Below are 70918 nucleotides of genomic sequence, written 5' to 3'. Positions count from 1 at the left end.
AGAATCCAAACCAACAGAGGGATTGTTATGGTCTGTTTAAATATAAATGAACGTGTGTGTCATTTATACATTTCTCTTAAAAAGTCCAAATGAGTTTGAACCCCAGGGGCTGCACCAGGCCTAACATAATATCTTATATTTACAACACTGTAAACATTGTACTTGTCAGAGTTCTCCAGAGAAATAGAGTTGATAGGATGGGTGTACGGTGGGAGAGATGATGATGATGGACAGAAATACAAACAGATAGAGTTTAAGGAATTGGCTCACATATTTGCAGAAGCTAGCATGTCGAAAATCTGCAGGTAGACCAGTAAGCTGGAGATCAGGGAAACTGTGCTGTAGCTAAAGTGTAAAGGCCATTTGCTAAGAGAATTCCTTCTTCTGAAAACAGTCTTTTTCTCTTAAGGATTTCAATGGATTAGATCAGTCCCACCCACATTAAGGTCTCCAACTGCTGTACTCATAGTCTCCTGAATTAAATATCAGTCTCCTCTAAAAACACTTTCACAGAAGCACCTAAAATAGTGTTGGACCAAATATCCGGGCACCGTGACCCAGCGTGAGTGACACATAAAATTAACCATCACAGCCATGAGACTTTATGAAAGCAGAAAAAAATGAATGCGAAACAGGTCTGCCTCCGTCCTCACCCACCAGGTCAGTGAGTTCTCTTCAGCAGAGCAGGTCTCGCGTAAGTGCCATGAAGGGAGAAGACTAACACATTCATACCAAAACCATAGAGGATGTCTCAGAATCTGACCGGAGTTCATTCCTTGCTCACTCAAAACATGAACATCAAGGCTGTTATTACCACTCCTGGATTTCTAGGAGGAAGTGGGGTCTCCAGAAAGTATTTAAAACTCCATAGGTAGGAATTCCAAACTGAAATATTCAACCTGGCACACCTCTGTGGGAGTGTTGAGTGTTTGGGCATCTGAAAAATTGCACCAACTATCAGATTTTAAGGAACCCACAAGAGGTGGTGTTTCATGTCAACTTGTCCATTAGCAAGAATGGCCAGACCATGAGGGAGTGCAGGATTTGGTCAGGTTCAAATGTTGACTAATTCTGTTTATATCATACAACTTTTATTCCCATCACTTAACCCCATTCTTACCATGAGAAATAACACTGCCATATGGCAGGAAAAGTGACTGGAAATGGGAGCCTTCAAGGAGACGGCCCATCCTACTGTCCTCTACTGCCTACCTCCCACCAGTGTGCACTGAAACATTCCCCCAGCACTGGGGCTGGGTCACAGCACTCCCTCCCCACACGGGACAGGACCCCTCCCTGCATGGGACAATGTCCCCTCCCCACTAACACAACATCACTGATGCTTTGTAAACTTTCCACAGTAGCTACCCTGGTAGTTAAGAGTTAGGCATTGGCTCATTTCAATACCTTTTGCATATCTTAGATAAAGATCTAATAATTTGTTAACCATGTAAAATTGCTTTTAAAAAACCATCATAAAAATAGCGTTATGGGTCTATTCATGGTATCTGCTCTGCTGAATTATGTTTGTGAATTCACAGTGACTACATCGTCGCCCAGGATCTGTGATTTCCTAGCCTAACTCTTTACATGTTAGTCTCCAGTCTCTTGATCTGAATAGAATATATTTCAGAAGCATTATTGTTGCAAAAATTATCCAGCTTTGGCTCTGATTAAAAGCATAAATAACATTCTTTGCATAATCACAACAGTGAATTGAACAAAGAAATGCCTGGCCCCTAAATTCTCAAAGGATTTTCATGCTTAACTTATAAACCACTCTGATCAATAATCTGTTCTAAGGTACATATTTTATTTTGGCTTCTGTAATCATTGCTGGCTTTTAATAGTCCATATTTTTTGAATAACATATGAATTCCCATTCCTTGAGAGGGTGAATTAACACTTCTCAAAGCTTAGCACTATTTATAGATTCTAAATTGGGGACAGGGACTTTTTTTTTTTAAGTTAACAGTATTAAGGAACCCACTGTATGGCAAGCATTTTTACATATGCTACTGTAATTAATTTTAGAAATCTCTTTTTCCTTTTATTATCATTTGGTGCAGTGTCTTGGCCTAATTCTAATATTCTCTTTTCTCTGTAACTTCTTCTTTCTTTATAGGATCCCTCTGTGTGGAGACAGTGGTCTCCCCACACAGATTTTCCAGTACCCCCTTTGAAAACCCTGGAGTTTTAAGACTCACAGCTGATCAATTACCATGTGCAGGTGCCCGGTGAGCCCTGTGTTGGCTTACATGGATGTGAGTGAAACACAATTCTGAAAAGTCCCCTCAGGTCATGCCCTGGGGGACCCAGGGGATGCTTCTGTGTGTGTATGTGCGTGCCTGTGTAGATATGGTGTGTGAGGGTGTGTGAACGTGTTTGTGTGAATGTGTGAATATGCATGTGTGTGTCTGTGAATCTGTGTAAGAGAGTGTAAGGGAGTGTGTATGTGTGTAGATGAGAGTGTGCGTGTGTGTGGATAGGAATGTTGAGAATGGAGAAAGCCGCAAAACACTTGCATGAGAAATAATCTTCAACTTTAGGGTTAGTTTTCCCCTTGCTCAGAAGCAAGGGTGATGAGCCCAGTCGAACACTAAAACATCAGAGCCTACGAGGCCCATGTCCCCAGGAGGGTCTGTGGGGTGATATGAAGGTCTGAGTCCTGGACCTGGGGGATTAACTGTCTCTTGCAAAACTGAAGCGGCCCTCATCCCCGGGTTGTGGCCTGGGAAAGCTGGGAATCTCCTGGGGAGAGGAGGAGGGGGGCAGGAGACAGAAAGGGTGTGAAATTCGGACCAAAACTCAGATTACAATGGAATCTCTAGTATAGAGCAGAGGGTCTCATATCCGCTCCCTCCCCTGCTCAGGGCAACCTGGTAAAGGTCTCCTTGTTGTTGTTGTTGTTGTTGTTTAATTTATTGAATACACTTTACAGTTGCTATCCAATAATGTACTACCCAGATAAAACACTTGAATAGTGCAGGGAGGCTTAGAGAGAACAGCAGCCCCCTGCCCCATGGTTCCCAGACCCCTTCCCTGCCATTCCCTTGTCAGGTGGTTACCACCCTATCTCTAGGAAATCTGCTCTTGTCCACATGACTTCAGTTGTCAGTCTCCATATTACACATTGGTTTCATGACTTGCAGTCACAGGGTTTGGCTTAAGTCCTCCACCAGTGGTCCCAGACGAGTACATCACTGTTTATTTTTCCTATTGTTTCCTTTGTAACTCTTCCGACTCCATCTGGCATAAACCACACACCCTCCCTCTCTGATGTGGAAGCCACCTGCCGGCTAGCGCAGCCACTCTCAGGGGCTTCCTCTGTGGAGTTGATTCCAAACATTGCAAAGCAGCAGCGGCGATTATCTGCCCCAGACTACGAAATCATGTCTACGTGCACTTGGGTAGTTTGCCTAGATTTACTTCCTTTCACTCTAGTGTTCATTGCTCTCTCTGGAGTTTCAAGTGCCTTTCAAGGATCTGCCTTCTTCGTATCTTTTTTCTTCTTCCTTCCCTCAAACTCTCCAATAGTTGGGCTCTGAGATCAAGTCCTTGTTACTCCTCACACACCCTCCATACTCTCCAGCCTCCCACTCCTTGGCTCTGCTCTTGGGCTGCAACGCCAGGGCATCTGTCTCATGGGGCAGGGCCTCCCATCTCCTGGGCCTCCCTTCTCTGCTTGAGTATAAACATAAGGATCTCTCAATGAACAAGCACTGCTAGATAAGATTTTGGAATCCTTACACTTCTGAAACATTTCCATCCTGCCTTTGTACTTTATACTTGGATAGTTTGGCTGGGTAGAGAAATTTTGTTACAAGGTCATATTCTGTCATAGCCCTGAGTGTTTTGGCATCCACCATGGGTAAGAAGAGCTCTTATTCCAACCCCATTCTCATTCCTAGAAAGAGGCTTTCTGCAGCCTTGGTTCTCTGAAATTCCTCAAGAATGTATCTGGACATAGGCTTTCCCACTTGTGGCACTGAGAAATCACTGGGCTGCTTCAATCTGAACACAATTGTCCTTTAATTCTGGAAAATTCTCAGTCTTTCTTTTTTTACATAATAACTTCACTCTGTTTTGTTATTGACTCCTACCAATCATGTATTGAACGTCACACATTCTTCCTTCAAGTCCTTTGTTTTTTTCTCTTATTTATTGCATCTCTTTTTTCTTATTCTCTTGAGGAGTTGGTCTCTACTTTATCCCCCTACCCTTTCCTAATTTTTTAATAATTTCAACAATTATTTTGTATTTTAAAAGCTTTTTCTTATTCTCTGATTGCTCCCTCTTCTTGTAAAACCTTTTGCTTGCTTAGTGAAAGCAATGTATGTAGCATCTCTGAGAATACAATATTGTGGGAGTTTTCTTTTCACCAAAAAATAGTGCACTCTTTTCCCCTGTATTAGCTTCATTTGCTTTAGAATATTTCTCTGGTTTTTTCTTCCTTTTCTTGTTCCTGTGGCTTGGTCTTTCTAGCCACTTGGTCTTCCACCTGGATATGGAAAACTTTCTCACCCTTTCCCAATGAAGTACAAAGCTGCCTCTAAGTTGAGTACATGTGCGGGAACTCGCTCACTCTGCTTAGCTGGGGGTTGTCCCATGAGGTGAGAAGGCAGAATACATTGCTTAGGAAACCAGTTCCCACAACTAACTAGCTGGGTTCTCTTCAGAAGTTTCACTGTCTTCTGAAAATAACTTTACATTAAAGGAGAGAAGTTGATGAGGTTATGGGGGCTGTTTGTGTGCTGTTCTTATTGTTGCTAACTAGGAAATCAGTTCTTTCTGTGATGGGATAGTTTTCCTGGGAGACAGAGGAGCATGTGGTGCTCACAGAAGTATAGTGTCTCCTGTGACCATGTCAAAATCCCTTACAGTAAGGAGCAAGGAAGTTGAATCAGATATTTCTGTGACATCAACAACACCAGAAGAGCACAGGCCTAGACTTCAAGCTGGTGTGGCTTCCCTGCTCACGATGAAGCTGAGACTCACTGCCATCCCTGATGGGGACAAAAACCACAGTGCTCCTAACATGTAAAGATTTGAACTCCAGTGAAACAGAACTCTTCAGTCAGGTCAAAATGGGGATGTAGTCTGTCCTCAAATGTGTTCTCTGCTACTCACAGCTTTTCCTTTGTTTCTTTATATCAACATTCCTCAAGCTATGTATAAAAGCAGACAGCATTCCTTGCTAGTGTGCAGTCTTAGACATAGAAGTGACTTAGTAGCCACTGATTTAAGCTCTAATCTTAGGGACAAGAAACTGAAGCCCAAGGAAGTTTTCAAAGTGTGGTATCAGAGGTCACACCACCAGCTGGTGGGAGATGATCATAATTAGTGATATCTGGTATTATTCTGATAATGATAAGCTCCTTTGAGTGCTTCTTAAGATCTTAAAGATGGGAATTTCCTCGAATCTGCTGCTTTGAGAAATTATTGGTTTCATATCATTTTCTCAGAAATGTACCTGGATTCCAGAGCTTTATGTATGCTTAAAAAAAAATTACTGGGATGCCTTGGTGGCTTAGTTGGTTGAGCATCTGCCTTCAGCTCAGGTCATGATCCCAGGGTCCTAGGATGAGTTCTGCATTGAGCTCCCTGCTCAATGGGTAGCCTGCTTCTCCTTCTACCCACTGCTCCCCCTGCTTGTGCTCTCTCTTATTGTCTGTCTGTCTGTCTGTCTCTCTCTCTCTCTTTCTGACAAATAAATAAATAAAATCTTAAACAAAAATACTTCTATTACTAACTTTCCTCTATTTGGCTTTCAGTGAAATACAGGAGGGAAAAAAGATGATACTTTAATTTAATTTAATTTGGGGAAATCACCTTTCCTTTGGAGTATTTTCACAGTTCTATATGGTGCACATTTATAGGGATCATTTGTTCCACAAATGACTTTAACATTCTGTTGATTTTTAAAAAACTGTTCATCAGCATGCAGAATCTCAGTAACAAATATTTGTTCACACGACCACCCAGTACACACACAGGGAAGGTCCCACTTCCGTCAAGTGGGCACTTGCCATGGTCCCACTGTGATACAGGTGATCTCAGAGCATGACCGCATCAGCTAAAAGTAATGATCAAAGCTGCTTGTGATAACAGATCTTTTTATGGATTTATTTCTGCCCACCACTCGTAGGAAGTAGCTGGATATTGACAAACTGTAAGAGAGCAATTTCCAGGCATGAGAAAAGGATCTTTGAGAATAACAGGGTTCAGGAGTGGGGGGGGCGGTGCCAAATCATCCAGATGTTATTCCTGAGGCCAGCAGAGGCATGCATCTCCCTGTACCAATGCTGACCCATTGCCATGCCTTCTTCACCCTCATTAGTGGTGGCCTCTGTGAGTCGCCTCCCCTCCTTTGGGCTTCAGGTCATGCACTCATGCAATGAGGCATTGAGGGGAACCCTCCCAGGGATTGTTGCAGCCCCAACATTCCATGTTTCTATGTCACGAATAAAAACAAGTTTCTGGAATGTAGCTCAAGAACAAGCCATTTAAACTCTCTCTGGCTCTGGCTGCAGAGCACTGAAGCAGAAGCCTACAGAATTCGTTACCAACATCACACGGAAGTTGAAAACCCAACACGTCTCGGTGAAAAGTGCCTTAGAGATTGTTTAAAAACATTCACGTCCACTGCAGTGTTTCTTCAGCCCAGGGTCATTTTTTATCTTGAGTTATGGTGTTGACATTGGATTATAAACACTGCAAGAGCAAATACGCATGTTCAGTTGCATAATACAGTTAGACAATATTGTTCAAATAAGTAAGTTCAATTAAAAAAAAAAAAAACCCTCATGCATGACCCTTAGACCTTGTTCTCAGCATTTGAAGCTGACCCGTGACTTTTGTTTGTGGCACAGGTCCCGAGAACGGTGAAATAAACCCAATTCCTTGGCCATCTGCACAGTTGACTGTGACTGCTGACTTGCCCAGAGACTCAGACGCACCTCCTGCCCTGCCCTCTGGGGGCTGGGGCCCGGCCCTGGAGGTCACATAGCTGTGGTCGCCCCGCTCCACCGCAGCAAGGACACTCCCGAGGAGGCAATCTGGTCCCAGCCTCCTGCCCCCTCATGATTCCAGCAGCTGCAGGAATGTCTGTTCTAAGCCAGAGCTTCCTTGGAAAAACACAGGTTCAGCCAAAGCCAGCTGCTGTTTGGGCAGTGACCTGGTTCCACGGGATGACAGGCAGCAAAGGCAGGCAGGAGCCATGTCGCCAGAAGACAGCCTCTCTGCTTACTGCCTCCCAGAACCCTCCCTGACCTTCATTTCAACCTGTGTCCACAGGATTCTGTTTTAAATAAGAACGTGGGTCGAGATAGAAAAGAGTATTTACTTCGACGTCAGCCCAGACAACTCTCAGAAATGAGCTGGTGGTCACACAGAAGGAGGGCGTGAGTTTTCAAGTGGTGGAATGAATAAAATCCAGGGCACAGATCTCAGATGCCGCACGCCCAGCCCTGCACCTTCCCACCCAACTGGCTGTGGCCTTTCTGCCCCCTCTCCCCAGACAAAGCGGGTAGGGCAGTGGGAAGGAGGCAAGGGAAGACACTGGCTCCCAATAAAATGGAAAAGACAGTAATGACATCCCCAAGATGAAACAGGTCAACCCTTCCAAGTCTGGACTCTCTAACTTGAGACATCTGGCAGGTCTCACCGAGAGATGGGTCTCCTCTCTCCATCAGGGCAGCCCCTTGGAGGACCACATAGCACCCTGCCTCAGAGGGATTCCTCCCAATATTCCAACTCCAGAGCCTGCTGATCTGGAGGACTAACAAGCCCAGAATGGCAGGACTGATTAAACAGGGGTGAACAGAGGCACCTCGTAGGTTTCTTTACAGTTATGATACAACGACAGACTGTCCAAATGTTGGGATGCTTGTGGGGCACGGTGAGTTGAATGTCTGAGTCCTGGTTTCAGCTCAGGTCATTGATCTCGGGCTCCTGGGATGGAACCCCCCTATCAGGCTCCATGTTCAGCATGGATTCTGCTTGAGATTCTCTCTCTCCCTCTCCCTCTCTTCCACTCATTCTCTCTCTCTCTCTCTCCCTCTTTCAAATAAATAAATAAAATCTTAAAAAAAAGATAATGTCCAAATTTTGCCAGCCCCGGAGTACCATCAAGGCACAAACCCTTCCTCCTGCCCTGGAGGAATCATCATCTTGCAACAAAGAAGAACAAAGCAGATTGCAGATCAGTGCTGGGCCAACCCTCCCAACTAAGTACTGACCTGGCTTTCCTTTCCCCTTCAAGAGAGCATGGGGACACACGTGTCTATGTAGACTCCATGAATGTAAAAAGTCCTGCATCAAGAGATCTTAAATCAGAGTAACAAAATCCAGAGTAACAACGGCTCTCTGGAAAGAGCTCAATTAATAAATTCCAGACCCCTGCCCAGGTTTTGATAGCACTGTGGACATTCCCATTTCAAATCCTAATAGGAAAAAAAAAAACCGCACTTGACAGTGTTCCGTTTCCTTGAGATTATTCCCAACACGCATAACTAAAACAATTGATAAAGACGTCAAAGTGAATTTGAACAGTCAACCCCACACACCCAGGACCTGGTCAGCCCTTTAAAGACGTAAGACTCTGTTGGGAAGAGCACTCAAGAGTTAAGACATAATAAACGATCTGTGCAAGCAGGCATTTGAAAGTGACAACCAAGACCTAAGAGTTTAACAATGTGTTTGTGACAGATTAGTTTGAATATGTGGATTGGAAAGATAATGTTTCTCAGCTGCTTCTTTAATTATAGCTTTGAAAGAGAAGGTTGTCAGTTCCACCTTCAAGGAGGAAGCTGTCTGGCGATGTCTCCATTAATTACGGCTGTCTGTATATCGTTGAAAAGGTTCTCAATTCCCCAGCCCTGTGAAAGGTCCCGGGCTGGAGCACCTTATCCATGGTGGTCAGTGGAGTTCTCCAGAAAGGGGGGAGGTCAACAGGTCATCCACTTGGCTCACACAGTCCCCTCTAGCCTGAATGAGAAGCCATATCAACCAGAGTGACACGTCACCTCCACAGCACTGGCTCCCTGGGCGCCAACACCAACACCCGTCATCGTCATTAACATTATTGATGGAGAGTTGCATGAGTCACCGATGTTTTTGTCATCTGTTCTTTGCAAAGGGGTAAGTTCAGGGAACAGTTGGACCCACCTGTTGGAAAAGCTCTGGCTAGGAAGAATTCCAAATGATATGCAAAAATACTTCCCCCTCCAGCTGGTGAGCTGAACACCATCTCTGTTTCCCTTGGATGTGGGTTTGACCTTGCGACTCACTTCCAAAGGACGGACTATAGAAAGGAGAGAGTAACTTCATGTTGGAAGGCAGCTATGCTCACCACTATACCACCAACGCAACTTCATGTTGGAGAAACCTGGCAGAATCCACGTGAACCAGATGATCAAGATGATCACACGTGATGTCACATCCATAGCATGTGCCCCAATATGATGCCATCTAAAGGAGTCCCACCTTCCTGGTCCCTGAGCCCCAGGGTTAACATGAGAAAAACATGAGAGAAGCCAAACTGAGGAGCATTCTATAAAACAGACCAACACTCCTCAAAACTGTCAAAAACAGCAAAGAAAGAATGAGAAGCGATCACAGACCAGAGGAGCCTGAGGAAACAGGATAAATAAATACCATGTGTTTCCCTGATTGGGATCCTGGACCAAGAAAGGTCATGAGTGGGGAGACTAGAGAAACCCAAACAAAGTCTGATGTCTGGTCAGTAGTAATGCGGCTGCACGAATCTCTTGGTCCTGACAGATGCACATGGTGATGCAGGACGGTTAGATCAGGGCAGACTGGGTGAGGGGACATGGAATTGACTCAGACCAGGGGCAGGTGAGAGAGGCCTCTGGATGCAAATTCAGGGAGACACTCATCCTCAGGGTCTGGCTCGTGCTGGCCCAGCATGACCCTGGGTAGGAACTCTCTCTGCTACATTTGCAATTCTTCTGTAAATCTAGAGTTATTCTAAAATAAAACCTTTATGAAAGAAAAAGGTTCTGGTTGGAATCTTGCGATATCCTCATTAGCATAGGGAACTGTGTTTTTCCTGGCAAAGGAAGGGGAGAATCTGTCACAACAACCAGGCAGCACAACAACCAGGCAGGGTCAAAGGAGGGTAAGGGTCAGCCTGTTACACCTGCTGTCCAGGTGTGCATGGACCCATAGCACAGACGGTGGCAGTAGGCAGTCTCAGCAAGCCAACCTGGGTGGGATAGTCAAGCAGGAGCAATCCAGGTAAGATACCTTTGCTGAACAAAACCCAAAGGGACTCCTTAACTTGGGGCCTTAGAAACCCAATCAAAGTATCTGTTGAGGATGTTGGCCCAGGTGTCATTGCAAGTGTATTGATGGAACACCCGCATTGCTTACAGCCGAATGGGGATGATACGGTATGGATTCTGTTAAGAATCCCTGAAGAAGTGTGAAAAGCCCCAAATCAAGGCGGACAGCATCTAGTGGGCTCTTGACCTGGGTGAGACCCACGTTACTCTGGCCACACCCACCTGGACCACTGAGAGGGGGCTCCTGCCGAGCAGCCCCATGCCTATTGGCCACTGAGGCTCTCAGCCTTCACCAAGGGCCCCAGTGAGGAGCCACATAGCACCATAAGCCTCTCTCCCTCCCCAGGCATCTGTGTCTGCAGTCTTCTTAGAAGACGAACGTTCTCACTGGCTGTGTCCTTGACAGATTGCAGCCAGGCACAGGGCAGGATGGAGGGCGGGAGGAGATTTCAATTCTTTGAAGGAGAAGAGTCACCTCCTACTTGAATTGAGAGCTAAAATAAGCTCTCCCGTTCGTGCAGTGCTACGTCATTTCCGGTGTCATGGCACCGCCCACGCGCAGGGCGCTCACGCCGCACGCCAGCTCTTCCTCCGCCTCTGCGCGGCTCCCGGAGCCCGCCGCGCAGGGCCGCAGCCGGTGCTCATGGCGGGCGGACACAGCAACGAGCAAACAAGAACTTTGTTTTTCAACTGGCAGGTGAAAATTTTCTAAGGTTGGGGAGTCTTGCCTGAGGAGAGCTGAATGTCAATGATGGAAAAGAACACTGAGCAAACCCAAAATATGCTTTAAGGAAACCCCAAAATGCCTTCTGCATAAAATTATCTCCCTCTGCTAGAACTGCCAATTTTTAGTTTCTCACTATTTTTATTTGCTTGAGAAATAATCATTTTTATAAATAGCTTTTTAAATGTCAAACTAACCAGCTGAGTAATTTCTCTCTACTTATCCTGAGTAACTAATTAACCCTTGCTCAACTCTGGGGGACATGTCTAAAGGGGAGAGGGAAGGCATCATCAACGACACCCATGTGGAGGCAATCATTCTAGCTTCAAAAGGCTTGACTTTGGGGGCACCTGGGTGGCTCAGTCGGAGGAGCCACTGACTCTTGATTTTAGCTCAGATCGTGCTCTCAGGGTGATGGGATGAGCCCTAAGTTGAAAATCCCAGCTCCATGGGGAGTTTGCTTGGGATTCTCTCCCTCTCCCTCTGCCCCTCCCCCTGCATGCAAGCTCTCTCACTAAAATAAAATAAAATAAATCTTTTAAAAAAAAGAAAGGAAGGAGGGGAGGAAAGAAGGGAGGGAGGGAAGGAGGAAGAGAGAAAGGAATAAAGGAAGGCTTGACCTTCTCCCACCCTGGCAGTGCCAATTCCAATGTCTGGAAGGTCGTTGTCTCTTCCATATCCTGTTGGCTCTGGCCACTCATCCGTCACAGCCCACAGCCAAGATCAGATAAGGCAGACTGAAACCACTGAAGAGCCACTAACCAGGGGCCCTGGGATAGTTTTCTCTGCAGCCACAGAAAGACCTTGACTCATTCCTCAAGCGGCAAGAGGCCACCACCTGTACATCCCCTGAGTCTGGGCTATGTGGACCACTGCCCACTTGGATGATTCTGGGCTTCTTTGTGGGGCTGGTCAGAACAAGCTTGCAGCTGGGCACCAGGCACCAGGTGGTCAAGCATGATCCAGGACATAGTTCTCTAAGGGCAGACTGCAGCATCAGGATTCCCTGAGACGCACTAGAAATGCACATTCACCCTTCCCCCAGACCCACACAACAGGAACTCATAGCAGGAGCAGGGACAGTGATCTGGGAGGGAACACACCTTCTGGGTCGCTCTGATGCACGATCATGTGTCAGAAACCCTGGTCTACAACCGTGGTCCTCAAATGGACTGTACACTAAAACAAAACAAAAAAACACATTTTAATCACCAGAGTTTATAATCTGTTAATAAGGGCTATGGTGTGGACACTGAGGTTTTCAAAACTCCTCCAGGTGATTCTGATGGACAGCAACAGCCCAGGAGCCCTGAGCCTCAGTCCTTCTTTGACTCCCTGCCCTGGGAGAATGCTGTGTTGTCATCTAGCCCCCAAATATCCATTTGTCTCTGAAGGTCAGTCTAGAGCAGGGTTCCTTATTCTGACTGGACGTTAAGTCATTCAGTGAGGTCTCCAAGACTCTTGTTAAATCGCTTTATTATTTTCATTTTTATTTTTATTTTTATTATTATTATTATTACTCAGGTAATTCGTATGTGCAGCCCATGTTAAGAATCAAGGGATAAGAAGTCACAATCCGTTCTCTAATGGGTAGAGCTGCTCTCCCAGCCAGGCCTTGAATGATCTCACAGATGGGATTGGGGTGGTGTGATACTATAATTTATAACAGGAAATAAATATTTGGTCTTTCTCTCTTCCTGGCATAGAGCTCAGAAAACCCTTGGAATTCCCTGAAATGCTGACATCCGTTAAGGTATCTTTTTTTATGTCAATGACATGACTTTTGGAAAGCACCTAAGGCTGGGGCTGGTTGTCCACAAAGTCAATCCTGGGAATCTAGGGTTGGTTCAGTCCCATCCCCTGACCTCTGGGAAGCGGAGAGGGGCTGGAGACTGAGTTCAATCACCAATGGCCAATGATTTAACCAATTGGGCCTACGTAGTGAATTCTTCATAAAACCCCATAAGGACAGGTTTCAGAGGGTTTCTGGGCGGGTCAGCACGTAGAGGTCTGGGGGGGAGGGACGCACCTGGAGAGGACAGGGAAGCTCCACACCTTTTCCTCACACCTGGTCTCCTGCATCTCTTCAGCATACCTGACTGAAGTTCTAGAGTTAGGTCTTTTTATAAAAAGCCAGGAATCAAGTAAATAAAATGTTCCTTTGAGTTCTGGGAGCTGCGCTAACAGGCGAACGGGGGAAGCAGTCGGGGACCCCCGAACCGCAGTGGGTTGGTCGGAACCGCAGGTGACAACCTGCACTGGGCCTGGAGTCTGCAGGCCGACAGGGTCCGAATGGACAGCGGGTGTCCCAGAGGGCTTGGTGGTGGGGAGCCCTCGCATGTTGGAACTGGTGACCACAACTGTTCGGTGGGCCCTCATGCAGGGGTAGAGGTGAGTTCACTCTTCCAGGAGTTTGGGATGGCTGGGCCTTTGCTGTTCACAAACCACCCTCTTGAGTGACACTCGAGATGAGCCTTGGGTTCTCCCACCTATCCTGGGACTTTGGGTCATAGCAAACCAAAGACCCCTGGGGAGAAATGCCTTCCCAACGTCAGCCCCCTGCCCCGGCCTCTCTTCGGAGCTCACTCATTGGTGACACCCGCACTTCTACAGAAAGGAAGAGGAGAGCCATCTTTTCCCGCTTCAGGTTCCCTCTTTGTATTCAAGGGCGTTCATAATTAGAGCAATTTTATTAAATCTTTAAAATAAATAATCCCAAATTACATTTTAACGTAGCCTGTTTCATTGTAATTAAAGTGCCCTGCTAAATGTGTATCACCCAGAGGAAATCAAGGCCTCCATTTACATTTCTAAAACAAGTGTGCAAATTCTTACTTAAAAGCACCTCGGCTCAGCCACCCCTTCCTCCAGGAAGCCCTCTGTGACCTCCCTCAAAGTAGATGAAACCCCTGGTTAAGGACCTTCTGGCTCTGTAGAACTTTTTTCCCTGTCACTCAAGAGTCTGCAGCTCTTGATTCCTGGTTGATCTGATTCCTCTCTGTCCAGGGAGAACACAGGCAGCGAGGTGGCTCCCTCTTGTATCCCCAGGGCATGGCACAGCGGCTGAGACACTCAGAGGATGAGCAGCGCTGTTCCTCCTACTCCAGAGAACAGAGCATGTGTCCCTGCTCCCACCTTAGCAGCCTTCTCTGAAAAGGTGGGACTCGCTTTCCTAGCACCCATGGGGCTATTTGATTTTGTCTTGCTCCTTTTGGGATGATTTTTCCTCAAGATGATCAAACCCAGAGCAGGGGGCATGCCATCGTTGAAGGGGTCAGAAAGCACCCCGCAAAACATTAATCAATGCTGCCATGGTGGGCAGGGGCTAGAAAGAGCAGGCCTTATTTAAAGAGTGTGGGGCTCTTTTTCCTGATTCCCTATGATTGATTGTATCTTGCAAATTTCCAGAGAGAATTACAATCTTAGCACTTGTTTTGGACTGAATTATTTCTCCTGAAATTCGTATACTGATGCCCTAATCCTCAACGTGACTATATTTGGAGACGGGGCTTTTAAGGAACTCATTAAGGTTAAATGGGTATAGGAGTGGATCCTCATCCAATAGGATTGGTGCCCTTAGAGGAAGAGAAAGAGGCATCAGAGCTCTCCACACACAGGGGAAAGGCCACCGCAGGACAGTGGCCACCAGCAAGCTGAAGAAGAAGGTCTCTGCAGAAACCTACCTGACCTCAGACGTCCAGCTTCCAGCACCATGAGCACATAAACCTCTATTGTTTACTCTGCGCTGTCTGTGAAACTCGGTTCCTGCAGCCCGAGCAGACTAATTCAGCGCCTGTCTCTGCTTTTTCAATAACTATGTGTTTGATTTTATCAAGTAAACCTGGGAAAGTAAGCAAGATGATTGACGTCTGAAAGTGGGGCTGTTCGGACACAAAGTGTGGAGTTGATGTCCCTTACACCGCGGCCTTGGGTAGCAGGCGGCAGCGGCTAAGACTTCACTCACATTGGCCTTCAGCTCTCCTGACCTCGTGTGACCCTTTACACCCTCCCTATAACTCAGGTGTTCTCGACGGGGAGCACTGTTGTCCCCTACCATGGGGGCAATAATGACCCAAAGCTAGGGTCATTTGGCAATATCTGGAGACACTTCTGGTCGTCACAGCTGAGGGCACATTGCTGCTGGCTTCTGGCCGATGGGGACAGGGATGCCACTAAATGCACAGGACCACCCCTCCCACCCCACTTCCACACAGACTGACCTTGCTCCAAAGCGTGGGCTGAGAAGCCTGTTTTATTTCCAAAGATTCAAGTTCTAAGTCGTTGCCCTGTTTTCAAGCCGCAGCTTCCTTCAACGAAACCAATCATTTGCGGAGGTGTGTGGAAATTCTATTGTAGAGACACAAGAAAGTCACGGAAGAAGAGAAGGAAGGAAGGAAGGAATCATCAGCGTTCAGTGGGTTTATTAAAATCAAACAGTTAGTCTTATCACATCATAGTGCGAATACAACATCAGCTACCAATAAGACGAATGTCCTTTTTGATGCGGACTTTGTTACCTTGGCGTGTTTTCGGACGGGTCTCACATGATAACAACGGCAAGGGAGAGCCGCACGACATTCTCTCTGTAAATACAATGTCACCCAGCAGAGGGGCTGGTGATTACAGCCGCAGGAGACCAAGCTTCCCAACACATGCTTTTCCTGCTCCACATTTTACAATTTAATAATATCTCATATAATTATACACTGTTACAGGCTGTGATGTCAGAGGCGCGCTCCGAACTCTTCTTTGGTGGGGGGGGGGTGCGGGGGGTTCGGTGGCTGTGCTGCACCCAAATGCTTTACCGATCTTCAAGATGCGCTGGTCTTTTTATAGATCTAACTAATAGAAACAGAGAAAGCAACAGCAAGACAGCTGCCACCAAGGACCTCTTTGTGTTGAATGTCCGTGCCCTCCGTGGTGCCCGGGTACTGCGGCATTCAGGGAGGTGAGGTGAGGCTTCATAGCATAGGGCTCCAACCATGGAAACAGTCTGAACCTGCGAGACATGCGCCCAGTCAGTGCACTGCTCCTGACCTTGTCTTGCTCCAGACCCTGCGTCAGAGTTTCCCTGGGCTGTCGTAGCTGAGTCCCGACAACTGGGAGGCTGAGACGGCAGCAGTAGGCTGCTCTCAGGCTGCAGACCGGAAGTCTATGGTCAAGGTATGAGCAGGGCCATGCTCCCTTTGGAGGTGCTGGGAGGAGTCTGGTGTGGGCTCCTCCCCAGCGCCCGTAAATGGCCATCTTGTCCCTCCCTCCGTGCCCGCCCCTGCATCCAGATTTCCCCCTTTTATGAAGACAGCAGTCATATTGCGTTAGAGCCCCCTTACTGACCTCGTGCTGCGGACTGAATATTCTTGCCCACCCCCCAAATAAGGAGATTGAAGCCTAAACTTCCAGTGTGATGACATGGTGGGGGGTGGGCGTTTGGGGGTGCTAAAGTCATGAGCGAGGAGCAAATGCTTGGTGCCGGCCTCAGATGTAACCACTCCACAAGCAGGCACAGGTTGAATTTACTCCTGCTTGTAGGACGTACCAGGAAGGACGTCTGAACAATTTGTTTCACGGTGGGGTGCTGGAGGTCTGACCAGTTCCAAAAGCCACTTGCCTAGCCCAACCTGCTGCCGCCAGTCACCTCTCTTTATTCTTGTAATTCTAGAAGATTGGCATTACCGTAGCTCTTCTAAGGACCTAAGAGGTCTACCACTACCCTGGAGAAAACCAGAAAGCCCTGGTGTGTCACGAACGTGTCATTGGGAAACTTGTTTCCATGCAGGACTTTGTATTTTCAACTTAGGAGACAAGCCCAGCCCTTTGGCTTTGGCGTGACTTTGTCTGAGTGCTGTGGTTATGGTATTAGAGATCCTCTCTCTGATTATTCGTGTTCTGTTTTCTCTCAATACAGAATTTCTTGTCTGTGAAGCAGGCGGTGACCCTGCACAGCGCTCACGGGGCTATTCACTCTGTCATCTCGGTGAAGACAGCTTTGAGGGCAATGAGCCTCGTCCCACAAACCTCAGATGAATGAGGACCCACAGGACCCGTGCTCTGCCGGACCCTGACTCCCTGACTCGGAAGCATGTGCCTGAGTCAAAACCCCCGATGAAGTCATCACTCTCCCTCCTCGCTTCTCGGCTCGCTCCCCTTGACCCATGTCCACCTCCCAGTCTGGCCAGAACTCCTCAAGCAAGACAGACGGCGTGCTCTGCCTTACAAATCAAAACATAACATATTCCGTCGATTTAAATGATGTCCATGACTTTATGACATATTAACAAATGGAAAAGCACTCTCACGGCAACGGGGTGTATTTCATGGAACAGCCGTGGCAGACGCAGGCTTGTGATCAGTGAATTAATACAACACAGGGTCTGCTCGTGGCCCCCGGGATGGCCTTTACCATCGGCCCCATCTGCTTCCTACCAAGGCCTTCCATAGGAGCATTCCAGCTCATTTCCTCTCACCTTCGGTTACAGGGTGCATTGAGCCCCCACCAAAAACTTAGACTGCCGCCCTTCCCCCTGGTACTTGTGAACGTGACCTTATTTGTGGATAGGCTCTTTAGAGATGTGCTCGAGCTCTGGGAAGCCCTGGGTGGGTGAGTGCTAATCTGAAGAGTAGTTTCTCTAGAAGAAAAGGGAATGCCGTGGGAACACAGACACTGGGGAGGCCGCCGTGGGGTGTGGGAGGAGCTCGGAGCAGAGCAGCTGCAAACTTAGCCGTGCCTGGACTGCGGGGTACCCGCAGCCGGGGTAAGCAAGGAGCACGGAGCTTCGGAGCCCCGCCAACACCTCGGAGCCACGTGCCTGCCCTCCAGAACCAGGAGAGAACAGGCGCTGGTGCTTCCAGCCACCCAGATCACAGCACTTGGTTCCAGCAATGCCTGAGGCACGGCGCCCAAGCCACCGCCTCAGCCAAGCATCTTCCGAGCTGAGATTGGGCTGGGGTACGGCAGCGAGGCACAGCCCATCTACCTAAAACTCATCCCGGCAAAATTTTGCTGAATTCATTTTTGGCCAAAAAACAAAACAAACAAACAAACCTCCTCTGAAATGGATGAACTCCTCCGTGTTCCAGGCGGGACAGATGACACGCCTACCGCTCTTGCCCGCGGGTGGGGACTTGGCCTGAGCAGCTGGAGTGCGAAGTGGAGGGGTCCCTGTGGGGGGCCAGACCATGGCGCAGGGTGGCAGCAAGCCTGTGACTCCTGGCTGGCTCTGGGACCAGTGAGGGGCGCCAGGCTGGCAGGTCCAGCCGGGGTGTTGGTGTCACCTCCTGCCGTCTGCTCCTCTCTCCTTCAGGAGCCCCCTGCACTATGGCTGATCAGCCTGGTTCAACTTCTTCCATTACAAAAAGCCCTCACGGGGAAGAGGTTACCTGCATGGGCCGTGAGACAATTAAGCACTCACACTTGGAAGGCCAAAGAGGGACTAAGGGAAGACCACAGAGGAAAGAGACAAACCCCTGACACACAGCCATCCCCACCCCCTTAGGACTATATTGGATCCTCCTGGCAGCTAGAAAGGATGGATTTTATGAAGCAGGTGCGTCCTTATCAATCTGCCACAATGATGTCCATTAATGGCCACAGCCTCTCAATCTAGAGGATTGAGACAAAACAGAGGTGGAAGAAGTTGTGATTAGCTTTGCGTCTAAGCAGGCTTTTCAAGGGTGACAGGGACTCACCCACCCCATAGCCCTGGCTCTCAGTGGAGTTGCTGTCTGGAGTCTATGATCGGGACAGTGGTGGTCAGCTTGCTGCCTGTCCCGGCCAAGTGCATGGGTCCTGGAGAAGAGCCTCTGACACCCTCCAGGATAACTGTGACTGTCTTACCACCAAGCCCAGAGTCTGGTACAGGAGTAACTCACTCTACTCACTCTAGGTGACTCCATCAGTACCGGCATTTCCCAGGATTATTCTGCCAAGTGACCCAGGTCAGCTCTCTCTCAGAACCTGCCTTGTGCCCAGCAAGGTACCCTTGGGGGTTCAAGAGCCGGCATATGGCCCTGTAGGAAAGCACTGTCCACACTGGGCCACACTCTGCTACAGCCACTCAGTCAGCCACATAGGCCACCTTGGGCACTGTCCACAGCACTACCGTGGATGGGCCACGGAACAGAAGGACAAGCAGGCATGCTGTGTGGAAAAGCTTCCCCTTCTTAGGAGGCTGATGAGTTCATGCTTGCTGCTGGGAAGAGTGACTCTCTGAGCTCCCAGGCAGGGTCCAGGCCCCCTCGACCAGGCCAGCGTGCTCCACCTGGGTCAGGACACTCGGCACAGCGGTGGCTGTCTACCACCTGTCCGCCCAGGCCAGCAAGCCCAGCCTGGCTGCACAGTGACCTGCAGAGATTTACAACCACCCACGGCTGAGCGTTACCCAAGAGGTTCTTTTTAATTTTCCCTCGGGAAGTGGACATCCGATTTTCCCAAGACAGACCCCCACCCTCACCCAGATGAGTCTGTGTGTCGCCAGGTTGAAAAGAGATAAATGAGAATATAAACCTGTCGTCCTAGTATTACATCTTACTCTTCTCTTACTTTCTTTCAATTACAAGTCCTAGCGCAGTCTACCCTTTGAACAAATGTCCCATGAATGAATGAATGAATGAGTGAATGGAGGAGGGAGGGAACGGAACCTTTCTGTGGCTTCCTCAGGTTGAGAGGAAGAGTTCTAAACCTGTCTGCTAATTCCTGGGATGTAAGGTGGTTACTTCCCGTTACATTTTCATTCCCTGGAACTTGTCATTTGATAAGAAAGGGGAAACGCTGCATGAAAAGTGAACAAGGGGTTTTTCACACTTGCAAAACTGACAAACTGCAAACCTGTCTGACTCAAATAAACCAAGAGTAATTTGACTTCGGAATTAGATTCACCATGAGGGTGGCTTGTGTGAATGGGAAGCAAGCAGAACCGGTGAGTGGAACGGGGTCCAGCGAAACCGTCTGCCGGGGTAGCTGTGCCACTGGGTGTGTCTTCGTTAAGTAAAAACCCCAGCATCTGATCCAGCTCAGTCCACTGGCCTCGAACCTTTACGCAGTAGGGAAAACCCTTCAGACAAGTGGGAGGTTAAGAAATAATTTTGAAAATACGGAAGTCATGAAGGAAAGTAGGCACAAGTTATGTGAAACTGACCAGTGTAGGATTCTTCAAGGAACTGGATGTAGACAAACCTCCAGTCACAGAGATGAAAGCATTTCTAAGTGGGTAAACAGAACAGTGAAATCACTGACTGAAAGAACAGAAGGAAATAGGTTTTCATAAAGAAAATACCAGCCTTTTTATTGTTAATCCATCTTTTTACTCCTCAAGAAAATATATTTAATAATGTTCTTACATTAGGCTTCTTTTTTAATTAAAAATGTGCTATGTTAATTCCTATGCTGGGCTCCAACGAATTAAAATGTCCTTGAGAACAAGATGATGCACCTCTTCCTCCTACCATGTACCAGCGCAATGCCTAACGCCATTCTGCTGGGGAACACATGCCTCGAGCATCTTCATCTAATTATGTCATCTATGACAACATATGCATGTAAGTCTATGATATATAAATAATATTGTATGGTATGTATTATATACTGTATGTTATAATTGCACTAAATGTAATTATTCTATTTATTATAGAATATCATAATTTATTGTAATATTTCCATACAGTATAATTATATTTATAATTACCTAAATATAAGGTAGTTAGAAGTATATCATATTGGAGACGCGTAAGTCTCTCTGAACTTGATTAAGACACAATTTGTATAGCTTGCCCCTAAAGATCTTTGGATGGACGGATGGATGGATGGATGGATGGATATTGATAGATAGACCTATATCTTGAATCAAATGACATTTTTTTATAGAAGAACTAGAAAAGAGTTAACACGCTTGATATAACTACAGTTCGTAAGATTCTCCCAACATTTCTCTGAAAAGACTTCTTTTAAGGCTTCTTTAAAGACTTAAAGAACAGCCTCGCCTGTTTACAAGTAAATATATAGAATTCAATACACACAAAATTTATGCTCGAATGGTCAAAGGAATTAAGGATTTGGTAAATTCCTAGCACCAATTAGCTTCCTTTGGGATAGTCACAACCTCAAAAGCACGTGCTTTCACTTAAGTCTCTAAGAAAGTAGTTCTGGGCAGGGTTTCTCCTGTGCTAAGTGCCCATCCTTCTTAGGGCTGAGACAGGTGAACACAGAGACAAGGTGGGGAGTTGCAGTCCTGGCGTCTGGAGAGTTCTCTTGGACTCGCTACATGCTCGAAGGCCCCTAACTAGAAACTCAATCCTTCTGGGTTAAAATAGGAGTCCAAGCCGGAGTGATTTGGCCCCCAGGGAACATCTGGCAACATCCAGAGACATCTGCTGTCCTCACAACTGGGGCAAGGGCTGCTCCTGGCGGCTGGTGGGCGGAGACCAAGGCTGTTCCTCCGAGTCCCAGAATGCACACGGCACCCACACAGCAAAGAGGTATTTGGCCCAGAAAGTTAATACTATCAAAGTCAGAAAACCCTGGGTTGAACTGATGAAGCTTTAGACACCTGAAATAAAAATAGGGGTGAAGACGAGGCCGTCCATGTCTTTGAGGTCGCTAAAGGACTGGCCACAAATGTTGCCTGAGCGCCTAATATGTGCCAGGAACTTGGGAGAATTTAGTATGTCGAATGCTTGACGGAACCATGGGGAGGCGAGCTGTTACCTTGTTTTTATTAATAAGGGAAGTTAAGTTTCCAGAAGTTAAATAATGTGCCCCAAATTATGATGGTGCCCATAGAATCAACCCAATATATTACTCGCCAGAAGCCTCTACTTATCAAATCAAAAAGTCTTGCCAAAGCACGGAAGATGTTAGTTTAAGGCTAAGAAAAGTATGGACTGCCTCACAGGGTCATGAGCAGATATACAGAATTCAATACTCACAAAAGCTGGTCGAAACTAAGAATAAATATAGCTTCCCAAATACGAATGTACTACTAATATTATTAATGGCATTTGTACAGGAAAGTAGACTGGTGGCTGCATGTTTCTGAAATCGACATTAGAAAGGACTGTCATATCTTTCTAGAAACTTCCGTAAGACTAGGCCAATTCTGGGTCTCTCACTCAACAGCCAATCGACAATTGTTTGTCCATTAATCTGAAATTCTTGGCGCTCTGGTCAAAGACAAAATTCAACAGAATGGGCCACGGAGATTTCCAGGCTTGATGATTTGTAAGTCAGATATTCTTGGGTTTTTTAAGAGAAAGGGAAGATGAAGGAAGGAAGAAGCAAGGGAGGGACGGGGAGGGCAAGGAGAGACGGAACAGAGTGGATGAGGCCGGCTCAGAAGTGACAGGATGGGGGCAGTGACATGTAAGAATACATAAGCACGTTCCAACCACCAGTTCAGGGAAATCTCCTCGAAGACAGGGTCATCTATTCAGGCATAGTTTCCAGATTTCTCCACGCATGTATTTCTATTTTAACACAATTTTCAAATCTGGATATAGGAATACAAGTCCCAAATCTGAATATTTTTAAATTGTACTGTTTTATAAAACTCAGCAGTCTGCAACCTTTAAATCAGGAGATTTCACCTGTCCTCACGACCGCAGACCTGGTGACGTTCGCGTACCGACAGGCGGCGGCGCACAGTCTCCGCTCTGCACGCGGACTCCGCCTATGTCCCACGCATGGCTTTCGTGTATTACTTTTAAAAATAGCCCACTTGGGTTCCGTGCCAGAGCTGGCTCCTCTGTGGCTTCTGCATTTGCTTGGAGAGGTTCCCAGGCTGGAGGGTCGGCGGGGACGTGCGGGGGAAGGCAGGTCCCAGCCAAAGCCGATGCTGCCCTAGGCTCAGGAACAGCTAACCAGAGGCCCACGGGATGGCTTTTGTTCCCGGCCCTGAAGCTTTCCAAGAGGCCCTGCCGCTCGGGGGCCTGCCTCCGAAATCCACGGTTGGACCAGATGTGTCTTCGGGGTTCATCCAGCTGGGCGCAGGGGGAGCAAAGAGCCCCACAGATGCCAGCCTCTCCCCCACCCAACAGGGGCCGAACTCAGCTAAGCTGGGCCACCTCTGGCCATGCTCCTCTGCCCCCTTCTTTCTCTTACAGAGCCCTGGGGGCCTAACTCTTCCACCCTTCAATAACAGTGTGAGGGGACAGGGAAGGAAAAAACCTTTTTATCTCACTGGGTGCCTTGTCTATGTTGGGGAAGGGAAGGGAAGGTAGGAGAGGGGAGGGGTGGAAGGGGGGGAGATTCCCCTCTGCCCCTCACACCCTCCACTAAGGACACAGCCCGCATCAGCACAATCCCTGGAGCCTTGGTGAGCATCTAGGGTACCAGGGGCTCTGCTGGGTGTTGAGAGGTCCAGAAGAGAACGGGAGGTCCTTGGTCACGGGCAGTTCATAACTCACTTGGGGAAAAGAAAAAGCCAAGCCATCCATTAAGGGGAGGTGCTTTCCGACAGAGGCATGAAGGCAGAGCGATAGGGCTCAGCTTCCTCTCCCGCCACTTCTGTCCCAGGTCCCACCTGGCTCCGTGGAGAGTCCCAGCACCGCAGCCTGGGGTAAGCAAGGGAAGCCCCAGGGGTAGCAGCCGAACAAAAAGCCAGTGAGCTCCCTGGGAACAGAGGTTCAGTGTGTGTACTTGTCTGTCTGAAGGGTGGTGAGGACCGAGGGTAGAATGACGGTCCAGGAAATCGTTCCGTACCCTTAAGTTTCCAAGGCCACTGGGCGCCTTTTCCCTGCACACGACAGTGTCCCAAGGACAACCACATTCCATGCTCCAAGCAGACTTCAAAGTAAGCCTTGACAACGCGGTGCTTCCCAAACTAGCCGGAGAAGACGGTGGAGAACGGAAGCCACAGCCGTCCAGAGCAGACACGAATCCCTGCGCAACCACATCTCCCCGCGTGCTGCACAGACGCAGAAGGGCGACTCCTTCAGCAGGGTGTGCCGGTTTCCTGGGACTCCCACAGCAAAGCGCCATCTCCTCACACTTCTGGAGGACAGAAATCCAAGATCAACCCTGGCACAGACAGGGCTGGTTTCTTCTGAGGCTTCTCGCTTGGGCCCCGAGATGGCCAGCTTCTCTCTGTGGCTTCCCGCGCTCCCCGCTCCGCGGGTGTGGTCTGTGACCTAATCGCCTCTTCTCGCCAGGACACCAGTTGTCCTGGCTCAGGGGCTCACAAATGACCTCAGTTTGCCTTAATTCCTACCACAAAGGCCCCCGCTCCCCATACGGTTGCAGTCGGAAGTCCTGGGGGGCTGGGACTTCACGGTGTAGGTTTGGAAGGTGGGGAGGACACAGTTCAGCCCACAACAGGGGAGATCTGCGAATGTGTGTCTTGGGCTGGGCAGGGACACAGCACTCCCCTCGCCCCGACCCACACTCGTGGAAGCATGGCTGAATAACCCGAGTAACCGGTACAGCAGGGGTCACAGGTAAACTGAGGAAGGTGAGCTAAGGGTGTCTCATGGGGAGCAAGCCCCTCGCGGCGAAGGAGAGATCGTTATCCAGCAGAGAGAGTGGAAATGGGGGGCAGCGGGGGGCAGCGGGGGGCGGTGGGGACACAGGGCAAGGTGAGTAGGGGGAGCCCTGGGGGCAGCGGGGTGAACAGGAGGGCCGGAGGGGCTGGAGCCCACACGCGCCCCCGGTGCCCAGACCAGGCGGGCAGTTCAACGCACACATGTCATGAGAGGAAACGGCTGAGACCCCGGGAGAGCGATCCACGCCTCAGGGCCAGCGTTTCCTCTGACTCTCAAAAAATACAAATACATTGGCACAACAATGCTCTGCCCTTCCGGACAACATTCTAAATTCTTGCATCTGAAAACCAAAATGGTGTTTATATAATGAGTTTGAAAACAAAAAGAAAATATTAGAAGGCGTTGTTCATGAATTCTGATAAGGATATTACTCTGTTTGGAGGCGTCCTGATTGTAAAGCTACACCATAAACCCAATTCCCACAGAGCTCTTCTTCTCTATCAGGCAGATGGTAACTGCTTTTTAAAATGTGTGTGTGTGCACGCGTGTGTGTGTGTGCGCGCGCGCGTGTGTGTGTGTGCGCGCGCATGTGTGTGTGTGTGCGTGCACGCGTGTGTGTGTGCGCGCGCGCGTGTGTGTGTGTACAACTCGTGGCTTGTCTGTTTAAGGTATCTGTTTGGAGGAAGCAATATCTATCTTTTCAAATTGCCTAATTTTTTATTCCGCAGAGGCTAACTCTGAATAAAATCTCTTTTCAAGAAACATATTGCTGCCTAGATGAAAAAGCAGTGCTAGGAAAATAGAATATATTCTCAGAAAAGATGAGGTTGCAGAGGGACGGTTTCCGAGGGAGCTGGTAGAAGCCCCTCCCATCCCCCACTCCCATCGCCCACTCGGGAGTGCGAAGGGCAGCAGGAACGCTTTGGACCGTTGTGCAGGCGGCAGGCCAGGCAGGCTGGGATGAAAGCGGCCTCCAGGTTTGGCCACATCCCCGTGGGAGGCGGAGGAGGAGTTCCAGCCGTTTGGGGAACAGCCGAGTATTGGTTACTTCCAAAGACTTAGAGGGTCATTCCCTTTCTTTAAGAGAGGGCTTCACCTCGAGCGCTCCAGCCGTAGCCCAGAATACTGCTTTCCTGCCTGTAACATGTTTCCTGGAGACAAATATTTTGTGGCGGAGAGAAGGGGTTACCTTTCCTTAGTGGAGGACGATATAGGGCAGAATTTTAACACTAGGTCAAGGCTTATTAGACAGAAGTGAAGTCAAGTTAGCATTTTCTGAAAAATGAAAGACGCGGCTAGACTAGACCAAAAGAGGACAGGACAATAATAAGCAAATAGCGCCCGGCCGGGCATGGAGAAAGGGTAAGCGCTATTTTGAAGGTCTTGAATACCTTCAGAGTTAAATGCTAATTCGGCCTGGATGTCCATCACCAGTTACCACCCTCAGGACAGGAAGGGTGACTGCTGCCTCTGAGCCACCCAGCCCCAAACAAAGGTGCTGGAAGGGGAGGAGGGCCACCTAGGGCAGCAAGGGCAGCACCAGGCGTCAGGGAGTCTCGGGGAAGCTGCGCCCGTGCCCGCAGGGGAAGCCCCGCTCTCCTGGCTTGCTCGCCCACAGAACGACCAGCAGCCCGGCCTTCTCTGCTATGTTGACTCATAGAGCCGGTTTCAACAGAGAGATGCAAGCCCCAGGCAAAGAGAAGAGGGTCGTCGCAGTATCATTGTGCACTAAAATACAGCACCTTGCAAGCACGATAATGGGACATCGGAGACATTTTTAAAAGGGTCCACTTGCTTCTAATGAATTACTATAGATTTTTCTGTCATGGTGCCTGTGTATGCAACAGCCCACCCACATAACCCGTCTGCCCCACACACGTACATTTCTTGCAGAAATGTTTATAATTAAAATTTACATTTATAACAAGCTAAAGGACAAAATGAAACCCAAACATGGGTTTAGCGGAATAGAGGCAATTCAGAATCAGCAGCATAAATCCAAAAACACCGCTCGCTCCTGAAATAAACATCTGACGTCTCGATATCCTGCTTTCGTCCAGTTAAACACTCTTGCACTCTGGGATCCTGTGGGATGCTAGAATCATGACGGGACAGCAATGGCCTCGCGCCTCAATTACGACCTCTGCATTCCTTCCAAATCGTCATGATGCTGCACACTGACTCGTCCCGTCCTGTTTCCCCTCGATCGCACTTACTGTCAGTTAAGCTAGACGTGAGTGTGTCACCCTCCCCTTCCGGCCCTTTCCGTGTGTTTGAAAGACTTCCACGCCAGAGCTGCCCGGTCAGCGGATTTGTCTGTCCGTCTGTCTGTCGGGGGCTCTTGTCACACACCACAGACACAACCTTTCCCTAACCCCCCGCCAGGGATACCAGGAAACGATCTGAGCTCAGCGACCTTGTGGCATGGCCTTGGTCTTGGCTGTTAAACAGCAGTCATGACTCATTCCGGTATGGGGTAACCAGTGGCGTGTCTCCTACATGGGGCTCTACAGTTTGTGGGGTCATGTGGCTCCAGGCAATGTGGGATCTCGCTGAGGCTGGCCGCACCCCTGAGACCCACTGAGAGTCAATCCCCAGCTTACCAAGTAAATTCATAGGACAGTGGGGGCAGAAATCAGCGCTCCAACAACGACCACATAAAATGACGACTCAGGAGACGCTCTGCTTCCTTCTTGCCTGCAGCACCGGGTTTTGACTCAAAGGGAAGCTGAGAAACATGTTTCTGGAGAGGCAGCATCACCGGTGAGGACTGCTGTGATCAGGACACCGGCTTTTCTACTTAAGAACGCATTCCTGGATTAACCCATCTGCACGCGCATCCAGTCCCTCGGTAAGAGCGTGTTCAGAAATGCACCCACGGGAGGACGGCAGACCAAATTTTATCTCAAATGGCTCCTGAGGATTATCGCTGACTCTATTAAAATCTCTGGTTTTGCTCTTTTAGCATTGTTTCAGACGTCCGTTCTTTGTTTAGAATAGCTTTTTCTCAAACGTCTGGTGGAGTTTTATTCCCTGTGAATCCGTGATTGCCCGGGAATTCCTGCCCGAATCCTGAGGGAGGCTGATCCTGAGTTTCTTGTCTCCCAACGTTGGAGGTGAGGGGTATCCTTCCAGAAGGAACCAACTGGTACTGGTCACCCAGGGGAGCGACTTCCCCCTCGTCCTGGGGTCTCTAGCTCCACCCACACTTTCTCCAAAGTCTGGGGACATCTTCCAGCGCTGCCTGTTGCTGACACAGTCAGGAGCCCCTTGGTGACTCTGGGGAACCCCTCCTTATTCTTGATCTCCACTCAGAATGAAACGGCTCCAAGCTTTGTAGAAGAGCGTCTGTGCTGTGGATTTTCCATTCTCTGACAATTTGCTCCAATCTGCTATGGTCTCCCAAGGGCTCCTCCAAATTTCTTGTCCACAGATGAGCCTGTTGCTTGTTTCGTGGCAGTTATGTTGGCGGGAGTGTTAACTGGACCAGTCAACGTGGAAAGCATTTAGAAGATTCTTGTGAAGTTAAACACACGCCTAGCCTTTGAACAGTCCTGCCACGCCTCGTCACAGACCAGAGAGAAGTGAAGACGTATGTCCCAGAAGACCTGCCTGCGAGTGTGCGTTGGCGCTCTGTGCACCACGCTCAAAACTGCAAGGATCCAAATGTCCTTCCCAAGGAAGGCAGATGAACAGATCATGGGATGTTCACGCAGTGGATTCTGCTCATCAATACAAATGAACGATCGACACACACACAACATGGACGAACCCACTTTATGGTGATGAAAGTCACAGCAGAGCATGCTTCTGGTGGAGGGAGGGGGTGAGGTTGGGGTGGGCTGGACCAGAAAGGAACTTTCCGGAGTGACGGGACTAGTGCATATCTTGATTGGGGTGTAAGTTACGCAGATGCACACATTTTTCAAAATCCACTGGGATGTGCAGTTAAGACCCATGCACTTCATGGTATGTAAATTAATCCTCTATTTAAAATAACTTAAAATAAGATGCAATTTCTGAGCATGAAATATGCAAGGTTTATTTTTAATTGTATTTTTCAAAGCTGACGTGAGGCAAGAAGACATTTACTGTCTTACTCTGCTGGTAAGATAAACAGCAAAGAGGCTCAAAAGATCCCACTACATTCTAATGCTTTGAAAATGCGTAAGATACATTATAATACATGTTCTCAGTTTCAGCTAATTCTAATATTTCACTCACCACCCCTCAGCTGTGCCAGGAAGCAGAACTGACTTTCCTTTCTCAGAACACTATATTCCGACCTATATTTAGACCGAATATTTAAGGTAACGTTGAATAGAGATGCCACCTTGACACACAATATCAACTGTCATTTCACACTTCCACACAACCAGAAGGTAGCTGCCTTGCCTCAAGCGAAGATGAAAAGGACAGGAAAAATGAGATGATTATCTCTGGAAATCTCTTTACCACCAAGCGGGTTTCTTCTTCAGAAAAGAACGCATGACTCATTTCATCACTCAAGCTTTCCTTCAACTGCCAGGCAAAGTCTGTATTCCGTAATTACAAAAGCTGTCTCAGACCCGTCCCTCTCTGGCCCAAAAGCTCAGCATAGCCCAGGAGGAGCCATGCAGAGATTGCCACGGTGATGGTTCTCCCCGGCGCCTCCAGGGAAGTCACATACCCTGACCCGTGGCACTGAACCACCTGACTCTCCAAGGTCCCAAATGAAGGAAGGTGTTGTGCCACGGGGCTGGCTCCCTGCGGATGCACCAGTGATGGCAGAGGCCAAGCGGCTGTGGACTCAGGTGGCCCTGGGGCGGTGCACCTGCTGCCCTTCCAGCTCCCACAGTGGTTTCTTGTGTGGCCCCCGCGCTCCCACTCTAGGATGTGAGCGGCTAACACCTTAGGGTAACACCCCTCTTTCCTTTGGCTCCTTTGGCACCCCCTTTCTTCTTTTGTTTCTTAAGCATTTCAGCACCCTTGTCACCAGCTACCTGGGTTGACTCTCTTGCATGGAAACACAGCGTGCTTCTGTGCTCCTCATCAGACCCCGATTAACACAGGGCTGAGGACCAGGAGCAGGTTCCAGCACTGGGCAGGCTCCCAAACAGCACTGAGCTTGGACCCAGTGATGGGCTCCATGCTGAGGTCAGTACGTAGAGCAGCAGCATCACCACTCTGTGGTCACACCGTCTGTGGCCTGAGATGAAGGACACAGGGAGCAAGGAGCAAGGAGCTGTGCCCTTGGCGATTGACCGGGGCAGGAACGCTGACGCCACTGGGGGTGCTCAGGAGGGCTGCGTCTGACTGCCTAGGACAGCTCACAGGAGAAAAATCGCAAGCCTCAGGATGGGAACTCTGAGCTCAAGAAGAGTCAGAGCTGGCAGAATGCTCCATGGCCGGCCTAAAGGCTATCTTGACTCTTAAAGCTGTAGGACTGGTATAGCCAAAAATCAATCCCCAAATCTGATTCTTGGAGTTGCAGAATTAAATAGTGCTTTGAATTCACAGCTTGGCCAACCCTCTTATGCAGAATTAGGGCATCAATTGGGAAAAGCAACACCCTGACCACTGAAATGGGTCCACTGGGTTGACTTAGAAAGTTTTGAGAACCTACGACCCTAGTATCCTTTGAGTGTTCCTTGTGCTCGCTTCGGCAGCACATTGGAATTGGAATGATACAGAGAAGATTAGTGTGGCCCCTTTGAGTGTTCCTTGCCCAAAAAGTAATTTCTCCTCACCTGGTTGAGGACACTAGCTAGCCTTCCTTTGCCTGAAGAAACATAACAATCTTGCCCAAGGAAGTTGACTTGTAAGGGGAGGGCCGATTGTCCTCAACACTTACCCACCAAACCCGGAGCCCAGCTCGCCCTGAGGGGACACGTGCCATGTTGGGTCCAAGAGGAGAGATCTTATACTCCAAAGCAATTGCAGGATGGTGTTAAATTGTACTGGCAGAAACCTGTGTCCCAATCCAAAGGGCAGAGTAGGGAATTGCTCGGGGGCAGGTCAGAGGAAATGCCAAATAAAGATTGCCTGCATGCATGTTCCAAAACCCTTCATTCTACAGCTCCGCTCTCCTAAATTGACCTTTAGGAACTTTACTAGGAAAGTACACGTGGTGAGGATTCCTAAGTGACTCCCAGGGTCCAGACCTCCGTTTCCTTCTAGTGAGCGGGAGCTGGCACCTGCTGTCCAGGGCAAGACTGCTCCTCCCAAGGTCCCTCGGAGTCAGGTGTAGCATGAGTATGAGTAAAGGTGGTGTATCTAACCTCCAGGGCATTTAAGGACAGTCATTTCCACAACCAGGAGAAGACAGCAATTGAAACCACCAAGAAAGCTGTGTGGCAACTGCCCTGTCGGTCCCATTACATACAAGAGAAATTAACTTCTTATTTGAGCCTCCGGATTACTTCTTGTTAAAGCAACTTAACCAGTGTTCTAACTAATGCGAGCACTCTTTTAAATCATCAGTCCTTCTAGAGAACTACGCATTACTTAAAATTTCATATGAATTTGTTTAACCAAGGCCTTTTCTTCCAGAATTCTTGAAGTTAAGTCAGACAGCCCGGTACTCAGAAAGCTGCCCACTGGGCACTTACGGCAGACAACCGTAACTGATGGCCACGTTCTCCAAACCCGACGCCAGCCCTCATCACAGCACTGCAGCTTCTACTCATTGATCCAAGCTGGTGAGGACATCAAACCCACATACTATCCTGAGTTAGGTTTGGATGGGAAAATGGTAAGTGGGTTGGTCCCTGAAGAAAAGTTTTGGAAATGAAGAGCAGCGTGAGGGCCCCGTGAGTTAAGAGTGAGGGAGAGCGACTCGTGAAGCACGCTCCCAGGACACGTGCTCTGTGGGGACACCATCCCAAGCCCGGGCCGTCACCTTCAGATCCCAGTTATAGAAGTCAAGAGTCCTTGCTTACCGACTGTAGAGTTTATCACCCAAAAAGGAATGTATAGATGTCCCCCGAAGACACTCCAGGATAATCAGGAATTTGTTTTGTGGCTTGAATGACACTGGAATTATGCCCTGAACCATCCCAAGGGAGCTCCTCCTGCTCTAGCTGGGCTAAGAGCATCTAGATGGAACCACCAGCCCTGGGCTCCAAAGCCCCCCTGCCCCAGCCTGAAGCAGTTACTGCCTCTGAAGTGAGTCCGCCCACTCACCAGGAGGAACGCTCACTGGGCCCTTATCTTCTAACCCAGTGTCCTGCTGTTACATCAGATTGGCGGAGACCTCAATGTCTCTCGATTTACTCATTTATAAAGGGGAAATAAATACAGCACCTACTTAGTAGGTACCGAGGTAATGAACATTAAGTAAATACATGTCAGCGGTTGGGATGGCACTTGTGATGCGGCAAGTGCATCTAAGGGCTAGCTTTGATGGTCTGTAAGTGAGTGGCATAACTTTGTTGTATGAGTTGCTGACATCAGAGACCCACCGTATGCTGCCTTGGAGTGAGTTCTTCTGGAAGGAAATGTTTTTGAGTTTTGATAGTAATCTTACCACCTCCACTTGAGAGAATGAACAGTGTGTATGCGTTGGGGGCAGGTGTTTTGACGTGGTCTGGCTGATGCCTCTGTGATTACAGGATTGGAACTCAAGAAGAAATAGACAAACTGGGGTGTAGTCCTCTGAGGCAAAGAATAAAGGGGAAAACCCCACTTTGTCATCTCTTTAGAAAAACTGTAACTGGAGAAAGCTGGCCCCTTGGACCATTGATTCAAATGCTCATGGGAGAGTCATTGGCAGGGACAGTGCAGTTCCCAGAAGATCAGGGACCAAGACAACCAGCTTCCGTTCCTCCCTCTTTTCCTTCAATGGTAGATTGGCAAGGTTCTTCCTGCAGACATTCCCGAAGTGTCCCCTTCCCCACCCATCACTACTTGAGAACAGAGAAGCAAGAGACTCACAACTGCCTTAGAGATTATTTTATTTAACTAAATGCTCTCAATTTGACTGTCTCAATGTAAACTTATCCCATAAGCTAATTTTTAAATTTGTTAACAATTTTTCATTATAATTGTAATATATTCCTTTTCAGAGTATTTGAGAATCAAATAAAAAATTAGCTATATCAACAAAAGGTAACCTCTACACATTACTGGCTGAGTAGGTATCCATTCATCTATCCATTTCTCTGGAGTGGTAGAACTTTCTAGAATCTTCTGAGATAAGAGAGAAGGAGGTTTGCAAACCATCCAGGCTTGCCTCCCAGCCCTGCACCTCCCTACCATGCTGTCACAGAAGCAAATGTTTGGATCTGTCGTCATTGTTACCATGTAAATTTTTCTCCAACTCCTCTTTTGTTCTACGCATAGTTTTATGTTGTTGTAGCTACAGTGTGGATAAAATTTTGCTCTGCTTTCTCACTTGAAATTATTATGTAGATCATAAATATTTTCATTTTGCTATATAATCCTCCTAACTATAATGTGATTGCTGCATAATACACCCTCAAGTAGATTAGGTAAAGTTTACTTGCTGCTTCCCCTCTTGTTATAAATCTAGGTTTTTTCCCATTTTTTCCCTAACATTTAGCTTTAGTCCTTTCAAGACTTGATGGAGATTCTATAAGCATGATGGATAGATGCGAAATAAGATGGCTACCATCTTGGGTATTGGTCAGTCCTACATTGGCTAGCATCTCACTCTCAAAAAGTATCTACATTCAGGTAATAAACCATGTGACCACTCTAGTAATAATCCCATTCAGACATAGAGGTTTTATGTTAACTATCTGGGATTTCAGCTACACCATTCCCAAATCACACTGTATGACCTCCCGGCTTCAGGTAGAAATAGCTACTGTCGCTGCCACAAATGTTTCTCTGAGGCCTCACTCACCCAAGCTCAGCTGACATCAGTGATGACAGTCACAGCCATCCTGGTGGGGGTTTTCTTACCCGCCAGGGGCTGGCGCTGATACCCCACTCAGTCTGCGTTGTGGCTGTGCAAGGTGTGGTCAGGAACAGCTGGTCAACCCAGACTACAAAGCGGAGAGGCGGGGACCAGGGTGTAGGTCACAGCACAAAGCTGAGCTGGGCCAGTCGCTGAGCATCCTTCGAACGGTTTGTTCATCAGTACAACGGCTCGGATAAAACCCAAGAGGGCTTCTGAGGCCATAAAATGAGAAAACGTGCGATGCCTGCCCTTACCCCCCTCCAATGTCACCATCCACCACATACCTCTCTTCTTGCAGATTAAATGAATTCATAGTACTAGACAGACAGACATCATCATCTTCCTTTTCAACCTATCCTTACAAGACAGCGCTGGACAAAACGAGGTTACCAGAAACCCCCATGAGACCTAGACAAACAGACCTGCAGTCACTTGCAGGTGAAATCGGATCACCACCCCTGGTCCTGCCTGGACCCCCACACTGCTCCGAGGCCTGCCCACCTGAACACAGCCTCCAGCATATGCACCTTTGTATACAGTCCTCTCTCCAGGGGACTGTGCCCCTGGATCACAGCCCCACGCTGGAGAGGATTATGCTAACACCTCTTTTTCCCAGTAGGCAACCCCAGAAAACTTAGCTCCAGACCCATTCGGTCTCTACTAGTCCTCGCAGTGACCTGAAGAATTATTTTTCGCCATGAAAATATTTAATAACTTGGAAAAAGTGAAAGTAATAAAGAGGCTTAAAAAAAAATGATGGCGCCAGAATGAACAGGCTCTGCTGATGAACTCAGAGGCTCCCCAAGTCGGAACCCAAGTCTCGGAGAGCAGTGAAATGTACAGTTCTTAGCTATTGAGATTTAAGGGGTCATTTCTCCAATATTTCTGGGAGATGTGCACGCCTCTCACCACTGCGCAGTCCGGCCGCACACCCGGGCCTGTGAGCGGCCGCGCAAACCTCTGAGCTTCGCTGGTCCTTGGGTCGTCCCAGCTTCTGGAGCCCCGAACAAGCTTTTTGCTTGAAATTTCACCAGATAAAAATAAGTTTCAATGGGTTAAAGGCAGAAACGGAGAAGAGGGGTGGAAGCGTCCAGGTTGGAGAAGGATCCCCTCCCCCTCCGCGGGCGATCTCCTTGTCGGCCGCGGGTACCCGGGACTCCCTTGGGGGAGGGGGGCGCAGAGGGGTCGGCCCTGCGCCTTGAGCACCCGCCTGCGCCGGATGCGTTTCCCCGGGCAGTTTTGGGAACGACTCGAAAGGCAGTGCTCCGCGTTCCCCTCCTCCCCCTTTCTGAACGCCGGGGCCCAGTGGCGTGCTGGGCAGGAGCGGAGCCCGACTGGAGGGGGTGATTTCGCGCAACGTTCACCCCTTCAAGTCGTGACTCGAGGGGGCTATTCTGGAGGGGCTCCGCGGCGGGCGCGCTGCCCGCATCCTCCCCGCCAGGCCCCGGTTACTCCACAGTCTTTCTGAAAGGTCCCCGCTGCTTGTCCCGGGTCTCGGGCCTCCGCCGGCCCGGGACTGCTGTGTGGGCTGCTGGGCTCCATCCGGTCCCAAGGAATCCATAAACAGGTTGCTTCTACCGTTTCCCGACACCCGTTCCCCTCCGGATTGCTGTAAGGAGGTGAAGCCAGGTCGGAAGCGCGGACCGGGGGCCGCGGCGAGCCGGGATCCCGGGCCGAAGGACCCTGAGCCTCCGCGACCCCCATGAGTGCGCGCGCGCCCCTCCTCTCGCGGCTCCCCGGCCTCGCCCGGCTTCTGCGGCCGCTCGGCCCCGCGCCGCCACTCCGCACCCCGCGCCCGGCCGGCCCGGCGCGCGCCGCTGTCTCCCCCCAGCGGCCGTGGCGTGTCGCCGCGGGAGCCGGGCGGCGGGCGGGCGGCGGGGGCGGCACGGCGCAGGCAAGCCCGCGGCTCCGCCCCGCGCCCCCCCTCCACGGCCGGCAGGGCCGCCCCCTCCGCGCCGCGCTCGGCTCAGACGGAGCAGCCGCCTCTGCAATGTCAGCAGCCGCAGCGGCGGCGACGCGAGCGGCAGCGGCTGGGGCCCCGCGGTAGCCGCCAGAGCGGCACGGCCCGGCCGGCGCGCACGGCGCGAGCCCGCGGCCACCTCGCTGCCTCCGGGGCGCTGCGGGCGGTTCTGCGCGCCCCGGCGCTGCGCTGGGACTCGAGGCCAGCCCGGCTGCGGCCGCGCACAAAGGACCGCGGACACCGGGCTCCGGGGGCTGCGCCCAGGGACCGGCCGGGAGACGACCAATCGCCCCGCGCCCGCCGCACGCCCGCCTTCGCCCGGCGGCGGGAGCCCGAGCCGGAGCGGGCCCCGTCATATGACAGCGGCGACACAGCGGCCGGCGAGCGCGCGTGCTGCCCACTCGGCTGCGCCACGGCCGCCGGCGCCGGGGGTGGCCCGCGCCGCGCCCCGCTGAGTGCTCGGCCGTCGCCGCCGCCGCCCCGCGTCCCCCGCGCCCCGGCTCTCGGGCACCGGGGGCAGGAGCCGAGGGGAGCCCCCCGCCGGCGCCGAGCCTAAAATGGCCACGCTGCTCCGCAAAATCGGGCTCATCCGCCTGCACAACCGGGACACCGAGGACCCCAAGCACCACCACAACCACCGCGGCGGCGGCGGCCAGCAGAGCGCGTCGCTGCGCGGCAAGGGCGGCGCCAAGAGCGGCGGCCACAAGCAGCAGCAGCAGCAGCAGCAGCACCCCCCCGGGGGCGCAGGCGACGCGAGCCCCGGGCCCGGCAAGGGCAAGGGCAAGCGCGCGGCGGAGCCGACCCCGCGCGACAAGCCGCCGCAGCCGGCCGCGGGGGCGGCGGGGGCGGCGGGCGCCGGGGGCCCCCGGGAGCGGGCGGCGGGCGCCAGGGCGGGGCCGGGCCCGGCGGCGGCGGCGGCGGTGGCTGCGGGCGGCAGCCTGGTCCCCGCGGCGCGCCAGCAGCACTGCACGCAGGTGCGCAGCCGGCGGCTCATGAAGGAGCTGCAGGACATCGCGCGCCTCAGCGACCGCTTCATCTCCGTGGAGCTGGTGGACGAGAGCCTCTTCGACTGGAACGTGAAGCTGCACCAGGTGGACAAGGACTCCGTGCTGTGGCAGGACATGAAGGAGACCAACACCGAGTTCATCCTGCTCAACCTCACCTTCCCCGACAACTTCCCCTTCTCGCCGCCCTTCATGCGGGTGCTCAGCCCGCGCCTGGAGAACGGCTACGTGCTGGACGGCGGCGCCATCTGCATGGAGCTGCTCACGCCGCGCGGCTGGTCCAGCGCCTACACCGTGGAGGCCGTCATGCGCCAGTTCGCCGCCAGCCTGGTCAAGGGCCAGGTAAGGCGCGCGGGCGCGCGGGGAGGGCAGGGGGCGCGGGGCGCCGCGCGGCCGCGGCGGGAACCAGGGGCCCGCCTCCGACGGGGCGACGCGCCGGGCGCCTCGGGCCCGCGCCCCGCAGCGCCGTCCTCCGGCCCCTACGGTCCCACCCGGTCCCGGGTCTCCGCGGCTTGTCGCCCGCGCTCCCTGCCTCGGCGACCGTGAGCTCACTGTCCGGCTTTTCCCCGGACCCTCCGCTGCCTTCCTCCCCTGTTCCTCGCGCGCCTGAGCCCTCGCCGTCTTCCCTCGCGCCCCATCCCGCCACCCTCTGTCCTTATGGCTTTCTCCACTGCCCACCCACCTCTGGCTCGCCCCCTTTGCCCTCCACCACATCCTCTGATTTCCCGCCCCCTCTCTCCCTTTCTTCCCTCCCCGCCCCCTTCATCTCCCTCTCCGTTCCCGTCCCGTCCCCATCCCCCCTCCCCCCTCACCGGCTTCTCCCCACTTCGGACCCCACCATCGCTTGGGGGTGGCACTTTACATGTACTCAGGATCTGAATGCCCAAGCGAGTTTATCACTCGCCCCCCTCCCCGCGCCTGCACACACACGCGCACACACACGCACACACACACACACACACACACACACACACACAGGAAGGTCTCCTCCCCAACATCTCCAGTGGGTGCTGTGCAGCTGGGGTGCTCTGTGGAGGCCTGGCCAGCTGCCGAATCTGCTCCCTCCTCTCCTGGCTCTTTCTGAGCAGCATCTAGGGCAAAGGTGAAAACTGTGCTCTTGAGAAATTTCGCGGGGAGAAGCTGAGGTGAGGAGGTGTGGTTTGCGTGGTTCCTTAAGTGACAAGGCCAGACTCTCAAGGAAACGCTTGGCACCTGCCCCCTTCCAGAACCATCACCTCCGTTCCGTTCTTTCTCAGATCTGTTTCTTCCCTGGGTTTCCTCGTAACTCCAGGAGTTTAATCCTTTATCAGGGCTTAAGATGTTTAACTAAGTGGTGAAATCTGGGCTGGGGGACAGGGAGCTGGATGCCAGAGTCTTCTGTGCCAGACGGCAGCTTTACCAAAAGAAATCCAGGGAACCCGAGCGCAAGGAATGAATGGGTCTTCTGAAATGTGTTCCCCCCTGGCTGCAGACAGGGGCATGACCGTTTTGTCTTTCCACACTTCTGTGCCCTTGATCATGCTCGAGCTGGTTGATATTTTCTCAAAATCAATAGCAAAGAGTTAATAAAATCATACTTTCATATGGGCAACTGTAGATTTATGGAGAATCATTGTTTTATTTAGCAGACCCTGAATGACCTCTCGATTAGATCATTCTGCAGCCTGCATATCAGAAGCATGAGTCCCCTGTCACCTGCCTGTGTCCCTTTTACTGCAGGGTCTCTCACACCGATCAAATCATGCTGGTTCTGCCAAGTTCACTGGAGGTGGAACCCCTGGGATTCCACTCAGATAGCATCCTAACGCCAGTGCAGGGTGCCAAGTAACTATCCTGCCAGCCTATCTTTTCTGGGATTTACACTCATTTCTTGAGTTAGGAAAGGGATGGATATGACAGCCCTGGAAAGACGTCTTTAACTGAGAGAGAGCTTTTTAATGCTTTATCGTGAGAACGTTCGTTCTGAATTCTTTCCGTTCAGTGCTGGATCTGATGTAAGGTGCCTGAAATTAAATACGAGCCACAGGAATGGGGGGGTCGCTTTATTTTTTGAACAGAATTTATACAAATGATGTGGGAAAATATTCTGAAACAAAAATGGCTTTGTTATCTGTTTCTTAAATCATTGCTGAACAGAATTCTTCGGAACAGTGTCTTACCTTCACTCATTCTCCACAGTGAGATGACTTTGGGGACCAGGGGGAGAGGAATGTCGTTTTGCCTTATAGAGCCACAGAATCATGACATTTTAGGTTAGGAGGAGATCCTAGAGGTCCCTTGGGTCACAGCCTGCATTTTGAAAGATATAGGAAAGTAAAGATTCCAAATGGGAAGTGAGGAAGTTTCTCAAAAAGAGATACATCTTTGAAATCACACGATTTCCCTGTGTAAATTAGTGCTACGCATGCACGCCTGTGCACTTCTCTTAAAATAAGCAGGTCCTTGGGTCCGTGGTCCTTTCCTGCATGACTGAAATTAAGAGTCTTGCACGCCAGTTGCAAGTTAGAGACTTCAGTGTTGAAAATAATTATCAACATTTTTACTTATTATTTTCAAAATATCACTCAATTGAACTCAGGGCCCTGCACCAAGCATGTTGTATTATCAGCCGGACTGTAAAAGATGTAACTGAAGGCAGGAACGCAGCAACTTATGAAAACACCAGTTCAGTTCCTTTGCATTTTCTGCGCCGACTTCAACACCCAGAAGACACAGGTGTGGGATACACACAACCTCTTCAGAATGCAGTGTGAGAATCAGAGAAGTGAAGTCATTACGCTTCAAGACTCTGTGCTCAAAAGGATTCTAAGAGTGTGTCCGGGACCTGAGCAGTTCCTTTTATGAAGTCCCTGCCTACAGACTGTGCAGTGCACATACTGTAGTTACCAAATTATTTCCGTAGTTAAAGGTAATGGGGTTTGGGAAAGGAATCAAAGTACCTGATTAGGTATTCAAAGAGAACCGGGACTGCTACCAAACCAATAATTAGTTTAAGAGAAAGAGTCATTCTCCTGTAGCTCAGTTCCTCCATCTGTTGGCTTTTCTTTTTTAGGATTCGTTTCTCTTAAGCAACAAAGTTAAAGGCTTGTTTTCCTCTTGCATAACTGCTCAGCTTAACTCTCTGAATTGAGGATATACTAAGTTCGTTTTGTTTCTATGCCTTCAGAGAAATCGCCAAATAATTTTAAAGGTTCCATTGGTAATATTGACAAAAGATTTGCTTAGCAGTTTTGTGCAGAAAATAAAAAGTTCGGGGTTATCATGCGATGTGCTAAGTTCAGTCATTTCATGAGACCCTCCCCTGCCTGGTTGGCTGTGCTGCCGTATGGACTGTGGTTGTTTTAAATGAAATTCCATTCGTTGCCTGTATGACGTATTCTATGTGCAGATAGCGACGCATCTGCCCTGCCTGTTACTGTCTATTACTAGCCCTTCTTTTGACTAAACGGAGACCTTTTAGGTAATTCTTTTGGTTTTCTGCAACTGAGTGAACAATTCCCATAATTTTAAAATGAACTGGTGAAAATGCTAAAACTGACATCCTTCATCGTTGACCAAACCAAAACAAGATCTATAGCTCGAGGGGAGGATTTCCGACATTTGGAAGCTGTAAAATGTTGGTGTGGAAAGTTAGGTCGGTTGCAGGGTGAGCCCAGGGTTTGCACCTAGTAGGCAGCCCCACGTGTGAACTCCATTTGCGGAGATTTCCGAGAACAGGGTCTAGAAGCCTGGGCTCAGGAGCGTCAACGTTGGAGGGGCCCAGCCCCTAGGAAGTGCAGGGGGGTTCACTGGCATATACACCGGGTTCGGAGCCTGGGATCAGGGAATGACAGCACAGAGACCCTCTGCTTGCAGTTATTCAAGCAGAAGGGTCCCCAAAAGCCGTTCAAGGGGGCTCCAACTCAGAGCTCCGTTTTCGCATCACTGTACCTCCTGAGTGTCCCCTTTTCAATTAGTTAGACGCTGCCAGGGGCAGGGAACCAGATGGCTCTTGAAAGACTGTTCCTCACTCCTCCTCTGCTTTCTCGGAGCCAAGCACACGACACAGGCCAGCAGGCAGACGCTCTGCTGCTGGTGGCGCCCTGCTCCAAGTCCAGTCCCTGCCAGCTAAGCGAGCCCCCAGGCTGCTTCGCCTGACTCGGTGCTCGTCTCTCGATGGTCTCTGTACAGGTGAGGGAACTGTAGCTCCACGGTCAGGCGAAATCGATACGTCTCGTTCTAATTCTAGCAGTGAGTGGCAAGGCTCTGGAACCCGAGCCACCGTCAGGAAGCCGGTCAGGCAGGGCAGGGCCAACCCGGGGGGCCACCTCAGCTGCTGGCTGTGCCCGGGTAGTGGTCCGCTCACTGGGACCCACACGAGAACCGTGCGTGTCTGCAGAGAGCTGATACCCGGCCGGGCGTCGGCAGAACAGTGAGAGCAGGTGACCTGAAGCATCTCAGATCTTAGCTTTTGAGCTCCAGACTGGTCAGCGGTTCCAGGACCGTCTGTTTGCCTCCTGGATCAGTCTCTGGGATCTCTAAATAAAGGAAGCTGGCAGGGTCAGAATGTGCTAGAAAAGGAACGGGCTCTGCATGCCAGCCATTTGACGATACGCCGCATCTCCTGAGCTCGACCTTAGGACTTAAAACCTCAGCATCATGCGTGCCTCCGAGAACCATGCTCACACACATGTGCACACACACACGAGGGCCGCCTTCTTCAGAACTTCTTCCAGAGGTCGAGGCCTAGGAACAGCGTTTTACTTCCGACTGGAACATCTGCAGGTGTCATCAGAAAAGGTGATGAAGGTCACCAGCCCTCTGGGTCCCAAAGTGGGTTGACTTCCAAGCTGTTACAACTGACACACGTTTTGTGTGAGACCCCTAGGGCTGCTGGGTGGCTTAAACAGCAGAAATGCGCCGTCTCACGGTTCGGTTCGGGAAGGCAGACGTCGGAAATCAGGTGTCAGCAGGGTGGGGCCCCGGTGAGGCTGCGCAGGGGAATCTGTCCGCGGGTGGCGCTCGGTGGCCGAGAGAAGGCTGTCGTCTTCTGTGTCTTCACGGGCTTGTCCCTCCGTGCATGTCTCTGTTCTCATTTCATGAGTACACCCGTCATATTGGATTAGGGCCTGCCCTAGCGATGTCAGCTTAACATGATTACCTCTGTAAAGACCCTGTCTCCCAATACAGTCACATTCCGAGGCGCGGGGGACGAGGACTCCCAATGCAGGGATGGGGGGGGGGGCTCACAGTGCAGCCCAGAACAAGCCCAAACAGGAATTCTGTAACTAATTCAACCTCATGTCTCTAGAGGCTTTTGCTGGTTCGCAAAGTGCCGTGAACACAGGACCACACTGCGGGAGGCCCGGAGGACCAGCCTGGAGCAGAGTTGGCAGCCCCTGGGGAGGGGAGCGGTTTGGGGGCAGGTGGGGCGTCAACACGGATAACCTGGCTGGGAGAGGGGAGGGTGAAACCATGAGTTCACCGAGGAGAATGCATTGGCGCGGAGATCTTATGAGTCACTCTGTCATCTTGTCCTGTGCCAAGTGTAGGTGACAGAGATAATTGCCCACCCAGGATGACTCTGCGGCTTGAACTGTTTGAAGAAAAAATAGCTTGTTCTGATATCAAGTAGGACGGGCAGGAGGACACAGGCAGGACTCTGTAACCTAAAAATAGTCCCATGCCAAGTTGGCGGGCTCCCATAGCTCGCTCCCCGGCGAGTGCTCACAGCCCGCGGCTGACGGCACAGTTAATAATAGTAGCGACTTACTTTACCCTGAGTCGTGGACTTTGGGAATCTGAATTTGCGAGACGAGAATGTCCCTGTATTTCTGTTTATTTTTCTGATTCAGATGAAGGGATGTGAGAGGTTTGTTCTTCTTACTAAGGGCCAGCATAGTTTTGGGGGGGCTTTTGTTAGTGGAAAATGCCAATAAGTAACAATAATTCAAAGTTTGTTTTAAAGCATGAGGCCCAGAGCGGAGAGTTCTGCCCGTTTTCTTCCTTAGGAACAAGCGGGTATGAATCCATGGTTAGAAGCAAGGTAGTGCCATTTGGGGGACAGCTCAGGAACCAGCAAAATAGCTTTCATGTGTGTTTTGTTTTATTTTGTTCTGCTTTTAAAGCAGCTACTAAAAAATAAAATAATAATTTTTAAAAAGCAGCTACTAATAGTGGGTTGTTGGAGCCACATTTCAGATCTGGTGGAAGTGAGATCTTTGCTGGGTTGACAAGGCAACAGGGAGAGACAGGGCGGGGTGCAGAAGGTGTAAGTCCTTCACTCTCTGCCAGTGGTCCTCAGCCGCCCAGTCAGTCAGATGCCCTGGGAGGGCTGAAATCATTCCAGTGCCTAGCCCGACCCTCAGGGAATCAAACTTCCTGGGTCTAGGATCAGGCCCAGGTAGAGGCTTGGAAAACTCCTGTGTGAGTCTAACATGTGGTGGGGGTTGAACGAGCCACCACGGACCGACATGTCCCCTTTCCATGTCCCTGTCCCCACCAGCGGCCACAATAGGACCTTCAGGTGGCGAGGACGGGACCGACCTCTCACCTTCCCTCCTGCTGCCTTGGCGGACTCACTGTCCTGGGTGAACCCTGCCAGAGCCCCCCGGAAGCCCTACTTTCGTAGACAAGCCATCCCAAAGCCACATCCTTCTTCCCTGGACCGGGGGGAGTGTGGCCTCGGAAGGACGTGTGCCCAGGAGAGCTCAGTGACCCTGAGACACAACGGGGAGGGCTCAGGAGCTCGGCCTACCTGGAGATAACTGGCAGTTAACTCACCGGTGCCTGTGGCACAGGTATTGAGTGCCTACTGACTACTCTGTACTAGACATTTACTGGACACACGGTGGCACCTATGACTCCCATGGAGTGCCACCGCGGAGAAGTAACCAGAGGGGACGACGAGAAACCCATTCATGTTCCTCTTCGGCATCCCAGGCCGCTTGCAGTCAGACCCGGCGTGGACAGGTGCCCGTTCATTGAGTGTCCGTGGACCTGACCACTGGCAGTGGCTCATGTGTGCCCTGGGGACTTGGGAGACGTGCGGTCCTGGGGTTAGCAGGGTTCAGACCTGCGTAATGTTTGCAGAGGGAGCCTTCAGGGTGGCCTGAGTTTCTGAATGTCACTGCGTCGCCAAGAAATGGGAAGATCGGGCATTCCCAAAACACACAGGGGAGTCGCCGTAATGGCAGAAACGTTTCCGGTGACCTCCAGGCTTTCCCACCTGCTGAGTCAGCAGACTACAGTAAGGGTGAGATGTTCGCCGATTCCGCCTCATCACGCGTCACTCGCCCTTTCGTTCCTTCCTCCCTTCCTTCGGCACCCGTGTACCAAGGGTCTGGCATGCCGTGGCTCCGCAGCCACGCTGCCCGGGGCACTCCCGTGACACCCCTTCACCATCCCGAGTGTCCTCTCTGGCCCCCCTCCTGGCTGGCTTCTTGCCACTTTGGTGAGGCCGGGGGGAGTACGTGGTGTAGGAGGACCCAGGACCCCAGACGGAGAACACAGAGGAGGAAGCCAATTTGGGACCCACCAGGTGGCAAAGGATTGGAAGTAGAGGGCAGGGCACGGCTGTGGGAGCCGAGGGAAGTGACCCGACGTGCCCCGTCCCCACCCGGCAGGACTGACAGGGCCAGGAAGCAGGAGGACTGAAGACTCCTCCCCTTGTGGTTTCCCGCCGGCCTTTCTTCTCCACCCGCCCTCCTGCCTCATTAGAAGCTCGCCATCGCCTGCCTGGACTCGGGCAATGCGCCGTGCGGTTTCTCTGTCTCCTTCCGTCTCTCTGCCGCCGTCGTCCTAACTCCTCCGAGACGCAGACCTGGCCCTCTCACATCCTTTATCCTGACCCTTACGGAGTACCCCATGAGCCCCCGCGCGCTGCCCATGCACAGCGGCCCTCCCCCGCCCGCCGTGGCCCCCGTGGAGGTCTGTCCTCCTCCAGCCCCCGCCCAGCCCTGGCTGGTCCTTTCTGTCCGTGCTCAGCTCACAAGCCAGCCCCTCCCTAATGTTCACGCGGTGAGGCCCAGCCATCCTTGAAGCCCCAGGTCCTCTACGAAAGGCCCTCTTCTGAACAACCTCGCATTTTCCAGAAGACACGCCTGGTCTTATCCTGCTAGATGCCATTGACCTATGCCAACTATATTGCCCCCCCATGGCACAACGCCCCACACACCGTGTGCGCTGAGTGAGTTGTTGGTCGTGCAAGGTGCTGATCTGAGCAGACACCCCATTCCCTTCCCTTTGTCCCTGCTGGCAGCAGAAGGCTGCCGCTCTGGGGCCAGTACTTAATGCAGACCGGCTGCCATGCAAAATGTTTTCTGTTGGCCATTGGAGTCAGTCCTTGCAATGGCCTGTGAGTCAAGTGCTGTCTTTATTGCCAGTTCACGGAGGAGAAAACAGGCTCGCTGAGGTTGAATCTGTGCCCCAGGCCGATGGCTTAGTGAAAAGCAACGCTCAGTCCTCATCAGGCCGTCTGGAGCTCGGGCCACCGTGTTTCCATGAGCTTCCATGGGCAAGGCGGGAGCCACCCAGCCAGAGCCCGTGCGGTCGGCTGCTCGTCGTAGGTCCCTGTGCACCTTCCAGATGTCTTTGCAGTGATACTTTGCTAGGTTTGGATCCACCAGGAAGGGATAACATACCCATTGAATCTACTGAATTATCTGTGGGCCCAAATAAGCTCATGGTACACATTGTGTGACCTAGAAGAACGGTTTACATCTTTCAGAACCGTAGGAGAAAAATAATTATTGTTGTTTTATTTCTTGTCTCCAGGAAAGGGAGAGGCATTTTAAAATTTCTGAAAAACTCAAGAAAGAAATGCTTTTTGAATATAATGGCTACATTGGTGAACCTACTCAGATTGAAGAAATTACTATTGTAAAAATAATTTCTGTAAGATAAATACTAATTCTCTGTCACAATATTTGGCAGGCAGTCCAGAGATTTTTTTTTTTTTAAATTAAAAGTTCTTTGATGAGAGAAATGAGGAAACACTATTTTAAAAGGGATTGGGTTACACTTTAAGTTGTAATGTACCCAACTCACTTGGGAATCAAAGGAAGAATTTACAGAAAAATAGTAAGGCAGTGCTTTCTGGCTTTTTTATTTTGAAAAGCAGACGTTTCCAAAAATCAGAATATGGAGTTATAGAATTGACTCTATATTGGTTCTGATAAAAAGCAGCCATTCTTATTTTATAAATTTGGACATGTTGTGCACTTAGTTATTAAAACAGTCATTTTTGCCTTGCTAACACATAGGAGTTAGCATAAATTTTGAGTGTCAGGCTAGATGCCCATTTTTGCTTCCCAGGAGACACCAGTCAGAAATTGGATGTAATGGTACAAAATAAGTATTAATTGCTGCAAGGATTAATCTGTGTTGAGGTGTTTCAGGATAATGACATACCCTACTTCACTCTGCTTCCCAGCCAGGGAAAAGTAGAAATAACATGGAGGAAACTTGGAATTGAATGTATTACAAGTTTCAGTTCATCGTAACTAGTTGAATATTATAAGACTTTAAAATGTAACTTTCAAAAGTCATCTAAGTACTAGAATCATATGCTTTCACCTCCCTCTGTGGACGGGGGCTGTTTCTCAGGGAAGCTGGCTCTTCAGCAGCTCGCTCCCACGCAGAGAGCACCCCCCTGGGGTCCGGGAGCCCCCAGAGTCCCACCTGGGGAGGGCAGAGCGACTGCGTTAGGGTCCTGGGGAAGTGCCCTCTGCCAGCCCGAAACCAGCACAGAGGAGCCCCCCAGAATGGGCCCAGCGGCCCCACCCCTCCCAGAACCGCTCATTTCTTCTTGGATCACTCGCACAACGTACACTGTGAAACTTCATCGTCTCAGCTCCCGGGAGACCGTTTCTCTAAAGGTAGGATCCAGCCATGAAGTCGTATGAAGCTTAAAGAAAATCATCGTAAACTAAACGGATCTAATAAAAAGAGAGTTTGAAATCCGCTGGATGGAATTAGGGTGATTTTTTTCAAGTAATTTTGTTGAAAAGGGGATCCTGGCCTCGGTGTTCTCGTGGTCCGGAGAGATAAAGGTCATTGCTGGTTGTTCCCCCACATGCGTCCGAGAGGAACCGGAGAACTCAGAGCCCCTTCTTGCCACCTGGAGGAGCGCGTGCCCTTGGGCATGGGGGGGGGGGCCGTGGACCCCTCCTCGGAATAATTTCATTTTAAACGCACAGAATAAAATTCACAGAATTTCAAAGGAAATCAATTATGTCGAAACACATGTATCACCTTTTTAAAAGTGTTGGACTAAAATAGGAAATTAAGAAGTGCATCTTTATTAACGTATTTAGTGTTGAGATCCGAAGACGGATCTGACAGCTTCTCTAATTGGACGTAGTAAATGGCCTTTCAAGTTGTCTGCACCAACTAGAATGTGATTTTTTTTTTAAATCTGTTTTTCTGTTGGTGACAAAGTCAAGGCATTGCTCACAAGGCTGCAGCTTGTTACCTTCAGTCATAATTCAGTGAAGTGCTGGCTTGTAGTGAGGAGGTAGTGAAAACAAAGTCATGTTTTCCATCCAAGTTTACGTGGCCCCAGGTGAAGAAGTCCAGAGAGCAAGTGGCTCTCAGTGTCCGCGGTTGTCTTGGGAAAGCTCGGAAAGGTTATCCAGCTTCCGGCCAGAACCCTGGGCTTGGGGTTGAAGGTCCGGCGTATATGTCCTTTCCACCAGCACCCTGCTGGGTGGACCGGGGTTAAAACCATGGACAGCAAGGCCAGCACAGGGCGCCCACACCGTCTCTCCTCTCCGGCCTGCTTTGCTGCTGGGCAGCTAGCCACCTCCTCAAGCCTCAGGCACCTCCCCTGAAGATGAGACGTGTAACCCCATTTCCCAGGTGAATCGTGATCCCCAAGGACGTGATGTACAGAAGCACCACACACGGAGGAGGCGATCAGCGGCTACTCCTTCTTTCTCAGAAGGCGAATACGTAGTGAAATAAACACACAAGAGACGTTTATCCAAGACCCAGACCTGGACTCACATTCGAATCCCATACACACAGGGATCTGCTTTCGTAACTGTTAGCATTTCCGGGCAAACGCGACATCCAGTTGGCTCAAATTGTTTCACCCACGATCTTACAAACAATCACAAAAATCTCAGGATAGCCTGCCACCGCCGTCCACTGCGGGCTCTTGTCCTGGCGTCTGTTGGTTTCCATCCTCGAGTCATCGTCTCTGCCAGGAGCTGATTCCTGATCATAACTGTGACCGTGTATTGTCCCACCACAATCCGAGGGCTGCTGACTTTGCTCTCTAAGGATTCCATGTGTTAGCAGTGTCTTTAAATTAGCTTAATTTTCTGGGCTGTGGCTAAGTCACAAAGTTACACTCGAGAACGTTATTTAATCCCTTTCTTCCACCGTATCTCGTGCACACCACGTGCTTTTGTTAGCCGTTAAAGTATTGAGATGCGACCTTCATTATGGAACATGATAGCCGCTGGACCACTTGGGTTACATTTTGTTTCAAGAGGAAGACCTGGCTCGGAAGTGAAATTTGAAATTGTGTAAAATGCTCTGGATGCCAGCAGTGGCCACAGATCAGCGGGATCGCCTCTGATCAGTGCACAGAGAAGTTCACTGTGGTCAGGCTTCCTTTGCCTTTCTGAAATACCTTCAGGAATGGCCTTTCCCTTAGTGGAATTTGAGGGAAATCTAATTGAAATGTTCAGCCCACAGGATTTGCATTTGCTCCGAAACATCCGGGAGCGGATATGTGACACTGTGACGGTCGGAGGCGAATCAGCCGCAAACACTGGTGTCTGCCTCATTCTTGCAGCTCAGTTAGGGCCCTGAGTGTTGGCCCCAAAACCAGGGTCATCTTCCTGCCTCGGACAGGAGAGGACCCGGATGTCACCAGCATCCTTGCGACCCCTCGGACTCCGGGGTTTAGGAGCAGCATCGTCACAAGGAGAGGGGAAGGTGTGCAGCGTGCCGGTCCCCCAGGATTTAGGCACTGTTTCTGTTGTACTCTTGATGGTTTTCCCGTAGTTGAGCCACACTGATATCTGAAACCCAGCCTCTGACGTTGTTAGAGCTGTGAGTGTTCTCCCCACTGGGTTTCTCAGCCTGCTGCCCACATCGATCTAAGAGGGGGTGTTCTCTTGCACGTGAATCTGTAGTATGGAAATCAGTGGATGGGCTTCGGCGAGTGTGAACCATCTTCAGCATCACAGCTGGCAAACAGAGACAGTTCTACCCACCATGGCTCAGACCGATTTCTCACATTTCTATGTATTTCTTTTTCTCTCCCATCATCACCTCTTTTGGTTGAGATCATGTCAGTGGCCCAATCCTAAGAAAACTAGAAAAGGACCTCAGCCTGCACCTTGGGGCTGACCACACACCCGTGTGTGTCTTGGTGGCTTGCTGGTCTCCGAATCAGAGAAGCCACAGAGCTCTCCCGGCCTCGCTGGAAGGTCGAGCCCAACAGGCTGTGTGCCCACAGTTACTCAACATTTGAGGGTTTTGCCCTTGACGGGGCTGTAAGCTGCATGAGAGCAGGAGATATATTTATCCTCTAAGCCCTGTGGAAAAAGGGACAGAGGGCACCACTTCGAAACTGGGTCTCGCTCAGCACCTGGCTAGGAAAGACAGTCACACCTGGGTGTGGGAGGAGGTGTACAAAGGATGCAGACATCTCTAAGAGGCAGGAGTGCAGGGGAAAGGTGCGAGGGTTCTGCCAGCCGGTGCCGGCCAGGGCAGTGTCTGGGGTAGTCCTGCAGGAGCAAGACAGACCGCCATCCCAGAGCATTGTGGGCACTCAGCTCTCCCATATCCAGAGCATCTCCGCGGGCATGGCTTTCTGGAGGTCCAAGACAGGGACAGATTCTGGCATGAGGAAGATGACAGGCGGGCAGCCAGGAGGGGCCAGGCAAGGGCCTGTGTTCTCGAGCTCTCGCTGGTAACGTGCTTGAGCAGGACCACCGCTTCTCAAGCAGGACCTGGGGACTTAGAATTCCAAGGTGCGTCTTCTCCCGTCTCTGCAGTGGAACTTGGTCTCATCCCTGTGACACCGTCAAGTAGGAGTTGTCAGAGACCCAAGTCCGAGAGACCTCTCATTCGCGAGAAGGCGGTCCTCCGTGAAGGTCTGGGCAGGAGCAGCTGGCGACGGACCCCAGGAAGAAAGCGCTGCCTTCATTCCGCGCGTCAGGACAGAAGGGGCTTCATCCGAAATCCCCGCCGGGCCGCCCCCACAGGTTCAATGCAAGCTTCCGCTCCGTGCTGTGGAATTAAGTTGCCCCCGAGTGTTCGGGGAAGTGGGAAGATCTCCGCAGGAGGGAGAGGCCGCTGACATTTCCGGCTCCTAAATCTACCGGGAAAGGCTCTTATTTTACAGTGTGTTTGGCCTCGCGAGGAAGGGGGCCGTGACGCTAACGGGTCTGCGGAGTCAGGCGGGGTTTGAGAGAGAGGCAAGGAGGGAGACCTCCGGCAGTCGTCTTTCCTTTCAGAATATTCTAGAAGGTATCGCTCAGGTTGGATAAATGAAACCTTTAAAATCTATCTTGCAAACCTTACACGTGCACATATGTTCAACGTCTCACATGGTAACCTGAGGGAAGCCTGAGGGAAGAATGCGGCTTGGGATTGTCTGCGGAGACAGGAAAGGACCCCTGGATGAAGAGGAGTGTGGTGTCTGCTGGGCAGGGTGCCTGGGGCAGGACCCCTTCCAGAGTTTGTTGGCTGGTGGTGTGACCACGACCCCCTCCCACACTCCATGGGCTTCGGCCCCCGGCGGGCCACAAGGGACCAGGAGCTGAGCCTTGAGCCAAAGATTTCCCAAAGCCCAAGCTTAAGCTTAACATTTGTGTTGACTTTCAGCTGAAGGCTTTTTCCAGAATATTCTAAGGGGTGTGTGTGTGTATAATTTGTAGAATCACATCGTTAAACAGGGCTGGGAAACTAAGCGAAGCGAACACACTCACCTGTAAATGAGGATTTCACTGATGGTGACTGAGCTGTGATAACATTGGCATTTCTTTGCCATTTAAATATAATTCTGCAAGAGATTTAAAATCCTGCACCAGAGAAAATTCCAAAATCCCGAGGTGAGAGCAGTGAGTTGTTATCCCATCAATGGCAAAGACATGAGAATAGCCCCCGTCCGTTGCGGTGGAACTTCCAGCATGAGTATCTTCTGTCTGCTTGCCTGCCTGTCTGTCTGTCTGTACGGCAGCTGTCGTCAGAAGCAGCTGACGGCAGTAACGCCTGCTTCCTTGCTCAGACTCTGTCCACACAGTCGTACTGGAATCCCAGAGCAAGGTGAAATAGCAGCGAAACCGAGATTATGGCTAAAGAAAAGTGAGTATTTTAAGCTCATAACAGAAAACCAGGAAATCGGCAACATGGAACTTACAAATTGCTGTCCCAGGACCCGGTGTTCTCAGCCTTGACCTCCACCGCCCTGAAAGAGGAGAGATGCTGCGGAGCCTCAGGGGGGAGGAGGGGTTCCTGCACTCCCCCTGCCACCAGCACTCTGGGGGCGCCCTGAGGTGCTTCTCCTGGCCCCCCACCTCCACTCCCCCAGGACCCAGGACCCAGCAGCTCCAAGTCCGGGTGAGCAGGGAGGCCACGGCTGGAGGACAGGAGTCAGGCCCCGTCCTGCTTGGGGACCAGCGCGGGAACCCAGGACCCGTCTCCCCAGCAGCTCCCTTGTACCGCGTGACGCCCACTCGGACTTTCCAAGTTAACCCCCATCAGGCTTCAGTGAAAATGGAAATTGGACTCATCATTTTCCCAACTTCAGACTCTGATCTTCCTCCTGTGCAGACAAGTGTCGAACCCCACCCCTGCACTGACCACCTTCCCACTCACTACCCGCTGTGGCCCTCTGCCGTTCAGGCCCGGGGGTAGCCTTCCCTCAGCCTCCCCCAGCCTCCCTCGGCCTCCCCCACCCTCCCCTCAGCCCCCCGCCCTCTCCCCTGCTCCCTCCCCACCTGCGCAGCCCTCTGAAGAGGGACTGGGACAGGGAGACCCAGCTCAGTGCCCCAGCAGTGGGTCTGCCTGTCCCTTCAGCTCCGCACGCCCTCCTCACCCTCTGGAACCAGAGTCCACGTGGCACGCACCGGAGGACTCAGTGAGCTGCCCCGGGGAGGAATTTGGCTTCCCCTTTAGCACCCCAAGGCTAAGTCTCCTGTTGGAATCCCAGCATCCATGCAGGCCCATCTCCGCCTCACACCCTCCCTGCTGCCTCTGCCCCGCGGGTGCCCGGGCTCCCGCTGAGTGCTCCCGTGTCCCTGCGCAAACCCCAGAGCCTTCTGCCCCTGCCTGCTGGCCACATGCGTCCTCCAGCAAGCCCCGCCATGCCTCCCAGCCTACAGAACTGGATGCCCCCCCCCCGCAAGGGAGAACCTCCCCCTGTGGGGAGCACTACACAGAGCCCAGGGAGACGGCCCAGCCCTGCCGCTGGTGGTCCCTCCACAGCGACCGTAGAGAGACTGAGGTCATGGCCTTCAGGTACTGCAGGATCGTGACTCATCAAAGGAAGATTACTGGTGGTGAGCGGACTGTAATTGCAGTGTTGGGAAGGTGGACAGTTTTAGCAACAAAATGATACTCGATCCAAAGACGTTCGCTCGTTGACACCAAGTACCAAAATAACCTTGGCCCCAGCCCCGTGTGCGTCCCACGTGGCCTGAGTTTTCTCTTCTTCTCTCAACACCGAGTTTACTGGTCATGGTGTTTCCAGAAACGAGAATTGGCTTTAGTGTTTTTGTTTTGAATCACGTGACCTTGAAATGTCATCCCCGGAGGCGGACGCCTGACGGAGGGCAGGGTGTGGGCTGGGGGAGAGTGAGGGACCCCGCTCCCCAGCCGGCCCGTCCGTCCTGGGGCGGCGGCGGTTCCTTCCCTCCAGCAGTTTCAGCGCGAGCGGTGGGGGTTGAAGAACTTGTGGGCAAACCTCTGTTCCTTCCCTTCTTCCTGGCCTCGTCCTGACTGGAGGTTTCCGCGCCTCTGTGCACTTCCATTCCGTCCCTCTCTCTGCCTCCCTGCCTCCTTCCCGCCCTCTCCCCCTCCCTCATTCCCTCCCCACCCCCCCCCCCCCACGTCTCTCCCACCCTCCCTGTCCCTTCCTCCTCCCTCTCTTCAGCCACGACCTTTCTGGTTGGAGCCTGTAGTAGCTGTTCTATTACTGAAGGCCGCTGGCGTCACAGGGTACCACAGACAGGTGGCTTAAGCAACAGACATTTACTTCCGCACAGATCTGGAGGCTGGAAGTCGGAGACGGAGGTGTGGGCAAGGGTGGTTTCCCCGGACGCCTCCCGCGTGACTGCCGGTGCCCTCTTCTCCCCTAGTCTTCACCTGGGCGTCCCTCTTTGTCTTTGTCCTGATCTCCTCTAGAAGGACACCTGTCAGATTGGCCCGGGACCCCTCCCTACCTTGGCTTCGTTTTACCTTACTCACCCGTGGGAAGATGCTGTCTCCAAATGCAGTTAGATTCCAAAGCCCGGAGGGTTAGGACATCAACATATAAGTGTTGAGGACCCAACTGAACCCAGGGCAGAGGCTTTCCTTCAAAGCACAGGGGAGTGTCCACTAGGGCTGTGAGCTTGGAGTCTCACCTCCCTGTTACCAGGGGCCCCGCTACTGAGGCCACTCGGCCTCAGGGGTCTCCCATGGGACAGCTGGGCTCCGCGGGGCTCCTGTGACCACACATTCCTCGGCACGAGCTCCAGCTTTTCCAGAGCGCTTTAATTTTCTGGGTTTTCCCAGAATGTCTCCCCTTTCTACTTTTTCCTGATCATCGTGATTGCCTTTATTATTTTTTGAACCTAAGCAGGCTCCACGCCCAGCATGGAACCCAACACAGGGCTTGAACTCATGACCCCGAGGTCAAGACCTGAGCTGAGATCCAGCGACTGCACCACCAGCAGCCCCTTCATTACCTTTCTTTTTCCAGACTTTCCTTCTCCTTCCCACCTGTGCGGGTTCTTCTCCCTGTGCTTTTATGGGGGGAAGGGACCCCATCCAACATCTGGGGCACTGCCCCAGCCGCCCACTCCTGCCGGCCCTATTCGTTTGGCCCCATTTCACTGTTCCACAGTCCCCGTAGCCGACTCACCCCTGCTCCCTGCCACTCCCCCCGTGTCCCCTGTTCTCACCTCTCTCTCCAGACCTCACTGTCTCAACAAGCCCGTCATCGCTGGACTGTCCCCTCTCCTGAGGCTCCTCTCTGGCTCGTGTTTCTGTGTTCCACTTAACCCCAGCGTCTGTGTCTGCCTCGGGGAAGCCTGGTCTGCTCAGTCCTGGGGGCAGGTGGCCCAGAGAGGGGCCTCCCCAGCACACGTGTCCGTCTGGGGCTGCAGGGAAAGAGGATGTTGGGCAAAGAAGAAGATGTGGAGCGTGGCAGGGTGTGCAGATAATTCGGAAGGACCGGAAGGTTGATGGTTATTTCCAACACCAGCGAGAGTCGGCGATCCAGGAATTCCATAGTAGTGGACGGCAGAAGGTCAGACGTAGAGAGATGTTTTAACCAATTGGTTTTTCTGCTGAAACCTCCAAGTGGCTGCATTCTTCAATCAGAACTTGCTTTTATCATTTCAGAGGTCCCCATCAAACCCTGACATAGGATGCTTTCTGAAAACCCTCAGTCCCATTTTTACAGTAATTTTACTCATTCAAATTACAGTTGCATCAGAAAATGACTCTTAATTGTTACTTTCATCGATCGGCTGGTTTTGGTGACCACCATGTCCAACGCAGAGGTTTGGGGCGGGCACTTTGCACATTGCATGCTTTCCTATTTTATTCAAACTAAAATATGCCCAAATCTCTCCACTGGCCTGCCGCCGAGACCCCCGAACAGGCAGGGATCCCCCTCCTGGAGGACGCCCCAGCAGAGCTAACAGAACTGATACGCAGAGACGTGGGCCCCTCCCCCAGCTTCCTTGGACTGCTGTGGACCTACAGCCCACCCTGAACACCCCCCCCCCGGCTAGTATTCCCAGAGCTTTGGACTCTGGAGCGAGCAGACGGGCTCCATCCCAGCCCTGAGGGAGGGCAACAGGCGGTTGGAGCCTTCCCTGCCCCTCCTCAGTCCCGAGCACCTGATTTCCGTGTCCAGACTTACATCTGGCATAAGACACACGGCATCACCCCCACACCCGGCCGAGGGGCCCCGATCCCACGGGTCCCACGAACAGAGAGTTTTTCCACAAATGTCGCAAACATCGGAGAACCCAGCAAAATATCAAAACACTGGGTCCCTATTATATATAATCCAAGGCTTTCATTAAATATAAAGGCCTATTAAAGTGTGTAGTTTTCTTATTCCAACAGTATACACTTAGATGATCACATTTGAATTTCAGGATGACACCCCTGACTTTCACAATATCCTAATTAAAATGGTCTGTAGGGTTTGTTTCTCCCCCACATGCATTTAACCAAACAAAGCAATTAAGTGAAAAAGAAACTGATTTTCTCTGTTTCTGTTGACTTTGATCTGCCTTCTCGGTGATCGTGGTTTCTTAGGGCAGTGGACGGCCCCAGCGCAGTCCAGTTTCCCAGCTTTACTCCCCCGGGTCAGCTGCCCTCCTGCAATGGACGTGAAAACAAGAGACGTCGTAGGCAGAGAGTCAGGCCAGGCCCTGCATTGGTCAGTGGCCGTCGGGGTTCATGAGCGCCGGTGACAAGCCACCAGCTCTCTCGGGCGGGGGCTGAGTTGCAGGCCGGTTGCTGTGTCCCAGCTTCGAGTCCAGTTACCGGAAGGTCCTTCTGAGAAGGGGGATGGGCCTGAGACAGGATGACACCTGGATGGGCCCCTCGGAACACGGGCCCTTCCCCAAGGGCTTTCTGGAAACAGGCCTTCTCCATCTCCAGATGCTCCAGTCGACTCAGGGCGCGTGAGGAGCGACGTCTGGACTCTCAGAGCCTCCGTCGTCATCACCACCGTCTTCGCCGTCATCATCTTCACCGCGATTTGGGATTCTCGCCGTTCGCCGCTCCCAGTTTCATGAAGGGGTCAGAAGAAGCGCAGACTGAGTAAGAACGCACGACAGTGTTTCACGTCCGTGCTAGCTTCTGGAGCTCTTCGGAGATTTTCTGAGTACAGACATGCCTACTTTACAAAATGCGCGCAGTACCAGCAGTTACAAAGTGAGGGACGGGAAGCTCTGCGATCCGGCTGGCCAGAAATAAGCCTGAGGACGGTCGTCGACCCCGTTTCCTCATCTGCTCTCTGGGGAGGGCCCCGGCCGCCCTCCGGCTCCTGATTCCAGAACTGCCGCCACCCGCCTCCTTGTGGCCTTCCTAGGAACACACGTGCAGACTTTGCTGGGAGCGGGGCCCAAGCGAGACTCGCTGGCATCAGGCCTGTGCGTGCTGACCTTCTCGAGGGATGGCCAGAATCTTCCAGAATGGCTTCCCTGGCCAGTCCACACGCTTCCTCAGAAAGCCTCAGTGTTACCTTCCATCCTGAGTCTTGCCCTTGACAGCGAGCAAGTGGTATCTTATCTCTGTTCTAAAGTTCTCTGATCACCGGTCAGCTCGGACGTTAAACCCTGCTCTTACCAGCTGTTCTCAGTCTTTTCTCTGAATGGCCTGTTCCTATTTTCTCCCCAATTTTCTTTGGGTTTTCTGGTTATCTGGCTTTTTCTTAGAATTCTCTGTTTGCCAGATATAGTTTCTTGTTTGGGTTTTACATGTTGTAAGTATTTTCTTCCAACATATGCATTTTCTCTCTGTTGTTCTGTCTCATCTTTTACTGGGAAAAAAAAAAACAAAAAACCCTCTACTTCTGAGCTTGCCCCTTTCTCCATCTTTCCATGGTAAAAGCTACATGTGAAGACCATTACCTCACAAGATTTGCCCTTCTATTTTCTTCCACTGGCTTTGTAAACTTGCCTTTGCATTTAAACTTAGCCCATTGTCTTCCCCACACGCTGTTAGGCAGAAGTCCAACTTCCTTCCCCTACGTGAAGTGAGCATGGTTCCCCAGCCTTGTCTTCTGGCCCACCTGGCCCTTTTCCACTGCCTTTTATTTTATTAATTTTATTTTCTTTTTTGCCATTTTTATCCTGTGACAAGTCCCCATGTAAATATGACTCCTTTAACTGCATGCTCCTGGACACATACAGTTCTGCCTTTAGGAACAGCCGCCCCGTCTAACATCAAGTAGACAAGACCCCTTCTTTGCTCTTCTTTGCTTTTTGTGAATCATGAAAGTCCCATGTAAGTTTTTTCAATGACGAGTTTTGCATGTAGTGGTGATTTACTTCCTGCCGCAGAGCACCCCCTGAAATCCAGCAGGACCAATGAACACATACTTCCTGCACACGGTCTGATGTGGCTTGGGGCCCCTTTCCACCTTGTGGCTTCTCCACCTGGAGCACGTGGCCCCGGAGCTCACAGGGACAGGGCACGAGAACGGGCCAGCACCTCCGCTCCTCACGGCCCCCACCCGGAAGGACGTGCATCACCTCCGCCTCAGCCCACTGGCCAGCAGTGGCCACAAGCTGGGCTCCCACTGGCGGGAGCTGGGAAGCACATGGCGCTTTGTAAAGCATTAACCTGCCCAGCACGTGCAGTTCTTCAGAATGGCCATGTCTCAGACTCAGCAAGTTGTGCCCCTTAAATACGTGCAGCTTTCTGTATGTCAGTCATACCTCAGTAAGTGGTTAAAAAAAAAATAGCGAAAGCTTTAGGATTTTCGGTGTAGCAGTTGTACCGTAGACCAGTAATGAGGTGGCCAAAACCCTCCATCCCGGTGCCACAGAAAACCTCTCAGTGTCGCGACAAGCAGACAGACAAAACCAGAGCAAAACCATTGTTTTTGCCGGTTCAGATATGAAGGCGGAAGAAGTTTGATTTCTGTGTATTTGGATCTTTACACAAGCCAACATAAGTATGAGATAACAAAGCGGGAAGATTCGTTCGAGAAACTGTCCTTCGCCATTGAAAACATCACTGCAGGATCTGCCTGGGGCCAGCTGTTGTCTCGGGGAACAGGTGTTTGGGTGGTTTGCTCCCAACTCCCCTGGCATCTTGTTAGCCGGCCCCGTGACCGGCCCCCACAGACGTTTTGACGGCAAACATGACCGCATTGAGGGAGATGTTTTCAGTAAACAGGAGAGATTGACTTGGAAATTCCGGCTTGCTGAACATGTTCGCTTATCCATGACACTCACTGCAAAGTTGGGCTGGACGTTGAGTGCGGGCAGAAGTTTCTAGCCTGGTAGCGCCAGGGGACACGGGGTCCTAACGGCCACCGCCCACGGCCACCATCTGTGGGGGCACCTGTCCAGCGTGGAGCACCGGTTCTTAGGCTCTTTGGAACGACAAGGGCAGGCCGGGAGCGGGTGGTCGGAACGCGGCAGTCTGCGTGTGGCTGGGAGGCCCGGAGAGGCTGGGATATCCGGGCTTTCACAGAGGTGTGGACCATTCTTAGAGCCACAGGGATGCTGGTGTTTCTGGGTGACCGTCTGATCGCAGTTTGCAGAAGGCTCCATTTCCCAGAAGTTCGCATCGTGGGGTTCCAGCCTCTTCCAGACCCAGGCTGGGGGTGCGGAGGGACGCTGTCATTTACCATTTCTGTGCCACCGAGAAGTCACTTGCCTCTTCTTCTCCACCCGATCGTTTGCACAACCGTGAGAAGCGTACCTCGTGGGTGAAGCGTAGATGAGCTAACGTGGGTAGAACACCACACAGGACACCCGCGGGGAAGTGTGTGCTGCCTTTGCTTTGGGATTCTAGCCTGGAAGTCAATGTCGATAATTTTTCAAGGTTCATCATCTGGCCCTCAGAAAGCGTGTGTGCGCACCCACGAGTCCAATATAAGTAAATAAAGTGACCTTTGTTTTTCCACAAGGGACTGGCACAATTGGGTAGATTTAGTGTTGAAATATAATCAGGAAATGCCCAGTTAAAAACTGCACCAATATCATGCAAACCTACTCATGATCTAGGCACATGCGGGGTGTGGGCCGCCGCAGGGGGCATCCCATATTTACATTCCTGTCACCTGCTGTTGCTGTCTCGAGCACAGCATAGCTGGGAGCATGGACACTGGGGCCCGACTTCGTGAGCTCAAGGTCCAGTTCCACTGCCTACCTACTCTGTGACCTTGGCAATTGAACTCAGCCTCAGTTTCTCCATCATGAGGGAAGTCGTAGCAGTTCCTCCCTGGTGAGGACTGAGTGAGTCCGTACAGAGCAAGCTCTCAAGACAGTTACGGGCATGAGCTTTACCTATGCTGCGTTGTAAAGTGTGCGCTGTTTAAAGATCCCCAGTGATGTATATAAAAATCAGTGGTTGAATTCTTCACTTATTATAATTTCTACTTAATCAGAAAGAAAAGGTCCTGTGGCAACACCATCAGACCAATAAGAGTAGAAATCAGAACATCCCCAAAGTAATGACCTAAAAGTAATAATAGCCATCCCAGTTGCTTATAGAAAATCACTTTAATTTTTATTAGGTCAGCCAAAATCAGTCCCTCAGTTTTCTAAGCTGTTCAGCCAGAGCCCAGAAATTTGAATTTAGAACCAACTTCCGTTCTTGATTGCAGTCTTAAGACTGTTTTATAACGGAACACTGCGTCTTCCAGAAAGATCCCTACTCTTGGCTTTCTCAACAGTTAGCTCTTCTGTGCCCTATCTTTGCCCCGTGTTTTCCTGCAAATGAAGATGCGCGTGTTGGGACTCTCACCTGCGTAACACCGGCAGGTATGGGAAGGTGGGGTCCTGGTGTGTTCCCTGAAGTGGTTTGACTCCTTTACTTTTATCCCCTACGCATAGCACACTGCCGGTGGATGCTAAGTGCTCAGAGCTCTTGATTTAACGAGAGGCCAGTGTTCAGCGGAGGGTGGGGGGTAGGAAGGGCAGGTCAGGGATCATGGAGGGGTGGGAGCCGGCGGGGGCCAAAGGAGGATGGGGTAGGGACTACAGTGCGAGGAGGAGTAGAGACCAGTCTCGGGGGCAAAATGCTGAATTCTGGTGGCTTCACGCCCATGGTGCAGAAATGCAGCCTTCCGGAACGTGCCTCCGTCGTGGGTGCTGGATTTTCCCTCCGGCCCCGCAGGAATGTGTGACTCATGACGATGCTCCTCTGTGTTTAAATCAGTGCGTTCAGCCTGCTGGGCCTGGGGCAAAGTTCCTCACCCAGCAGTGACTGACCGGACTCGGAACACTCGCGGTCTTCCGTCTGGGGACCACAGGGGAGCTGGTGGCCCTCCCCATCTCTTCCCCCGGCAGCATGTGCTCTGCTAATGGCTGGGAAGTGGGGGAGCGGGCCGCCTCCCCCCAGCACCCTCCCCCTCATCAGTGCCTCATTAGCGACCAGCGCAGGAAAGATCAGAACTGTGTTCTCAGGGCTCCGCTTGCTGACTCTGCCATGTGTGCACGTCCGAAGTTCTCCAGCGCTTGGAGGCCTGCACCGCCCGGGGGAAAATCCACGGACAGACTCCATCATCGGCTTTGCTGCGAGGACTCGGCACCGATGGTCCCCTGCGACGGGGGAGCGACAGCATCCCCCAGGGGCACAGAGCCCGCCCCGGGATCACACCAGGACTCCTGAGTGTGCTACAGAGAGCGCACGTGCTCTGGGATGTCCTGGGGGCCCCTTTTCTGTCCCTTTCACGACTCGGAGTGACCTTTAGCCGTATCGCGTTAGTGAGGCCCGTCCACTCACTACGTCCTTGGAAAACGGACTTTGGATTCGTAAAGGCCAATCACAGCTGTCTTCTCGGGATGCTAGCTGCCACCAACGGGGACATGCCGTGCCCATGGCAGGAGTGACCCCCTCCTGACCTAGAGACGGGTAGAAACGGCCCTTCCCCCGGAGTCCAGGGATGCTGGGGTCTCGGGGACCCAGAAAGGCCCTGTCCACCCTTCCTCACGAGGTGCTAAGAGAATTAGAGCCCAAATCGTAGCATTTTCACATTTACATTTTTCGGGAAAATATTCTCAAGATTCCCAATGATTTCAAAGTCTCGAGAGCTTTTTTTATTTAATGTTGCAGAATTTCCTGTAGGGTTTGGAAGATCCCATGCCAGCCATGTCACGTGGCCAGGCCTTTCTCTGTCCTCGCAAGTCACAGGGCTCGGGAAGGGCACGGAGCCACGAAGGGCTACCGTACGCCGCAAAGTCACACGTGCCCCCTGAAACCAGACTGCATCTCGAGGTAACCACGTTACCCTGGTTATCCCACGGTTTGGGATTATTTTGTCAGACTCAGGAAGCTCCTGCCGGCAGGCCAGAAAGTAGAACACAGCTGCCCCTGTGCTGACGGACGAGCCCCCAGCGGCGGCTCCCCAGTGGCGGCTCCCCAGTGGAGGCTCCCGTCTCATTTCCAGCGACATTCGTGGTCTCCCTCCTCTCTTTGGAGCTCCCGGCAGCGGCGTGTGGCCGTCCCTGTTGTCTAGACGAGAGAATGCTCTTCCACGCGACCCAGAATGACAGGCGTGGGTGGGGGGTGTCGCTGGTGATGGGGGCGCGGGGCTCGTAACATCAAGCAGAGCCTGGCTGGAGGCGGGTCGCCCCTTGCTGTCGTGGGGTGAGGTGGCAGGAGTGAGTGACCCGCGCCAGCCGACCTGGCTTCTGTGGGGCGGAAGGCACAGGGGAGCAGCGTGCGCCTCTCACCTCGCTGGCAGCCGTCAGCTCGGCTCATTCCCAGCTGCCCACGGGCCCTGCCCTCCCTGGAGGAGAGGACGACGGAGGCAGCTTTGGGCATCAGACCAGGTGGGCGGCCTCAAGTCGGCGTGAGTGGGGTCCCGGCGCCCAGAAAGGAGGGTGCCGTGGGGACTGAGCCACCAGGAACGAACGGGTGGACTGAAACCCCAGCGGGCACCAGGGAAGAACTTGAGCCTCATCCTTTTCAAACTGTGCTCCGGAAGGAAGGGGAAATAGGGTGCGTGACGAAGGTCCAGGGTGTGGGGTGATGGCTGGCCTGGGTCCCGACCTCGGAGGTCAGGCTGGCAGGAGAGTGCCATGTTTCCTGCCAGTGGTTCACTCAGGGTAGAACGACGCGGAGCAATTGTCCACAGGAGGACAGGGGTCATCAAGGCCGAGACAACTGACGCACACCTGCTCATCCCAGTGGAGCCAGGTCCCCGGGAGAGAGATTTACGTGACCGGAGATGCGCTGCGTTCCCAGGCAGCGCCCAGGGAGTCCACCATGACAGCAGGGACAGACGCGTGCTCCTGGGACCTCGCTAGAAGCCCACACGTAGGCAGCGGGACTCAGCTCGTAAGTCGAAGACACTGAAGGAGCGGCTGTTTGGGGCTGAACTGATCCTTTGGTCTCGAAAATGGAACACGGCGTCCTTGGCTTGGCCCGTCAGTGAGCTCCCTTTGCTTTCTCTGTCTAGCAAAAATGAAAACGACAGGCGGCCAGCCGTCATGAGGGACCGGGACCATGTGCGAACACGTGTCTCACCGAGGAAGGCCCACCTGCTCAGAAGACGTAGGATCCAGGCTCGAGGAGGCGACCTAAGTCCACACTGTGGTGGGAAGAATGGGCAGGTCTAGGGCACTGATCCACTCGGGGTTTAAACAAACGGTGGCTACTGTGGGATGGCAGGCCCGGAGCTCCATGTTACAAAGCAGAGGGACATGGGGGTTCAGGGACCTCAGAGCACCCCGTGTCCAGTGGGAAAAGGGCAGGCTGGGCCAATTTTATGGAGTCGATGGCCAGTGTCTTGTTGTCCTCCTGTCGCGTCCACAACCGTTGTCTTGTTTCCGAGAGCCGGCCTGGCCTTGGGCTCCAGCACTGCACTGAAATCCTGTGAGACTCTGAGCACGCTGCTTGACCCCTCTGTGTCTGTTTATTCAGCTGAAGTCAGAGGCGATTACAGCGAAGCCGCCCTGGTGGGCTTCCAGGGCGGGTTTAACAGGTGTGTTCAAACCCCGTCCTGAGAATGATGTCTGCTGCACAACCATCACGGCTGCCTTTAATAAGGACGTCTAGCTGTCACTTACTGCGTTCCAGTGCTGCTAATGAAACCCGCAGGGGCCCAGATGCTTATGCAGAAGTATAAGTATTAGTGGAATCTCCAAAAAAAAATTTTTTTGAAACGATTATCTGAAACAATTTAAATTTTTAGTGAAAAAGGTTTTTTCTCTGCTTCCTTCTTCCAGGGCAAAGACCATCTGTCTCAAAAAAAGATTCAGTAATTGCTAGAACTTTCTTTAAAGTGTAGAGGAAAGAAATGCTCATGTTTTGCATGCATCAGAAATACCCACGAACCCTGCCTTTGGTGCTGCCAGTGGCTTGAGGATGACTCACGATCATAGTAAATAAGGCGGCTCCAGTTTAACCCCTACTGAATGTTACCAGAGTTTGTATGAAACTGACGCTGGCTTTGACGTCCCGAGATGCTCACAAGTTGAAGATTGAGTACATTCATTACCTAGTCATTGGGAAATATTGGAGACTCTGGAAGAAAATCAGTTACATAAGATTTCTCAATGGAAAATTCTAGAATGCTCTGGTGTAAACAGTCCTTCCTGAGTAAAGTGGCTTTGTATCCTGGGCGATATTCTGGAACGTTGCTCTGGTGAGAGTCAGTGCCATGGGAAAGCTGGTCAGTTGTCCTACTGGGGCAGGGAGCTTGACTCCGGCCGAAAGCGCTCATTCATTCACTCACCCCTGCCTGCGCCCACCAGGCTCCTGGGTGAAGCCCTGTGTGTCCCCCTCACCTGCTCTCACCTGATGCCTCCAACAAGCCACATGAGGTCTGTTGGGGTTTGGTGCTTACTAGAGCTTTGGGAAATATAGGTTACTTTCCTGGGACTTTTTTATAGCCAGGCTGTGCTTGAGAACCAGACTTGTTTGCTATCGATGTGCAGAGACTGCTAAAGTGTAAGGCCAAGGAGAGTTTTTAAAGTTTCAATTTCATTCAAATCAAGGAAGCGTCACACACACACCGTGGGCGGTTTTCCGGCACTCACTGGGCACCTGTGTGCCGACTGCCAGCTGTGGCACCCCCGTTGCCCCCTCGATTGCCCCCGCCCACTCTACCCTCGGCTCTTCGCTTCTCCTCTCTCCTGGCCCCCAACCACTCCCCTCCCCCTCTCCTGGGCGTGTGTGACTAGTGTGTGGCACCAGCTCCCCCATCACTGTGCCCCACCTGGCATCTCACCACTGCACACAGGCCGGTTCCTGGTTCTCCTTCTCCAAAGGCTCACTGCCGAGGCAGGTGTCACTGTGTGCAGGACTCGGGGTGGAGACAGGCGTAGGGAAAGAAAGTCACTCAAGAGTCAGTGGCCATGTCCCCTCCTTCCTCTCTCCCCCTGGGGACCCTCCCACATCTGTCATTTGGACCTTGTGGTGAGAGAGCCCTACATCCAGCAGCCTCCTCCTGCCCTTGGTGCTGTAATGGTGAGCACTCTGGACTCTGCATTTCTAACACACATCCCAAACCCAGTTCTGAAAGGAACACAAGATCTGATTCTGGAAACCTGTTTCCTCCTGGATCAGAAACCCAGAGTGCCCCAAGCCTCCCTAGCCACAGAACAGATTCTTCTCTAAGTGGCCAACATCTCACACCTGACCAGCCATCCATTTCCCAAGTGACACATCCCTAAAGAAAACCCAACCCTGTGATCTGCCCCCCACGGGAGAGGGCCAGACTGCAGGGTGGTGGCTGAGGAGCTATCACGACCGACTGCCTCTGGAGTGAGAAGCGTTGTGTCCCCCACACATACGCAGAAAGACCGTGCACCCCACCCACCACCTATGGATGTGTCCTCCTCACCCAAAGGATCTTAGCAGACGTTAAGTTCAGATGAGGTCATGCTGGGTTAGGCCGGGCCCTAAAGCAATGGTCAGTGTCCCGGTAAGAGGAGGGAAGTTTGGAAACAGACCCACAGGGAGAAAGTCACATGAACATGAAGACAGAGATTGGGGTAATGCATCTGCAAGGCAGGGGTTCCTCATGAGGGGAGGCGTGGCACAAATTCTCTTCTAAAAGCCCCAGAAATAGGAAATGTGATCCTGGGCTTCTGGCCTCCAGAACTTTGAGAAAATAAATTTCTGTTGATTTAAGCCCCCTGGCCTGGCCTTCTGTTCCAGAAGCCCCAGGAACGAATGTATGTCCGGTCTCTGCCACCTCTCTCTCTGTCTTCCCAGGAACAGGAGGACACACACTCCCCAACTTGTCCTTTGAGTCCACCCCCAAGCTCCTCCTCCAGGCAGTCTTCCCCGCCTGTCTAGCCCCCAGACCATGGAAAGTACACCCATGTGCGCTCGCCCAGCACACTCCCTGCTCAGCCCAGAGCAGGAGCTACCAGAGGACACTTGGCCGTTGTGGACACATCGTGGTTATCACAGCTGGCATGGAGCTGCTCTGGCATCTGCTGGGCTGGGGCCAGGGACACTGCTGAGCAACCGACAGCACGTGGTTCAGCCCCCACAGCCACGAATGGTCCAGCCCCAGATGTCGGTAGGATCGCATCATTCTGCCCCTCCCCCTTCTGCCCTCCCAGTCCCTTGGCACTCCCCCTACCTGCCTTGGCTAGTGCTGGACAGACTCCCTGGCAGGCAGTGGTGGGGGTCTCCCACTGTAAACTGACTGTCCTGCACACGGGCTCACGAGTCCCAGGGCTTCCCTGACTCAGCCGGAGTGCGGGGCTTCCCTCAGGGTTGCTGTTGGCTTCCGTCAGCAGCCATTTCACCACAGGGAGACTCATAGCCCTGCTTGCCGCTCAGATATCACCAGCACAGCCACACACATGCACACACAAGCACAGAGGAGTCACTGCACACCCATGATTAACTGTGTGCACACTTGTGCACATACAAACACATGGTACTCATGCAAAAGTCTGTCCTTGGTATGGACAAGGTATGTCCTTGGGCGTGCACACACATGTGTGCACACACACTCAGATGCCCATGTGTGCACACACCCGTGCAAGGCCTGGATGCATGCCAGCATGCAGATGTGCACATGCACACTCAGGTACCCACATGTACTCACACGCATGCCCAGGTCCGTGGTAAGTGCTGCAGGATCCTATCAGCATGTTCCGCACTCAGCTTCTGTTCGATCCTGGGACAGGATCCAGCTCAAGTCCTTCCCTCACTGGCCAGCAGCTCCGTGTAACTATCTGGATTTGGAAACACTTCTTTGAAGCTGCCTCATCTGTTACAGGGACAACAGAATCATTGTCTCTAGAATTGTGTGATTGATCGGCTTTGCACATCGGGCCTTAACGAGAGGCAAAATCATGGCTGCCTTTCCAGGCAGTGCTCCTTTCACAGATCCCGAGAGGGCACCTTCCCCACGCCCAGCACCTTCTTTGCTCCAAGTTTCTCCCACACACAGCCGTGGTACGGAGCGAGGCTGACCCAACACAGCACACATTAGAAACCCGTGTTAGAGGGGTTAGGGATTATGAGAGCTCTTAGACTAACAATTACATGTTCAAAGTCTTTGAAAACGAGTAGCCACTCTGTAATTCAGCCCTGGAAATGAGAGAAAGAACCCCAAAACTTCTCATGAGGAGTCTGGAAAGAACAGAAGCCTATAATTCACAGGCAAGTGAAATATAGAAATGCCACGAAAGTAGGTTTGCAAGGAAAAATAAAATAGTAAAAGAAAAAGAAAAATCTAAAAATATCTAAAAGTAAAAGTAAAAGAAAATCTAGAAGTAAAAGAAAAATCTGACCAAGGAAGAAACATAGAATGAGTGTATTTATCTCCTCCTGTTAAAATAGACATGATTGAAAAAGCAGGGGAATGAACCCCATAAATGCCAGATATGGGACTTGCCTGAGGACACTCTGTGACAGGACAAACCAAGTCATACTGGCCATGCAAAGGACAGAAACTGTGTGTGTGTGTGTTTTCAAGAGGCCAGAATGAAGCCAGCTTTGTCAAAGGGTAAGATGGTCTGTGATAGTCCCAAAAACAAAAAGCTCCGTTTATTGTGTCTGCCCTGTGCCTGGCACTGTGCCAAGCATCTTATGTGTATTAACATGTTGAGTCCCTATAAAAATCCAGGGTCATATCACACTATTCTTAGGTTTATTTTACAGATGAGGACATTGAGATTCAGAGAGGTTAAGTTACTCACCCAAGGTCACACAGCCAGGAAGTGTCGGAGCAGGGATCTGAAGCCAGGTCCGCTGAATTCTGCACTCTCATCCCAACACACACACACACACACACACACACACACACACGGCCTCCAAGCCCCAAATTTGCCAAGTGTCTCTTCCATTGCTCTCTGAATATAGCCAACTGTTTCAGCTTCTGCTTGTCACCATGGCCTGGTAAGCACCTGCCACCCGTATGTGAAGGCTCAGCTCAAGTATCATGAAACACAGACGTCTTCCTCGATGCACAGACAACCAGGGCTGCCCCCCCAACCCCCCAACCCCACGGTGGAACCCATCCTCCCCTCTGAGCTGGGTGAGGGCCAGAATCGTTTCCACCATAGAAAGCCCTGCTGCCAGCCATTCTCAAAAGGGCTGATTTTACCTCTGCGGGGACATTTGGCCTGTCCGGAGACAATGCAGTTGTCGTAACTCCGGGAGGACCAGCGCCTCTAGTGGTGAAGGCCAGCAATGCGGCTTAACGTCCTAACGTTCACAGGACCATCCCCAACAGAGAAGGAACGGACCCATGACGCCGACCGGACTGAGGCTGGGAAGCCCTGATGTCCGCCTTCTGTCTCAGCGACCCATGCCGTGATGGGCTCCAAGTCCCCACAGGCAGGGGCCACTGTCACTTTGTCTTTCAAACCTTGCACCCGACTGACCGACTGACCGACTGAATGAAACTCGGTGTGCGCGCTGGGCTCGTGGAAACCACAGAAGACCAGGGGACTGAATGGAGGCCCTGGGTTTGGAGTTGCTTCTGGTCGTGTAGAAAAGTGTAGGAATGTGTGGCTGTATGAATTTTTCATGTTGGATTATGGTGATTGGCCCCAAAAAGCTATGGGGGGGGAAAAAAAAGACAAGCCGAAGTACCAGCTAACGGTTTTGTTTAACAAACATAGCCCTAGAGAACTGTATTCTCATCAGCCATGTTCCGCATCAGTGTTATGGAGATGTTTTTCAGGTCTTTAGGGAAACGTCCTCGTGTTGTTTATGACCGCACATTTACTGTTGGGGGCTTAGGAGAAGGAGGCTGTTTACTCATCTAAAGTCTTGGTGACCCCACAAAGCTCTCACGGTGGGTTGAGCAAATTGTCACATCCAGGTCGTTTCGCGTGAAATGCAAGTAGAGGTATTTTAGGAAAAACAAGAGTTATTCCAGGAAACCCTCCAGAAGAGACTTTTTGGTTATTAGTTATATGGAAACAGACAAGGAAGAAATATGAATGTCATGACAATGAGAAAAACAGTTCTCAATTAACTGTAACAATTTACAGTTTTCAAAGTGCTTCTAACTTCAGTATCTTATGGTGTTCCTAATGATGCTGGGCAGCGAACACGGTCCCCGCTTTATAGAGGAAAATACAGAGGGTCAGAGCCCTTGGGCCAAAGGTTACCCCACAGTCCATGTTACAGGAGACTGCCCTGAAGGGGCAGAACGGGAGCCAGCTCAACGTCGGAATGGCCTTGAACATCAGGGCCCCTGGGCAGATGGAGCATCCCCTTCTTGGGGCACTGGGCATCTCCGAGCACCACAGCAAAGGCAGCTTGGCCACCCTGGAGGGGCTGACCCATGTGAGTGCTGCTCCCCAAGCTCAGGGTTTCCCTGGGTGATAACTTAAGCGGCCAATCAGAAGAGGACAGAAGAGATCTGTTAACGAGAAACTGACATGCCAGAGACTACAGAGGAGGGGAAAGGTCTTTGCGGGCAGCTGAGGGCCTCGAAGGCCCAGAGATCTCCAGCGGGCTCTGCCTCCTGGTCGCTGAATGGACCGAGTGCCGGGGCTTTAGGAAGTTCATAATATCTCCTGCAAAGAAAGGGACACAAAGGGTGCTCTTTTCATTCGGGGTTTTCTGTTGTGTTTTGGAATAGTTGGGACTTTCATAAGAAACAGGCAAAGTGTGTGTTCACGCCAAAAACGACGGAATATTCCAAGATTATCGTAAGCTTGTATTTGTCTGGCTGTTTTCAGTTCAGAATTATCAAGCCGTACCACGAACCTCTGGTATTCTAGACAAGGATGGCAGAGATGGCTGGAATGTGCATTTTATGCAGAAGAACGCGGCCTGACACTGCTTCCGCTTGGTGCAGAGATTGCTGCCGGCATCCTCGCAAAGATGCATGTGCTTGTATTTAACGAAACGACTCCAGACTTCAGTCTCAGCCCATCAGGATGATAATTGTAAATGTATTAGTTATTCGTGGCCCCTTTTTATCAAGTGTTACTATACCACCTAAGCAAAGTAGGAAGCTCTAAAATTAAAACTAGGAGTCAGATCCTGGAGAGGCATGGGGAAGTTTCTGGAAGGCAGTAAATGTCCTTCTCCTGCCTTCTGCTCTTCCGTCTTCTTTGTCCCTTTAGAAGCGCATTTGACGTGAACCGAGCAGCAGATTAGACGAGGTGGCATTAATGGGCCTTCATGGGCAGATGGACGAGTTCAGCCAGAAAGATGTCCAGAGGGGGCAGGACACAGCTGTAACTCTGGACTTCCGGCTCCTTCCCTGGGCATGGGTCTCCGTTTCCAGTGTTGAAAAGACAGATGTTGAACCACATGCCCTGAATTTAAGAGCATCACACAGTCCTCCATTCCTAGTTTTAGTGCTGTTTCCCCGTGAGCGGCAAGGCCGGTATGGCTGTTTCCCACCAGCACTGTCCATGGGCTTCCAGAGACGGCTGTGAGCGGAAGGACCTTGCCTGCCTGTCCTCACACAGACCCAGGCGGCCGCCGCCCTGGAAGCCTGTCCAAGGGAGCACCAGCCCGGCTGCTGGTGCTGAGGCCCGGTTCCGGCTCAGGCCCACAGGTGTGCCGTAACCGAAACGTCACTGCAGACACACATGTCCCATCTTTCGGGCAAGAAACACGGGCTCCCGGTGAGGGGGACAGGCCTAGCCCCCCGTCCCGGGATTGTATAAGGAGCGGCGGACCCTCACCTTTACTCCCTCCGGGGACTCTCGGACAGCCTCGCTCCTCCCCGGCAACGGCTCCCCCGCCCACCTTCTCATGAAGCGGCCCCCACGTGACACGAATTACAAGAAATTCACCCGTTGTTCCTGGGCTTGAATTTTAAGATTGGAAGTGTGCGTGCGAACCTAGAAATGTGCACATCTAACTGAATTTCTGTCTCAGAGTCCTGTGAGGGGAGGGAAGGCCTTGGGAGCCCCGCTGTGCCCCAGGGACACCCCACTGTCTCTGCAGGTGGCAGATGCTCCCTGGGGCAGCTGGCCCTCTGTCCTAAGCCGCAGGGACCCGGGGTGGTGGGGTGGGGGGTGTCGTGTGGAGCAGGTGCTTCCCAGGCCCAGGAATGAGGTGTCGGAGGAAGCCGGGCTGCGCCCCTCCCTCACGCCAGCCCAGCGGCCCTGCCCTGCTCGGTGCCATCTAGCGGGCTTCTAACCGGGCTTTTCTCTCCCTCTCCTGCAGGGGCGGATCTGTAGAAAGGCCGGCAAATCAAAAAAGTCCTTCAGCCGCAAGGAAGCCGAAGCTACCTTCAAGAGTTTGGTGAAGACACATGAGAAGTACGGCTGGGTGACCCCGCCCGTGTCCGACGGCTGACGCGCCGGACGTGCGGGAGACGCTCCAGCCACCTGTCCACACACACGAGTTCCCAACATCTCCTCCTCAACGCCGAGCATCCTCACCCTTTTCTACTCCAGCCGGAACTGAATCCCGAATGCCAAGGAGACGTTTAAGTTATTGATGAACAGATGTGTTTACCGGGAGAGCGAGGGAGCCAGCACCGTTCGGGATTAGGTTCGACTGTCAACGAGCAGCCATCTTGACGTCACTTTAGAACCGATGCTGAGATGGTGACATTCCCCAGCCCGCCTGCCCCCCCACCCCGCCCACCCCTCACACGGCCCTTGGCTTCTTCCCCGACAGCAGCTCCGAGGAGCAGGCAGGAGCCCCAGGGCCCGCTGCTCGACCCACTTACCGTACACGGCACGTTCCCACGTACCAGGAACGCCCCGCCTCGCTGTGCTCTGTGTCTCTGTTGCTCTCCCTGGCAGGTCGACCTAACCTGGAGACGTGTCTCCCTGTGGCCCCATGTGACGACATGTAGACCTCATTCGTGCTATGACCTTTGGCTCCTGAAAACACAAATTTCATATCGCCAGGTTCTCGTGATTTAAAACAGCGACTGCCGCGTTGGTGAAAATGGGGTCCCCGTGCGACACCGCGGTGAGCGGCGGCGCACCGGCGAGGCTGGGCCCGGTACGGAAGGCAGGGCTGCTGCGGCCGCCGTGGGCTCCCTGGGGCTCCGCAGAGGGACAGTCCCCTCGGTACTCCGAAACGCTCCTACGACTCCACATTTGTGTTTCCGTCTCCTCCTGGTGGGTCAACCCACCACCACAAGCGAGAGACACTTCCCTGTTCCCTGAATCATCGGACTCATGTTACTCTCCGTGCTAGTGACAGGGAATGCCAGAACTGCCAAAGGACACCACGGGATGGTCCGAGGGCTTGCATGACCGGGTCTGTCCCTCACCCTCCCGTCAC

At 51.7% G+C, this 70918-nt stretch overlaps 1 protein-coding gene across 2 annotated transcripts; it reads left to right on the top strand.

Annotated features, from left to right (window-relative positions):
• Nucleotides 1-35391: 35391 nt before the first annotated feature.
• UBE2QL1 (ubiquitin conjugating enzyme E2 Q family like 1) lies at nt 35392-70595 on the top strand. Of its 2 annotated transcripts, none has more exons than XM_032337813.1 (2): nt 35392-36715; nt 69842-70595. In XM_032337813.1, exons 1-2 carry the CDS (start codon nt 35927-35929, stop codon nt 69971-69973), a joined length of 921 nt encoding a protein of 306 aa, XP_032193704.1. In that variant the 5' UTR covers nt 35392-35926; the 3' UTR covers nt 69974-70595. The 2 variants fall into 2 exon arrangements, with proteins under 2 accessions (XP_032193704.1, XP_032193705.1); XM_032337814.1 differs by lacking the exon at nt 69842-70595 and adding an exon at nt 37462-51255 and having other exon boundaries at nt 35394-36715.
• Nucleotides 70596-70918: the final 323 nt, after the last annotated feature.

Source organism: Mustela erminea, chromosome 3 (assembly GCF_009829155.1).
Source record: "Mustela erminea isolate mMusErm1 chromosome 3, mMusErm1.Pri, whole genome shotgun sequence".
NCBI lineage: Eukaryota > Metazoa > Chordata > Mammalia > Carnivora > Mustelidae > Mustela > Mustela erminea.
The sequence above is the reverse complement of the archived record's forward strand: the minus strand, read 5'-3'. Positions and strand labels throughout refer to the sequence as shown.

What these genes read in the sequence shown, in the direction of transcription:
- UBE2QL1 (XM_032337813.1), top strand. Translation starts at nt 35,927, where the DNA reads ATGGCCACGCTGCTCCGCAAAATCGGGCTCATCCGCCTGCACAACCGG. An exon ending in CCAGCCTGGTCAAGGGCCAG is followed by an intron (nt 36,716 to 69,841) that starts GTAAGGCGCGCG and finishes CCTCTCCTGCAG; the next exon opens with GGGCGGATCTGTAGAAAGGC.